General features: G+C 24.2%; 2 protein-coding genes across 2 annotated transcripts; both read left to right on the forward strand.

The window, feature by feature from the left end:
- Window positions 1-7,149: 7,149 nt before the first annotated feature.
- On the forward strand, window positions 7,150-22,141 carry Bma-rhgf-1 (RhoGEF domain containing protein; the record flags this gene model as incomplete). The annotated part of the gene is made up of 27 exons (XM_043073314.1): window positions 7,150-7,171; window positions 7,478-7,702; window positions 9,678-9,805; window positions 10,145-10,225; window positions 10,942-11,046; window positions 12,595-12,699; window positions 13,738-13,845; window positions 13,984-14,139; window positions 14,241-14,373; window positions 15,264-15,454; window positions 16,067-16,292; window positions 16,469-16,659; window positions 16,775-16,876; window positions 16,960-17,140; window positions 17,276-17,379; window positions 17,574-17,670; window positions 17,855-18,014; window positions 18,270-18,446; window positions 18,528-18,751; window positions 18,915-19,041; window positions 19,144-19,285; window positions 19,954-20,114; window positions 20,451-20,522; window positions 20,689-20,941; window positions 21,214-21,355; window positions 21,613-21,824; window positions 21,956-22,141. 27 exons carry the CDS (start codon window positions 7,150-7,152, stop codon window positions 22,139-22,141), a joined length of 4,011 nt encoding a protein of 1,336 aa, XP_042929248.1.
- A 12,277-nt stretch (window positions 22,142-34,418) lies between these two features.
- Bm5075 (Uncharacterized protein) lies at window positions 34,419-39,303 on the forward strand (the record flags this gene model as incomplete). Its single annotated transcript, XM_043073315.1, has 9 exons — window positions 34,419-34,472; window positions 35,557-35,725; window positions 36,438-36,550; window positions 36,874-36,955; window positions 37,093-37,243; window positions 37,789-37,983; window positions 38,239-38,421; window positions 38,664-38,805; window positions 38,995-39,303. 9 exons carry the CDS (start codon window positions 34,419-34,421, stop codon window positions 39,301-39,303), a joined length of 1,398 nt encoding a protein of 465 aa, XP_042929249.1.
- Between the last annotated feature and the right edge of the window lie 17,870 nt (window positions 39,304-57,173).

Here is a 57,173-nt window from a genome sequence, read left to right on the forward strand (position 1 = left end):
ATTAATTATTATTTTTTATCATACAAAAATGGTTAAATTTTTTTTATAGCAATTATAAATTCATTTTTTCTATTTTTTTTTTTTTTTTTTTTAAAGAAAACGTATTACTTTTAGAAACATCTTTGTCGATGCTTCATTTTATTTTTTTTTCTTTTTTATGGGAGAAAAAGAAACGCGCAGATGTTTTCTCCTAGTTTTTCTTAAATTTCTATCCTATCAGCAGTTCAAATTTCAAAATTGATTTAAAATCACACTGATAAATTGATGATATTCATTTATATTCTTGTTTTTCCTCTTTTTCATAAAGTCTATTCATTTTTTTTTTTAATTCCTAAACTGGCACATTAAGATGATGTATCATTTTGTAGATCACCCACTCCTCCTCCGCTTCGTTTCGTCTCGTCCGCTTCTTCTAATTAAACATAAATAACATTTGCAGAAAAAGTATGACTAAAATAATTCAGACAACAATATAAACTAATTCATTATTAAATTAATATAAACTTCTTTATTCATAATAATTATTATAATACACTACAAATTCTTTTTCTCTTTTCAATGAAATCATTCATAAGGCTATATTTAATTCGTGAAATTTTTCTAACAATTAGTTTTAGTAACGAAATTGTAAATTATTCAATTGAATAAATTTATAATATCAAACAAAATTTGAGCTGAATTAAAAAAATCAAATAATTTCATGTTTGATTATAACATTGGAAAAAAAATGCTATTCAATATATTTATTAATTATAATGTATTACTGAGCGATATTAATAAAATTTCGAGAATTTAGTATTGTATAAAATATATTATCGTCTTTTTTTTGAATGCTTGGACTGATGAAACTGATAATGTTATCACAATTTATTCTCAATTTGAATAGCTCTATATGCTCTTAACAGAAAAAAAATGCTGAGTTAATGAAAGATGAACAAAATTTATTGGTAATAAGTTTTATTCAAATGACAGGAAATGCAGGCAATATATTAAATCACTATTATCAGTTATCAATGATTGATTCCGGTTTTTGATTCCGTTATTCAGCTGCTTCACTTCCATATGAACACATTAAATATTATGTTTACTAAACTGAACGATTCAATTTGTTATTTTTTTTTTTTTTTTTAAAAAAAAAAAAAAAAAAATTTTTTTTTTTTTTTTTTTTTTTTTTTTTTTTTTGACAAACAAATGTTTCATTAATTAACGAATAAATAAATCGAAGGATTAATTAATTATTTAATTATTTTTCTTGAACCGCTTCTTTTTTTCAAAAAAAAAAAATTATTATTTCATCAAATATTAAAATGTTGACATTACCTTTATATTGTATAGGATTTTAAAATAAAATAAAAGCCAACTAACTTTCAATAATGATATATCTTTTTACGATTTAATGTTGAAGTTGAGTGAATGATGAATTAAATAAAATGAATTCATGAAGTCTTTGTTATTGCCGTCCGATTTTTTTTTTGTTCATCCGGAAATCGGTACACAAGTTGTGTTCAACATATCATTTACACTAACATATCTGCAATCAGCATAAACACGCTATATTTCATGACTAAATAGATTTATTGCTAATTTATATTGTCGAAGATCTTTTTTTTTTTTCTTTTAGTTTTTTTTTTAAAGAGGAATTTATTGATAGATTTGAAATTCCTTTCAAATTGATTGTTTGACAAACATATATCTAAATTATTTCATTTTCATATTTATTAATGTTTTTATTGTCAAATTAAAGTTTAACGAATTTATTTCAGTTAAATTATTTATAATGATTAGTTAATCTTTGATTTTTTTACAAATTTATTATTAATAATATAGTAGTATTATTTATTCTTTTTTTTATGGTTTCTCTTTTTTTTTTGTATATCTCTTTTGTCAAAATTTTTTCTACATTAAATTTTTATGACGTAAATTAGTAGAATAATTTGAAATATGTTCATATTGAAAAAAGACTTATGCAGTGACTAAGCAAAAATACAAATAAAAAAATTGATGATAAATTGAAGATTATTAAAAAGCTAAAATTGTTAGCCACTTTCTAATTTAATTCATGGAAGAAAAGAAGAAAAGGTGTAAAAGGGATTATATATTTTATTTTAGCTTATAAAGGCAGAAAAAAGAAGGTATTATAAGTTAGAAAAGGACAACAAGAAAAATAATAATTAATCTGTTTAATTTCAATAACTCTTATAAAGTAACAAATTAAAGTATTTCGTTTTTTTTTTTTTCTTGATTATTTGTTTACTTTGTTAGATTTCATCCCTGCATTTTTTTAAAGACAATATACTTTTATTTTAGTTTTTTGTTTGTTTCTCAATTTATTATTGTAAGTTGTAGTGTCAGAATTAAGATGTCAATTTAATTGTTAACAAATTTTGACAATCAAATCAATATATAAATCACATTTTCTTTAATTTTATGTAATCTTTTTTTTCGTTTAATTTGACAGAAAACTTTTTCACAAGTTTTGAATAATAATTTCCAACAAACCAATAGTTTTTAGCAGAAACATGAAATAAACTTATGATTATTAGGTGAAATGATAACATCAGCCGATATTTTTTGCTTATCATTTGATAAGTTATGCATTTTTAAATAATTAATTTTGAACAATACTGCATAACTTTTTATTTGTCTTTATTAAAATTTCATTATAACAAGTAATACTTGACTTTTTTTTTCAAAAAAAAAAAAAAATCTGTGGTTGAAATTTTAAGAAACAGTAAATTCATTTCATTAATAAAACAAAATCTTTGAGGCAAATCAGAAAAAATAATAATAATGCATTCACAGGTGGCTAACTTCACTCTTTTTTTTTCATTTTTTTTAAAATCATTTCCGCTTTAATCGGGTGGCATTGATAATTTGATCGTTTCACTTTGAAATCTTTGGCATAATTTATTACTGTTAATCTTTGCTCAATGTCGATTTAAGAATTATTATTATTATTTTTTAAATTATCCAGATTAACATTTGACTCATGGATAGATGCATCATTTAAAAAGACGAAAAAGAAAATTTTTAGTAAATTGAACAATTGCTTAATGTTATTAATATTTTTCAAACGATTTTGACCTAAAAAAGAAAGTTTTATAATAATTCTATGATAAATATTGTTATGAAGAAATTTTTGCTGCAAAATTTAATTCTTGAATTTTTTTCAAATTTTCTCTTCTAATCAAATATATTAAAAAGTGAAGCACAATTATTATTTATATTATTAATGAACCATTAGTTTAATATAAATCGCATATTATTGCTTTAAAAAAAATTCCTTTCTTTTTCCTACTTTTACATTTCTTTGATCGCCCATTTCTTTCCTTTTCTCTCTCCCCTCCCTCTGTCTTTGTATCTCTTTGCCTTTTCATTTGTATGTCACCTATCTTTTATGTCACATTTAAATTAAAATGTTATTTGTTTTTTTTTTTTTTTTTTGTTAAATTACAGAATTCAGTGTTTTTCACATCAAATCCTAATAGACATTGTTTACTTTCTTTTTTCCTCGTTCCATCATATTTTTACATCGTTTTTAATTTTGCATTTCAATTAATCATCTAATATTACTTTCCCATTTTCTGGAACTCTAAAAAGAAATTTATCAGTGCTTTTTTTTTTTTCTTGTTTTCTAACTTTTCCATGTTTAGTAATTATGTTTAATTAATATTGAATTAAAAATTGAATTTATATGCATGGAATGATCGTATCATTCAGTTATTTATCAATTTTTTCATATGTAATGCTAATAATAAGGGATTATTTCAATTTTCATTGCTATTGTTAATTAAACATTTGTCAAAGAGGCGAATTCTAATAGTTATATTTCAATTTCTTTTTCTTTTTTTTTCCTCTTTGTTTTCCAAAAAAAAAAAAAAAAAAAAAGATCAAAGTAAAAGAGTTTTGAAAAATGAAATTAAAAAGTTTTTATCAAATTTCATTGATAGATTAATGCAACAGCATATGTACTATCTTATGATTTTAGAAATGTTAATTTATTCATCAAATTCATTACTCTTAAGTATATAATTTATTTCTGATTGCATTGTCATCAAATGATTTAATGAAGTTTAGCTTAACTTCCAGGGTAATTCTTTTTATTTTTTCGTTTTAGTTTTTTTATAAAATTAAAGAAAATTAACGAGTAAACAAGTAAATCTGTGATACGAATAGTGAACCAAACAATGCGATAATATGTTTAACAAATAAATGCAATTAATATGTTTATTATTATACAATTATCAAGTGTGTTTGAATTTTTTTTCTTTTTCATAAAATAAAGCAAAGGAAACAAAAGAAGAGGGAAAAAGATTACTATTTAGACAATAAATAAACAAACAAATATATGATCAACAAATTAATAAATGAATGAACAAACTAAATCATTGAGTAATTGTTTAAAATTCAAATGATTAGTACACACTTATGATCATTGAATATTATTTATCATTTAAATTTTTTACATAAAATGTATTTGATTTTGTGTAAACTTTTTGTCAAACGAATAAAACATTAAAAAATGATGAGAAGATAATATAGCTAGTGATATACAAATGATACGAATTATTCACTCTCGAGTCTGATAATTTTTCCTCTTTTATTATCACTGATAACATTCTGTGCTGAAGGATTATGAGGAAGACAATAATATTATTATAAAGTTTTGATTTTAAACAAAACTTTTTTCATCTTCATATCGGATCCAAGTCAATGTGATTCTTTTTGCTCTTTCTTTTTTTCTTAGGGAAAAAAAGATTTGTAAAAGTATTGTAGCAATTTTATTTAAATCCATTTAAACAACAACAACGAAGTATCAGACTTATGGTTGTATAATTTATTTTACACTAATGCTTCACAAGATAGAAATCTTTAACAAAAGCAGTTGTAATTTAAGTGATTAATTAATTAATTACTATTATCACCAGACGATTACATATGATAGTTTGAATAAATTAGAATATAATCATTTAATTATGATACTTTTTGATGATATATTGTAATTTGTTATCATCAATAAATGTCAAATTAGTGCTTTGATTTAGAAAACAGAAACAAAAAAAACTTTATTTCTGAAAAAATTGTTTCAAATTCAACCTCATATCAATATTAGTGTCGACCTAATAAAAAATAAAAAGTAAAAAAAAGAAGGAAAACAAAAAAAAAAAAAAAAAAACAGAGACTATACAACTTTAGATATGTACCAATATTACGGAATTTATTACATGGTTTAATTAATTTTTTCCCTTCCTTTCACTCCCCTTTTCTCTCTCTCTTTCTATCTTCAATTTAATTTTAATTCATTTTGATGATTGATATGGTATAAGTGTAATTTTGGATATAGTTTATCAGTTAGTGAAACACTTTTCTTTGTTGAAAATTTCATTATCACTTTTTTTTCTCTCAATTATCAGAAATTATTAGGACAAACATTTTTGTTTTTCAATTGAATTTATAGAAATTGCATTGAAATCAGAAATACTAAAAAAAAAAGAAAAAAATGAGAAGCACTTGTCAAGCTAATTGTCATACCATTTTTTTTTTAATTTTACTCTTTTAGATTACAATTAGCATACATATAAGTGAAATGTAAAAAACAAAGCGAAAAAATTTTGTCACTTGGGATTTGTTAGAATGAACATTTTGCAATGACATAACCCTTACATTCGTTTCAATTTGATCCTTCCAAATTCATTCATTTTATTTTTAAAATTTCCTTTCTTCTCCTTTTTTTTTTCTTCTTTTTGATATATTTCAAATAAAATGAAAAAGTGAGAGAACAAAAAAAAAAAAAAACATAAAATATACCTCTCATATAACATATTTCATTTCATTTTCATTCCTCATTTTGTTTTGTTTTGTTTTGTTTTTTTTTTTTTTTTAAAAAAAAAAAACATTTGTTTAGTGATGATGCTGATTGTGTAGAAATTGATTAATTTTGTTAAATAATTTTTAAAATGCCATATGAAATTTCATATTTAAATAATTCTTATTTCTGGTATGAATTTGGATAAATGTTAAAAATTTTCTTTCTTTTAAAATCGACTTTCTACTATTTTATTTTCAATTTCAATTTGAATATATATTATGTTGTAAATGAAACGAATTGATAGTGCGGATGGAAAAATTTTCAGAGTGAGAAAGTAAATTACTAAGAGAATTGTACTATTGAAAAAAAAAAAAAAGTTTTTTTTCCTTTTGTGATTATTTTTTTTTTTCTATTCAACTAATATTCTAAGCTAATTTCATTGGTTTGGAAGAATTTAAATTAAAATTCAAGCTTATTTACGTTTAAAAATGACATTAGTTAGTATAATAAATTTTTCCTTTCCTTTTTTTTTTTTTTCATATCTTAAATGATTATTTACGACAAAAATTTTTGAGCAGAAATTGACACATACTTGTTATACGTTTATTATAAATTTATTATGCATTTAATTAAATTTATTTATTTTGTGATTTTTTTATATGTTTTGTCATACTTTTATAATCAGTATTGCACATAGAATAATGATGTAGTTTTTTGAAACTTTTTGCAATTTGTGGAATGTAATATAAGTAAATAAAATATATTAAGATGTAATGTTGAAGTAAATTTAGTGGAAAAAAGCAAAAAAAAAAAAAAAAAAAAAAAAACGAAAAAAATGTCAGATGAAAAAATTTGAAATTATATGCTTTAACCGAAAAATATCAATCATTTTCCTGAAAATTTTATCTTTATTCTTTTGATAGTAGTATAAAAGTAATATAAATGCTTTACACATTCATATTCAGTTAAGAACACTTTTTCAAATTTTTATCATTCTTATGAATTTATAAATTTTAAAAATTTCCTAAAAACTTTCAAATCTCATCTAAATGCTTTATAATATATGCATGCATTTTAGTTTAACATTTTAAATTAAACATTAGCGGACTAATCTGAGCTATTAGCTTCCGGACAATAGTTTCCTATCATTTAAATCTATTTATTTCAAACTATTGTTTTCCCTCTCTTTTTCTCCCTTACTAACTTCACATTTGCTTTTTCTACACTTTGTAAATTTACTATATTTGTAATGATAATTGTTTTATTTCTTTGTGTTTAAAAATTTATTTAGCATAAAATATATATATTAATTTTATGTGACTGAATTATTTCATTCAGATATGTTAGTAAAATGCTATTACAGTTATTAGGAAAATTATTGGAAAAAAAATTCAATTCACAAATTGAATTATATTGTTATGTAAAAAAGGAAAAAAAAATTCTGTATTTATTGTTAGAAAATCTTCAAATAAAATTGAAAAAGAATAATGAAAAACAATAAATCCAATTAAAATTATTTCATTAATTGAAGACATAACCGTATATAAACATTAATAATTGTTGCAATTTATTATTATTACTATTATTACTGCTATTGTTATATGTGCTATTTATAATACATCGTTTAAACTGAAATTTAAACATTATAAAAAAAAAATTAATTTTTAGCCCTGCAGTCGACAGTTCCATTAGTACAACGCTGTGTGGTGGTCACCCGTCAGGTGGATGGCTATGGCCTCACTGTAACAGGTGATCACCCGGTATTTGTTCATACTGTTAAACCTGATGGTGCTGCATTTCATGCCGGTGTTAGACAAGGTGACAAAATTTTAAAAGTAAATGGAATGCCCGTTACTGCATCCAATCATCTCGAAGTGGTTCGAATGATTTCCGGTAAATTTTATGCTTCTTTTTCAAAAATTTCCGTTAACATACATTTTATTTTTTGATTTGTAAAATAAGTATAAAATATTTAAAAATTTAATATTACTGACTGCTTAGTTTTAAATAAACATGTAACAATATATAATTATAGCGCTAAACTTAGTAGGGTTGTATTCTTGTGTAAATTGAACTGAAATTCGCTAGGGACTAATTTTTATGGTAAAAGTAATTCTTTTGATTCCCACAGATCTCGTAAATGTCATTATCATATTGTTGCAATATATTTAAGGCTGGAATTCATTGATTTTTTAATTATTTATTTATTTATTTATTATTATTGTTGTTATTGTTATTGTCATTATTATTTTTTTTATGATTATTGTTACTATTACTTTACTTATTTTTTAATTCATTTCCGCTTTTTAATTGCATAGGTTACTTTTAACTTAAACGACAGAAAGAACTTTATTTCCTATTCAAATTTCAATACATTTAAATCTGTTTGTTTTTAAACATGAAAAATGTTGACAAATTGAAAATGATACATTTATTACTATCATCATTATCGTCACCATTATCATTATCATCAAAAATTGACATAAGTTAATCAGTAACATAAAACATTTTAACATCCAAATTAAAAACAATTGAACGAATATTTTCATTTCATTTTACATTTCACTAAATGTTTGCCATGATTAATTTTCATAACGAATGTGATGATTGCGCTTCCTTCGAGTTCAAATTTCTTTTCCTTTATCTTTTTCATATCATTTTATCTTTTTCTTTGAATGTTTCCAGATGATTAGCTGAAATAATTACAGACAAATTATTCTTCACTCTTAAGTTTGTTCACAAGAATTCCCCTTATTGATGTTTTGTAATCAAAACATTTTCATTATAAATAGCTCTTGAAAACATCTGTTTGTTCTTAAAATCTAATTCATTTTCTTTTTCTTCCTTTTCTTTTTCTTCTTTCATGAATTTAAATATTTCGAAAGATAATAATTCTTTCATAAAGAATACAATTTATGGATTTTCCCTTTTTTTTTTCCTTTTGTAACTTTTTTATATTAATAAATTCTGAACTATTTAAGAAAAAAGTAATTAATATTAAATTTGAAAAGTTCATCTATTTTATTTTCATTTGATCAATTTTCCTATTTCTTTATTCGTTTTCTTTTTTTGACCTTACAACATTTCGTATAACAAAATTTTACATTTCTATAGTGATCTCCTGCCAGAATTTAAGTGTTTATTGCAAATATCATTTTATTTATTTTTCTTAAAATCCATTCAACTTTTGAAGGCCAAAAATTTTTTGTGTCAAACATATGTTAGCTAGATTCTTCGATTACAGCTTACAGCCAGATGGCAAAAGCACCATTTCGTCTTTCCTTTAAATTTACTAGAATTTTTAAATTTAATAAAAGTTGAACATTCCAAAACTTTCATCTGGAAAATTTTTAATCACTTCAGTTTTTTCATTTCTTTCTCTCAATTAATTGTTGTTATTATTAATCATTATTATTTATTACCATTAATATTATTATTACTGTTATTATTACTACTATTATTGTTACTGTTATTATTACTAATAATAAAAATAAAAATATTTGTTAATATTATTATTACCATTAATATTATTATTGTTATTATTATTAATTGTTATCAATTTTTGTTTGTTATTATTATTGCTATTGTTATCTTAATTATTGTTATTGCTAACGTTATTATTAATATTTTTATTATTGTTGCTATGATTATTAAATACAAATAATATCCTATACATTGACTTAACTTTTTAACCGCAAGTTTTAATTGGAAAATATTTTCAAATCTTTGTTAAAAATGATAAAGTCTACATTAATTTCAAAATGAATTTTGTACAGATACTTTTTGAGTAAGATATTTCCAAAATTGCTACTTATTTATTTGTTAGTCTAACTTTCGTTTTTACCTTCTTTTTTTTTTTTTACAATAGGAGGTCAAACAGTGGCATTAACATTACTTGGACCACCACCGGAACCTCTTACGTTAGATGTCCGAGAAGTTTTACAAATGCGAGCTCATGAAAGCAGAGCAGTTATCACTGAACCTATACTCATTGAGGTATGTTTTTTCTTTTTTTTTTAAAAAAAAAAAAATTAAAGTTGGTTTGTTTCAAAATGAAGAAAAAGAAGGCAAAAAGATGAAAATGAAAAAAAAAATCTAAGTGATATTTTTATATCTAAGAAGTACAAAAACTTTAAAAATGATTTGTTGATAAAAATTTTGTAATTTTGTGTTTGTTATGAACATTTCTTTCCAAAACACAAATTGCCATATTTTCTATGTTAATAAAAATTTGAACAAATATATATATATATAACATTTATACTATGCAAGCATATAATGTTTATGAAAATTAAGTTATTGTACTTTATTTTTTACTTGTTTTATTTTTTATAGAACGAACGAAAAGAAGAGTGGAAACGAAAACGCGTGAAAATTATTAGGCAAATGTTGGATGAGGAACGTCGACATGTTGAAGTAAAAATTAAAAACAAAAAAAAAAAAAATAAAAAATAATAATAGTAATATTAGTAAACAAATTATTATCATTTATGAAAAATAAAATTAGTTGCATAAAATCGCAAAAAATGCAAAAAAAAAAGAACTCCAATTTTGTTCTTTTCAATAAATGTTTAATTAGTTGAGTTGTTTAAATAATTCTTAAAATTTCTTGTTAAAATTTCATTGTATAATTATTATGATTTATAAAAATTGAAGCAGTAAATTGTTTTAGTAATTTCACAAACAAATATTATGTGAAAAAAAAAAAAAAAAAAAAAAGGAAAACTTAGTTCTTTATTGAATTTGTGATACTGACTTTGATCAAATAGACATATTGACCTGTCCGATATAGTGATCGAAGTGTAGTCAAAACTTTGGATGAAATTAAATATTTATTAAGATTTCTATTTCTCATGATGATTAAGGTCACGTATATAATGTTTATCATTTCTTTATTTTTTTTTCTGCCAATTCCTGATAAAATTTAAAATTTTATCATAATCCTTTAAATATCATTAAAATTTCTAGAAATTTCTCTATCTCTTCTTTTGTTTTTAAATTATGCAGAAACAAAAATTGAAAAGAGAAATTAGAATTAAAGTTTAAAAGTTTTAGAAAAAAAAAAGAAAAGAAAATGTAAATAAATTTTTCGTTTTTCTTTTCATAGTATTTACATGTTAATTTATTTGAAGAGTTTACGAGAAACTTCGGTAGAGGGAATACAGTTGGAACGCGCTTTACAACGTATTGAAAGTTTGCAAAATCAACTCCGAAATATAGAACCCGTTGTAACTCAGGTATTTTCCGGAATTTACTGGAACGTTTACTGATTCTAGAATATTAGTTCAGCATAAATTATTGTGTAACAGCAAGGTAAAGTGTAGTGGCATATTTTGTTTTTCTTTTTTGAAGTGATTTTAAATCAATCATTTAAAGGAATTTCATTGTTTCAATCTAGATTAGCTTAGATTGAACATATCAGCTGAAAATTTGAACTGATATATGTGTGATAATAATATGAGACATGCGATATCTATGACAGAAAATGAATTGAAGAAAAATGACTAATTTATGTAAAATATATTACAATAAGAGAAAAGAGAGAAAAATGAGAGTTTTAGAAGCAAAAAAGAAGAAAGAAAAAAAAAAAATCTCTAGGCTCGAAAGAAAATTAGCCTAGCTAACATTTCTTTTTTTCCAAATCATTTGATTTGAGATGCGAAATTGCTGCATGAATCTTAATTTGTGACGCTTTAATTTAAAACTTTTTAAATTTTAATACTATTTTGTTGTAAAGAATGAAAAACATCTATTTTGTTCAAATATCACAAGACTCTAAAAGTCTAATTTTCTTAGGATTTCGGGAAATTGTAATCCTGTAACTTCCGGAAATTTTATTATAAATTTTTTTTTTTCCTTTTTTTGAAAAAAAGAAGTGTTAAAATGTATCTGTTACTTAGTATATTTTATTGCATCTAGTCTATCAACTATGTAGTCACTTCTTATATCTTCTCATTTATGAAATTTCCGGATATTTTGAAAGAATGAAACAAAAAAGAAAAAAAAAAAGAGAGGGTGAGAGAAAAAAATGAAAAGAAAGGAAAGGAGTGAGATGAAAGGAAAGAATTGATATGAAGAAATATTTGGAAAATTGAAAAGAAAGGAGGAAGAGGAAGAAAAAGAATGTGATCGAGGGAATGGGAAAAGGATTAGGAAGGAGATTTCTGGACATTTATCGATAACATTTGTTGAAAATATTTGGGAAAAGGAAAAAAAAAAGATACCCAAAGGAATTTTCATGGAATTACAAGCGTATTTGTTGTGGAAATGCGTAGTTTGTAAGAGAAAACAGGGAAATTTTTAGTTTTATTCTATTGATTAACATTGTTGCTTTTGAAAACAAAATTTGACGAAGTATAAAGTCCAATTTTTGTCACTCTTTCCACCTTATTTTAAACAATAAACTTCAATCGTCAACTTCCTTCTCACTTTTTTTTTCCATTTACTTTTTGGAATTTATTCATTCGTTTCTTTTTCTTTTCTTTTTTTTTTCACTTATTACAATTGGTTTTTTTTTTCTTTTTTTTAAAAAAAAATATTTTCTTACAAATTATATTTTTCAAACTTTATCGTGTTAAAAAAAAAAAAGAAAACCTTCATCCTACACTTTTTAAAATTTCTTTTTGTCTCTCTCTTTGTTTCATTTTTTTCTGTTATGAATTAACAACATTAAGCTTAGAGCATATATATTTCTTATCACTATCACTTTTATCATATCACTTCTTATCATTTTTTCCTTATTTGTTGCATCTCTATCCTTTCTAGGAATTTTATATACCATTTAGGAAAAATGGATGGTGAATAGTGGTATGCATTTTGTTCATCCGGTGGAAATTATCACAATGGAAGAAGAAACCGATGATAATGATGGATCGGAAATTCCATTTAATGTTAGCTCTATTGCTATTTATAATTCATTTATTTTTATTCATTGCTAAATATTTTAAATTATATTTAAATTATTTAATTAAATTACCATCCGTTACTTTCCTAATTCATATCAAATAACAATGATTTCAAATTTTCCATAAAATTATTTAAAAAAAAAAAAAATCTTTCATCTTCCTACTTTTTTATTTTTATTTTTTATTATCCTTTTTTTTTTCTGTTTTTACTTTCTTTGAACACTTGACAATCTTTGCTACAAAAGTAACATTCGCTTGCATTTATATATAAATTAAGCTTTCTAGTTAAATTTTAGACTTTCTTTTTTTTTGATAATTTAATTGTTTTAATAGCATTTAATCAATTTTATTACTATTTTGCAGTAAATGATAAATTATAGCTTCGGTACGCGTATCAATATTTGCATTATAAGCCGTACGAATTAATAATGATTAATAAAGATTAATTGATAAGGCTTAAATATCGAACTATTTAATCTGAAAGCAATTTTCAATATCAGTGCATCCTACTTAAACACACAATTCATCTTTGATTTAAAAAAAAAGAAAAAAAAAAAAAAATGATGAAATTTTTAAGCTGTTGGAGAGAAGTGCATGTTTAAAAATTTGGAAAATTAATTTTTCAAAAAATAAAAACAAACACTTTTAAAATAAATTTCAAAATTCCTCGAAACTTAAAAAAAAAAAAAAAAAATTATATGTAAAACGATGATATACTATTGAAATAATTTATTGCAATAAGGTGATTCATCTGAATTATCAATTTGTCAAAAATTTTTGTCGTTCAAATTTAATTTTAGAAATTTTTTGCATAAATAGATGCTAAATTTTTTCTTATTCCATTTTTCTTTTTCTTTCTTTCTTTCTTTTTTTTTTTTTTTTTTTTGAATTTTCTTATATTGTTGTTTTATTTTGATTTTCTTTCATATGTGTATGTCTACTTTTGCAAATTTTCTTCTTTCCGAAATTTTCACCAATTTACCAACGAATTATTTATTCATTCAATAAAATTTTCATTTTTAGATTGAAACTCAGGGACCCTTCTTGAATTTTGCTGACCTCAAAATGCGCCCGGCTCATCTGGCCGCTTTTATCAACTATCTCTTAGCAAATGCTAATCCAAGCAGTGTAGTACGATTTTTAATCATTTTGTTTGATTACATTCTAGATACAATCAAAATCATTAAAAATTTCAGCTTTATTTTTAATTCACACGAATTCATGTTGATCATTCATTTGTAAAAAGATTTAATGTGCATTAAGTTTCAGTTTTTCTATCTGATTACGGATGCTTATCAAAATTCAAATGCTGTTCCAAAGGATTTACGAAAATGGGCTTATGAAATCTTTTCAACTTTCTTAATACCAAACTCACCGCTCTCATGGGATAGCATTGATCAGTCGTTAATTCAAAGCATTGATAAAGTTTATTTCTTTTTCTTTTTTTTTTTAAATCAGATAATTTTGATCTTTTTTTTTTTTGATTTAACTTCATTGTTTGGAAAAATTGATATCATACTATTTAGATATTAGCAGCAACGGTACAAGCAACAGATGATGATATGGATCAATTGATAAAGATATTTGGTTTTGCAAGAAAGAAATCACTCGATGATATTAACGAACATTTGGCTAATTTTCGGCAAAAACGACTCATAGGTTATCTTATTTGATATCATATAATTTTACATTCAATGGATGCAAAAAAAAAACAAAAAAATTTTTATAAATTAAGTTTTTTTCTTTTCATTTTTTTCGTTTTTTCATGGAGTACCATATATTCAAAGAAGATATTACGATCACTTTTAACTTTTAATCTTCAAAATTTGCACTGAACAACAGAAAATTGCAATTGGTGACGTTTAACATGTGGACGAATTTTAAAATTTATTAATCCATTGAGATTATTCCGGCCATTATTATCATTCCCATATCTATGTACTATCTTAACACTCTTCTTTCTTTCTTTCCTTTTTTTTTTTTTTTGCTAATCACTAATTCTGGGAAAAATTTTTTTTTCCTTTTGGAAATCATTTATTACAATAATCTAATATATGCATTTATATATATTGATATTCTATTTTAAAAGTTTAGAATTCATGAAGCTATCTGTAAATATAATGGTAGATAAAAATCATTTTCAATATTGGAATTGTTGGTGCAATTGAATCAAATGACAAATTTTAAATGATAAAATGAATTAGATGGATTTCTCAAAAAAACAAAAAAAGAGATAGAAAACAAAAAAAAAAAATTTGATTATGTTGCATTTTGTTAAATTTGTTTTCATTTTAACACATACATTTTCCTTCTTTCATTTCGATCTCTTTCATTTTTTCTTTTCTTTTTTTTTTTTTTTTGCAACTTTTTAAAAAATAGAAAAAAAAGTGGAAAAGATAGATTCGTTTGTTTGTTTGTTTTCAACTGAGATAGAATAAGTGTGATATTTTGCTGCTATAATTTTTTTTCCATATTTTTTATATTACTTGATGAAAATAAAGAAAATGTAAAATAATATTTACTTTTTTTTTTTTTTTTTTTAAATACAGGATTGGGAAGTTTATTTGATGCAAATCAATTGGCATATATAAGTAAGGGTGATACAGCTATGGAAACGCGGGTAGGCGAAGCTATTCTGATTCGTTCACTGGAAAATTTGTTAAATTCAGTTAATCAGGATTTGGAAAATTGTGAATCACGATCATTAGCTATTATTTCTGCTCTAGCAACAATTATAAAGGTAAATTTGCAAATCTTTTTTTTTCCCAAAAAGCTAAATTTGTTTAAACAATTTATTTCCTGCTAGTTTGATGTATGATGCCGGATGGATATATACTTCCGTTTTGTTGCACTTTTCAGAATTTTCCGTGAAAAAGATAGGAAAATTTTTGAAAATATTTAAGCTTATATCAGTCAAAAACATATTTTAAAACAAATTTATGCATAATTTTATCTTCTATTCCTAAAAATTTGATCAATTTTGAATAAAATTGAGTGTTACAATATTTGGATCTTTTAGCCTAAATATAGCAAAAATTAGTGTTATAATCTTTATTCCGCGCTTATGCTAATGTTTCTTATTTTTTTTTATTCCTTTTTTATTGTTTAGAAACAGTTTACTCTGTTATTCATTCATGGGATTCTAACTTCTTCAATTAACATCAAAAAATTTAATTTATTCCTTTAATTTTATAATCAAAAATTTTGTTTAGTTTTTTTTTTTTCTTTTTTTCTGTTTGATATTTTATCATAACAAGTTGATACCTTTTAAATATTATAAAGAAATGAAAATTTTCTAAAAAAAAAGGAAAAAAAAAGTTTATCTAATAATTAGATGACGAAGTAATTTCAGGTTGTTTTAAATATGCGATCTAATACGAACGAAAAAATTTTGGATCGATGTCCAACATTTGTTACAAAAGATAAGATTGGTATGTTCAGGATGAAAATGGCATCCAAACGATCAATTCAGGTTAAGGGTCATCAGTTTATGTTAACTTCTGTTAACTTGACCGTTTATTGCTACCAATGTCGTGATGCTATTTGGGGAGTTAATGCTCAAGCGTATTTTTGCCAAAGTAATCTTTAAATATTAAATTATAACAAATTAATAAATTATACGATTTAAATTAAATCTGTTTATTGTACTGTTTATATTATAGTTATGATGAATTTTTAGTGAAATTTTTTCATTTTTCATTTTCAACATTTACAATAGCTTATTATAAGCAAATTTTAATAAAAACTATTTTAGATTGTGATGTTGTTGTGCATAAACAATGTACATTATCACTTCCTGATCACTGTTATCCGGCAATTCAAAAGAAAACCGGAGCGAATAAAACAAAACGCACTGGTTCAGGTGGTAAATGTGAGACTGAATCATTCGAAGGTAGTAGCTCTTTAGCAGAACAAACGCATTCAACATCAATTATTTCTGATAAGGTTTGAAATTAAGAAAGTTTAGATTGATTATTACTATTATCTTTTATTTGTTGTTACTTTTTTTTTTCTAACCTCTTTGATCAATTTCTATTCCATTTAGTAGTAATAGTTTTAGGAATTACATAGAGTTGATAATATTAAATCTGCTTCTTCGGATTCTGGAATTGGTACAGATATGGAAAAACCAGTATCCCGATCACAAAGTATGCGTTCTCGGGTTAGTTGATATTCTTAGGTTAAGATTAAAATAAATTCTTGACAATCATTGATATATATGTATACATATATCCCGTAATGCAGGCTGATGAAATGCAAGATGGACGACCTGGTCGATCAGCATTTTCATGGGGAGGCGCATTAGCGCCACCGGAGGAAGGTGAAGAACGTCCACCACGACGTGCACGAAGCGATTTGGATAGCGAAGATAAAGCTTCACCGATTACCTTAACTAGATGTCCACTGGATACTGTTTCCCTGTCAGGTAAGCAAGCTATCAGTGAGTTTTACGATATGTGAATTTCGGTGTAAACTGAAAGTTTTATCATCGTTGCTTGATTCTTCCAATATAAACATGGGGTAATTTTTTGAAAAGCCTGTAGAGAGCTAATGATTTTAGGAAGTTCATCGGTATCGCATGCTTCCGGAGCTGATGAAGAAGTTCGCCGACTAATGGATAAAATTGAGAAAAATTCGTTGATTGATGGAGATAGTGATCTAGAGGCTAGCGGTTTATCTTATTATTATTATTAATATTCTATTATTATCATTATTATTTATTATTATTACTATGTCATCATCATTATCATCGATAAAGTTTTGGTCTTAAATTCAAATTTTTTAGGATGTTATTAGGTAATTACTTCGAACACACTAACATCCTTGAAATTTAGTTATACCTTTCAATTTTGTTATAGGTTGAGACTGAAGTGCCCTCGCTCGAAAGTTTTGTTGGCTGGGAAATTGTACGACGATTGAAACCGAAAGAAAAGAAACGGCAGGAAGTTATTAATGGTTTGTATTCTTAATCAATAGTTAAGTAGTAGAATCAGGAACAAATGATTTCAATCATTAATTCATTTAAAATTATATTATTACATGTGATATTCTTGATATCTATAACAAATTTACTTATCACAAACAAATTTCTTCAAGTATTATCATCAAATGTTTCATTTTAGTTGAATGTCATGTTTAGAACTTTTTCATACGGAAAGAACACATGTGAGAAATTTGAAGATACTTTATAAAGTATTTTACAAACCAATGGTTTTGCAAAATATTGTGCCTCCAGAAGTTATCAAATTATTCTTCCCCAATCTTGAAGAATTGCTGGAAGTGCATGGCAATATGTCTAGGTAATGCGCTTTTTAACAGCTAAAATAATACTCAAATGCTTAATGCTAATGATTTGTCTGCTATGTAAGCAGTGGAAGTTTGAGTAAAAGGAATGATAGCTTTTTTGCTGCGTATAAAAAAACAAAAAAAAAAGTTTCTAATGTTATTTGAAATATGCTGCCTAGTGTTTTAATAAAATCTTATTCCATACAAATTAGCATTAATTATAAATTTATCTTAAATAAAATAACCATAATTGTATTTTTATATCTCAGAATGATGAGAAATATGGTCGAGGAATGGAAACGTGATTGCGATTTAAATGGTTTATTAGGTGATGTCGGCTTACTGATGGAAGATTTGTTTGATGGTGAAAATGGTGTAAAACTTATGGAAGCAACTGCAACATTTTGTCAACATCAGCAACATGCATTAGACATCTTACGACAACGGTAAATGAAGGAATTGAGTTTTTGACTGATAAATGATACTAAGTTATTGCATACATCAATGAGATGAATTTTAATTAATAGATGTAAAAAAGAGAAGGACGATCAGTTGAGCAGATTTTTGATCGAAGCTGAAAGCAGTCCATTGTGTCGTAAACTACAACTGAAAGATATGCTACCTGTTGAAATGCAAAGACTTGTTAAATATCCTTTATTGCTGGAAACAATTGCCAAATATACGCAGGAACCATCTGAGGAGCAAACAAAAATTTTGAATAGTGTCAATTCAGCTAAGAGGATACTTTCAGGTTTACTTTATGCATCATATTTTTGATCATTTTATTCGATTTTAAGAATAATTTTTGGATTTTTTTTTTTGCAAAAAGAATCTTTATTTTTGCGAGCATAACAAAAATTGACTTCTGCTTTATTCACTTTTTACGTATCATTTTTATGCAAATTTCATTTAAGCGGTGAATACGGCAAAACGAAATGCCGAAAATTTGAGAAGATTGGAAGAGTTGCAGAAGCGTTTAGTTACAACATCTTATGATCGTGAAAATTTCAGCAACGATTTTCATTCGTTTAACCTAATGCAGTATGTTCTTTCATTGAATGAATGAGTTGTTTAAAATTTATTCTATTTGTATTGAAATCTTTATTAATTGATATAAATAGATAAAGTAAATTTTGCTTCCAGTTACAAGTTGGTCCATGATGGACCACTCACTTGGCGTTGTAGTCGGAATAAAATGGTTGAATTGCATGTTGTACTTCTCGAAAATGTACTGATATTGCTCACAAAAACGGGTGATGGGAGCAAATTGCTCCTGAAAGTTCAGGTACCAATTTTTTGGTCGAAATTCTGAAATGCTAACTTTAGTCATATACTTTAAGTATATTCTGCACTACTAATATTATGTTCATAATATTCCAAATTATAATAATTTTTAGTATAACAACAATTTAAAATAAATCAAAGCTTTTCGGAATATATATGCTGCAGTAATACTTAGCGCTATCATCATGAAATCATGTAATCACTAAGTGATATAACGTCAAATAACTTAAAGTGCCATTTTTTTAACACGCTACGAATTGATAAACAAGAATGATTATTATGTTCAATAATGTTGATCAATTGTCTTGCTAGCTCTCATTTACCGCAATGAATTTTGAACTGTCATAAAAAGAAAAAACAAAAAACAAAAAACAAACTCAAACATATGATTCAAACAAAATATGTGAGATTTATATTCATAAGTAAAATTAAGAATGAAATGATTAATTGAATAAAATGATATGATGTCAGTTCATAAACACAATAATTTGTGCACCATCTGGAAAATCATATTATCTATTTTGAAAAGCTTTTAAAGTTTTTCTAATTCGAAATTTTTCTTTGTTTTTTATTTAAAATAAATATATTAGTTAACATTTAAGATATTAATTATTGATATATTTTTCATTTTATTTAACTTCTCAGTAAATCATTTTAGTAAAGCTTTAGGAGCCATCAAAAGATACACGATGGTCTCCCATATTACCGTTGACAACGTTGATTGCTAAAGAAAAAGCAAATGATAAGAGAGCTTTATTTATTGTAAATACAATGGAACGCGGTGCACAAATCTATGAATTAGTCACTACTACTGCTACTGAACGGAAAACGTATTTCTTTTTTTTTTTTTATTTTTGATTTCAGAATTAAAAAAAAATTGATTGAAATGTGAAGTGACTTTAATTATATGAAGATCACTTTTCGCAAATCTTGTGTGAAATTATTTTAAGTAATATTAAGTTAAATCTAAGTATATATAAATCTATCGATTTCATGCAATATTAATTTCAATTTTCTGTTATCTATCTTATATAATAACTTATAGTCATTTCTCTTGAGTTGTAAGAGATATTGTCAAATGTTTAAATTTCATTTAATGATCGATCAGATATATTATTGTAATTTGTAGACACACAAAAAAAAAAAAATAGCTTAAAAATTTTTAGGTGGTTCAAACTGATCTCCGATCAAATTGATCTCGTCAAATGTGAAAATGTCAATGCACAACCCAATATTGGGTATTTATCACTAAAATGATTTTTCTTTTCTTGATTTTTTTATTACTGATTTCATCATGTTCAAGAAATTCCAAAAAAAAAAAAAAAAAAGTGCAAAAAATTCAAATAACATTTCCAAAGTGCTGTACTCATTCAGTTTATAAGTAATAATTTCTAATATTACTAGTCCATTCGGTATGGATGCGACAGGTGACGGACAATATCATACAGATGATATGGATTTCTGTGAACGAGTACAAATTTCAACTCATCCACGACTTGTTAGTGCTAATGAAATAACAATACAGCAGCCAACGATCTTTGAACATGCTCAACCGATTTTAACTCCCACAGAACGATTACGACGTAATGATGAATTAATTATGAAAGCTTTGCTTGATAAGCAAGCAATTTTGGCTGAATTTCTTCCTGGATCAAATGTTTGTCTTTTTATTTATTTACTTATTTACTTTTAAATAAACATTCAATTAATTGATTGCGTTTTTTTTTTTTTTTTTTTCTTATTACAAAATGAAAATTGTTAAATTTTGTAAAACTTCATTTATGTTACTTGTTTTTTTTTTTTTTTTTTTTTTTAGCTTTTTGTTTTTAATCGATAACCATAAATTAATATATTTATGGTAAATATATGAAATGTAATATTTTTTCTTTTATCATTTCATTTTGTTTTCTGTTTCTTTTTTTTTGTTAGAAGAATAATCTTGATGAATTGGAAAAGTTAACGGAACAACTAACCGGTATGGCTGTTGCGGAATTAAAACAACGAGATGGTCAAGAGTTAGCAATGAGTGCAATTGTACATGGGAATCGTTTACTTGATGCAATCAATCAAGGTTAATTTGGTCTATCTTCTTTGCTTTTTTTTTTTTCTTATTTTTCTTTGATAAAAATTGATTTTTTTTTTTTACATTTTTGATTTAAAGTTAACAGTTTATTTTATGAATGGTTTTTTTTTTTTTTTTTTTTTAAACTCATTATTTATGGGTTTATTTCATGTCCTTCATCTAACATTAGAAAATTTCACTTTGCAGTTCAACGAATTGAACTGATTTATTTATCTGTTCATCACAAAAAAAAAAAGAGATTGAAGGTCTAAGTGCACGCAAAGATGCGGATGATTCGAATAGTGGTGCTTTGGTACTTAAATTAGACAATATTGAAAATGATGTGCCAACAGTTGCGTGTTATAAATTAACTGCTATCGCAGCACCTTTAATGAATCATCTGAAAGCAATGATGCAAATTATTCAAGATCAACAAAATGAAATTAAAACAACCAAACAACAACTTCATCAATATAAAGTAATTATTTCACTATTATAATTACAGTTTAAATTAATTTCATCCTAATTATAACTATTTTATTTTATTAAATGAAGTTTATGATTTAATGAGAAAAAAAGAAAAACAAAGAATTAAGATAATTTGTTTAGGAACTTGCAAATGGTATAAATCAAACCAGTGATAAGGAAACAATAACAGAAAATATTGACTGTAAACCGGTATTATCTGATGCAGAAACGGAAAGGCGTAAACGATTACAGACTAAGCGACAACGTAATACAGCAGTAACCCTTTCAGCAGCATCGATATATCCTCATTCTCCGACAAATAGTTGATTTATGCTTTTTAAGCACAATTATATTTCTTTGCTTATCATATTTCTGATGAATTAATTTATCTTTCTTTCTATTTCATTTTTTTTTTTTTTTGAATTTTGTAGAAAAAATTTAATTTCGAATTAGTAATGGTTTTTGGTTATTTTCTTGGGAATGAATATATACTGAAATTTGTATGTAGCAAAAAAATTGGAGGAGAAAAAAATTTCAAATTCTTGCATTCCTGTGAAATGAATCACTACATTGAAGGCTTTGAATGAGATTGTGTACAAATTTTTTTTCTTCTTTTCTTTTTCTTAATGTTTTTTTTTTTTTTTTTTTTTTTTTTAGTATATTCATTTTTCGTACGGAATTTCTGGGATATTATTTTTGTGAATATTTTCTGCTTCATTCAATTCAATATTTTACTTTTCTCATTTGCAAATATACCATGCAAAAAATGATTTCTTTATTTACTTTTATTAATTTTATTGATTACTGATATATTCTCCAATTTTTTTTTTCTGATTGATCAATGAGGAAATTAAATACATCGATTAGAAATGGTATTTTCATTTTTTTTGAAAATTATTTTAAATATTTTCTTTATCTTATCAATGTATATGCAGTAACTTGAAAAAATATTTTCCTAAATTTTAATTCATTTAATTTGAAAATTAATGTTTTTGATCTGTAAATAAAAAAAGAGATTTGTCAAGCATTTAATGCCTTTTTTTTGCTTCAATTAACTGTTATCGAATAGAATTTTATAGTAGCAGGCAAATTTGGGCTCTTTACTGTGCATAATTCTCATTTTGTGTTTCGGTGCATTATTATCAATTTTATATTTTGATTCATTATCATACCAATTATCATATGTGAACTGCAAACAACTTTATATAATAAATTTCCTAAATGAAAAATTGCATAAAACAATGCTTTCTTCCTTTCTCAAATTTCATTTTTTCAAAAGTGGCCAAAAAAGAAAAAAAGAGGGCAAAGTTATAGTTAATTGAAAGTTTCAATCCAATATTTAACAATTTTAAATTTCTAGAATTGAAAATTTTTAAAATGAATAATAAGCTTTGTAAATGGTCAACTTTTTCTTCTTTTTAAAAAAAAAAAGAAAAAAATGAAGCATAAAAGTGAATTGTAAAATGTTGTTTGATGTATTTTGTTTGTTAACGAATGAATATTATAATAAAATAAAAGTTTTTTTTTACCACTTTTTTCTTTCTCTTTTTTTTCTTTCCAAATAAATAGCTTCATATTATTATTGACAGATTCATGAATAACTTAATTTTTCCACTAATTATTTGTTTAAATTAGTAACTATTGTCTTTTTTTTTGAAGCAAGCAAAAGACTGAAGTTTTAAAATAAAAAATAAATTCATCATCTTATTAAATTTTGTTAGCTTCTCATAATTTCAGTGTGAATGTTGCTTTATTTACCTTAATAAAATTTTATTTAATAAAAAAAAAAATTGAAAATAAAACTAAAATGTTTCTTACTAAATATTTCCAATAATAGTTATTATCACACCAAAAATTGGCATCGAACAATTTTTATCGAGTTTTTATCATTTCAATTAAAAAAGTTTTACAAATTTCTTCTTTTCTTTCTTTCTCTAAAAAAAATAATAATAATAATGATGATGATGATGCTTTACTTTGTTTGCAATTTCAGCAACATCGTATGTTTCATTTTTTATTATTTACTTTTTACACACCCTCTCTCTCTCTCCCACCGTACTTTTCAACATTTTTATTTTTTATGAAAGATATAAAAAGTATAAAAACTAAAAGAAATTCTTTTATTAATTATGAAAGTTTATTAGAGTTTTAAATCAAGAAAAAAGATTACGAAAATAAATAGTTAAATGGAAAAATTAAATTGTTAAATTTAAAATTACTACAATCATGCTATAAAAGATTATATAATTGTGCTATTAAGCAAATATTATTATCAAATAAATCAATTTTAAGAAGATGATTGGTAACTGGAAAAATACGATGGAATAATATTTAAATGATATAAATTTATATTTTTATTGATACTAATATTCTTTATTTAAGAAAATTTTATTAAAAGAAAAACACTTTTTCTCATTTATTATTTTAATTTTATTACAATTTCCCTTAATAATTAATTTATAAATTATAATATTTGTACAAAATTTTTCTTTTCCTTTTTTTCTTTGAATTTTTGCACTTTCTGAAAGATTTATGGAGAAAGGAAAAAAAAATGAAATTATCTGGTTTAAGTGATAAAAAAAAAAAAGAATGGTAGTTGATAGTTTTCTTCCCTAAACGAAGCTTTCATTGTCAATTTTTCACTTTCAAATTTTATGTTTGAATTATGCGAACTTTTGGATTTTAACCATTCACACAATTAATTGATTTAATTTCATTCGTTTATCATTTCAATATGTACTAATTTTCTTTGTTGGCTTTTTGTTTTTTACTTTCAATATTGTTTCTCTCTGTTTTTTTTTTTTTTTTTTTTTTTTAATTTTTCCTTTACCTGAATCTTTTTTATTTTTTCACTGTTATATTGACCTGATTTTTAAAAATTCATATGTCTAATTAATGTAATTTACCCATTCGTTTTGTTGATTAAGAAAAAAAAAATGAATTAAAGTTCTTTTGCAAAAACTTTTTGCTAATTTCATAAAATTCCTTCTTTAAATGACAATTTTTCTCTTTCCTTTTAAAAAAGATATTAATATTAGAAATTGTAAAGAAAAAAATAACAAGCTTTTCAAATTTATTTTATTTTTGTTTTTGTTTTTTTTTTGTCTTTTTTCTTCAGTAGATGTTGCCAAAATTACTTTTTTTTTTCTTTTTTTTTTAAGATGTAGTAACAAATATTGCACGAAAAAGATCCGTTAAGATGATAATTAATTGAAAGTTTAAAATTTGGTACAAATTAAAAAATGTAATTTGATATTTCATGCCAAATAAATGCATAAAAATTAAATGATTTAATTAGGATTAAAATTTGATCAATTAAAGTTTTACATATCATTCATTCATCCTTTTATATCTAAAATTTAATCATTCCATTCATAATTATTCATTTGTTCTTACTGATGTTATCATAAACATTATTATACGTTAAAAATTTTCAAGAAAGCATTGCATTTTAACATATCATTATCAATAGTTTAATAATTATGTAAATTTTAACTGATAATTTGACTATGCAATGTTTTTCGTTATAAACATGAAAATGAAAAAAAAAAATTAAAATTCAAAAAAAAAAAAAAGAAATTAAAATTCATATATTAAAATATATGCGTTCATTTTCTACATTTCGATAAAAATTTAGGCAAAAATTAAAGAAAGAAAAAGTGCATTTAATTAAATTTTCACATAGTAACCAATAATGATAAAGTGAAGATAATAAATGAAAAAGTTTTTGTTTGAACAGTATGTGAAAATTTTTTGTACAAATTATCATCAAATTTCTTCTTATTGTCATTAGTCAGTTGGTGAATTAATTAATTTTTTTCTTGCATTCCGATTTAATTTTAACACTTAAATTAAAATTAAAATTTGCTGTTCTATCAAGTGTAAATAAAATCTAGGGATGAGATGAGAAAATAAACGAATATTGAATAGGTATTTTGTAAAAATCTCATACTTCGAATTATAATTATCGCAATCTTTATCTCATAATCAGTATTTTATCAATATTCCTTTTTTTTTCCCCTTCGAAACTGTCGTCATAATTTTCATTTCATTCTTTTTATATTAAACTATGTTATCATTTTCATCTCATGAATATTTTCCATTCTTTTTTTTCAAATTATCATGATTATTTTTTTTATCGTGATAACATTACATATTCTTTTAAAAGAACATTCAAACTGTTTTTTTCTCCGAGAAAAAAAGAAGGTAAAAGTAAACATTCTATGAATAGAAAGCTTTTAGTTTTGAGAGGAAGAATTTGTACAATAATATTATGGTTTCGGTGATTATGTATTTAAATTAATTTTTTTTTTTTTTTTTCTGAATAGAATTTTTGCAATATTTGTAGAATTTGATTATCATTCCATATCACAGATACGATTATACTACTGTAAATTGTATCATTTTCACATTAAGATTATTTCATTCCTGTGTTATTTAAAAGTTAAAAAAAAAAAAAAAAAAAGAGGAAAAAATGAACCAAAATTTAAACATATTTATTGTCCGATTTCTTTCTTTCTTTCGCTTTTTTTTTCATTAACAAAAAAAATTTTTAATTTTAATTTTAAAATTGGCAGCTCTCAGCTATTTTGAATTTTTTCCTCTTTCTGTTTTTCTTGCTAAGTCAAACCTCTTCAATAGCAATAAGAAAACAAGAAATGACAGAAAGGAAAAAAAAACAGCAACAAAAAAAAAAAAAAAAAAAAAAAAAACAGTAAATATCATTGCTTTAATTTTTTCATTGAAAAAAAAGAAACTTTTACAAAATTTTTGATTTTTCTTTTTTAAGTGAAAGCAAAAAAAAAAATTTCGAAATTTGTAACAACAGATTTCAAAAAAAAAAATTTTAATTATATTACTTCCTGCATCACTTCAAATTCAAAACATAAAGATAGAATTATCTTAGAAATTATAGTAATTTATGAAAAAAAAAAAAAAAAATAAATAAAATATGATTGAGAATATTTAGTATAACATCGCAGAAAAGTATGCTAATTAATTTTGAAAGTTTTCAAATTCAAAAATTTCCTTTAATGCTATCCGAAAGTACATATGAACGTATAATATAACTGTCAAAGACAAATCTTCGTATATGTCACACACATAATGTCATTCTGAATTCGTTTTAAACTTATTCATCCCTCATTTCCTCCTCCTTTCTCCTCTTTCTCCTCCTCTCTTTCCTCCTTCCTCTCCAGTGTACCTCTTTCACGCTTCACAAATAACTTGTTGTTTCCCTTTCTCTCTCCCTCTCTCTTTCCTCTTTTCATTGTTTCCATAGACAATTTATATGGTGAAAAATTCGTTATTGACTTTTATTTTAATTGCTGAATTAGTTAATATTTGTTGATTCCCCTTTTTATAATTGTTAAATATTAGTTACCATTTATTTCTTGTTCTATGCTATAAAATTTCAATTTCATTTGATAAACATTTTTATAATACTAAAATATCAAATTCAAAAATATTTTCTTCCTTATCGCAATGTATAATACATTTTTTGCAGCGATGGAATCATCAATCATCATATTGATAATCATCCATTATGGTTTTCTTTCTTTTTCTTCATCATGAAATTTGATTAAATTTTGAATTAAATTTTGGAACATTTTATAGTTTATATATTTAATGAAACTAGAAAGGTCGCTGCTACTGCTACTGCTACTGCTACTGCTGCTGCTGTTACGTAATGAATGGCAAAGATGCTAAAATTTGATAGTTGTAAAATGTAAATTGATAATGAAATTTTCAGCTCAAAAATTTAATTTACATCAATTTATAGCATTTTTCGATAAGAAAATCTAACTTTTTCGTATATGATAATTTAAGAGTGAAATTTTAAATCAATTTGAAATTAAATTTACCTTTATTTTTAAAATTTTTTGATGGATCATATTATCACAGTGATTTTCCTCACATTGTTACTTATTACTTTTCATTCGTCTCTTCTCTCAATTTATCTCTACCGAAATAGAATGAAATTAATGTATGAAGACCATAATTTATTTAAGAAAAAAGAAAAAAAAAAAAAAAAAAACCTTAAAAAGACTATCGTATGAATGATTTAGACGATGACTCATTCGCAGAGCAATGGAGACAGACAAGGTGACAGCTTGATGACAATGTATTATGATGCCAGTACGGAATTTCGTAACTGATTAATCAATGAAACGGCCTGCTTATTTATTGTTCAGCAAATAGTTACACAAAAATTTCTTATCACATCTTGTTTTTTTTCAATACATTTTCCTCGTTTCTTCCTTTCTTTTTTTTTTAATTGATTTATTGTGGTTCGAAGTTTGGTTTAAAGTAATTTCAATTATAATTTCATTAGGTTAAATATAAATCAAAATTTTAGCTTAAAATTGTTGTTACTGACAATTCGAACCAATCATTTCCTATAACATACAAAGTTTGTAATGATTAAATGAACTTTTCAAATTTGAATTCATTAATCATTGAGTTAATTGCACTGTCTTACATTCGAATGAATAAATAATTTGATGATCAGTTTGACCTTTAATTACATTTGTAGCTAATCTATTCGAAATACGCAAACAATTCTTTATAAATGTTAATTTTATATTTTATCACTGAATTATTCCATATATCCATTCACTATAATACAATTGTTTGTTAGCTTTAAGAAGCCTATATATAATTTATTATAAATAAAAATTTATTTTAAAATAATTCTTTTTTTTTTTGAGAAATTAATGCTTGATCTTTTTTCTTACTCATTTCTCATTCAATTTGTAAATTTAACCATACAACATCATTTTAGAGAATTAAATTAGCATAGAAATGAGTTTATCCATTTTTATTTTCTCGTCTTGATTGAAAAAAAAAAGAAAAAAAAAAGGAAAAGGAATTCATGCGAAATCCATAGTTAGGAAAGAAGTGAAATAAAAGGGAAATAAGCTAATTTAGTTTGCTAGGAATGACAGGATGAAAGGAAAATCAGTGAAGTATACTTTATTCCTTCTGTTACTTCCCCATAATTTCTGAGTGTAGATATTTGTGTATCAATTTTTCAATGTAGTCAATCATTTTTAAATGTTTTTGTTCTTTTGTTTTTTTTGTTTTTTTTTTTAAGTATCTAGTTAATATAATTTTCAATAGGAAATTCTAAGCTAGAAATTTGTTTGAAATTATGTTCGATAAACTTTTCAGAACTATTTCAAATTTAATTAATCATTAAAAAATTTTTAAAAATTATTGTTGTTATTATTATTGCTATTCAAAGTATAATTATTATACTTAATAATTATTATTTTTATAATCCTTTCAATAATTGCAAATGCATGAGATTCATTGAAATGAACCAGTTTTATTATTATTATATGTTAATTTCTAATCACTTGTTCAATGCAATGTTATTTTAATGGATGAATGTACATCAATGTAGAATATTTTAGTCTAATCTATCCAACATTTCTATGATTTCAGTTTATTTTCATTTTATCATTTCAATAACTTTAGTTTATTATTATTTTGTCATTTTTATAATTGTAGTTTGCTATCATTTTATCATTTCAGTAATTCTAATTTACTATCATTTTATACTAAAGAATATAGTTAGAGTTTTTTTTTATTATTTTTTTTTTTTTTTTTTTTTTTTTTGTGTAATCTTTTCAGCTTCCGATAATTTTTGCTGACCGTAATGGCGCCAAAGGAATTATAGCGCAACTTAGACTTACTTCCGACATAATGATATGTAGCATCATACGTCAAATAAACTAATTTAATTAATTAAAGAAGTAAAAGAACAAAAAAAAAAAAAAAAAAAAGCTGTGATTAATGATGAAAGATATTTTTAGAAGGACGAAGGCTATAGCTAGAATAGGTGGGATGAAAATGTGATAGAAAGGGAAATATTACGATGGAACTTTTAGAACAAACGTCAGTAGCAATTGCTTCCTTTTATAAAAATTAGCTTTCATTTTCTTTTTCTTTTTTTTTTTCTGTTACTCTTTTCTTTTATGCCTTTTCATTTTAAAGGTAATAAATTAATTAAAAGGTAGTAATAAAGCATTTAAAATGAACTGTAGATTGTTTGTTTGTTTGTTTTTATACAAATATTTAATACAAACTTATATATATATGTGAGACTAATTTTATGGATAAGTAACTTCATAATTACTTTTCATTTTATAAAATGATTTTATTCTATTCTATATATATATATATATATATATATATATAGATAGATAGATAGATAGATAGATAGATAGATAGAATAAAGATCAATTGTTAAGCAGTTTACATTAATTGAATTAATTTTCAATAGCCTTGAAGACGACGAACAACAGATGAGAGTTGAAAAATGAAAAAAGTACTTAACATAATCGAGACATCATGATTTTGAAAAGTGTATGCCGGGAAAAAAACGTGGCAAGAAGATGACATACTCTCAAACTTCATTTATACTGTCCCCCATATTTGCCTTTTACCTGTTCCACCAATTATCAAGATGTGTCACACTTCGCAACTCTACTTTTTTCGCTACCACTTTATCAAAAAATAAAAGAAAAAAGAAAATTTACATTTTTATCTTTCTTGTTTTTTATTTTTAATATATGAACATACATTTTTCAAATCCAACCAACAGTTTATAATGTAAAAATCAGGAAAAAAAAAAATAAAAGAATAATAGCGCGCAATAAATTTCAGAAATTATTTGCGCTTTTTTTTTTAACTTTCTTTCTTTTCTTCTCTTCTTCCTTTTTTTCTAAAAAAAAGATCATTTGACAAACTATTTGCGCACTTTCATCAATCAAATTCATTTATTTATAATAGGAGGATGTATTTTTCGTTTTTTTTTTGTTGTTTAAAGTTATCAAATTGTTTCACTGATGATTTTATTGTTGAGGTTCAATCATTCGTATCATCTAAACATTTGAAATTTTGTTACATGTTTTATTGCTTTTTATGCAATTTATACGCAAAATTTTGAAATTTTCTAACTTACTAGATTAAGATTCGGATGATTAGAAGTAAATAACCTAGTAAAATATGGTAAATTTTATTAGGTAAAGATAACGATAATTAGTTATATGGATTAGATTAGGTAAGTCTCGTAATGATAAGTTAAGGCACAAATACAATTATTTGTTTGTTTGTTTGTTTGTTTTTCTTTCATGGATGAATTATTTTCCTTAGTGAAATTGGTCATATTAAATGAACCGCAACATTCATTCATAGTTGTTAAGTGAGAAGAAAATGATTTCGTTTTGTTGAACATAACAATTAAATGTCTACAAAATTAACTATGAAGGAATCATAGAATGAATTAATTTGTTGAATTAATTTTTTTTTTTTTTCTCTCGTTGACATAGTTACCAATTTTTTTAATTAGAACAAAATTTCAAACATTTTTTTTTAACTTTATTGAAAAATATTTTTTCTAGTGATCACTTATTTAACTAAAATACACGATGAAATGGATGATAATTAGTTTCAAAATAATTTATTTTCTTCTTTTTTTCTCAAGAAATTCATCGCATACATCTATCTTACTGTGATTACGTTGATAACAATAATATTGATAGTAATAATGATAATGAGATATCGTATTTTGCTTATTTTGATTGATTTCTCTCGAAAGCACAGTTCTTTTCGTTTTTATTCCGTAAGTTGCACACCTTTGTCGGTTTTCAAATCTATTCTTTCCGGTATGCTCACCTGCTGAAAGAAACGTTTTCGTTTCAATCCCATCCAAAAATGTTACTTATCCTCCTCCTCCTTCCCACTATCCCATTCCGAATAATGATTTTATTTTATTTTATTTTTTTCTGTGAGAAATGGGCGGTTTATTATATTATTTGTGGTACAGGTGGTTTTAATATAAATTCACATTTTCATGAAATTTCAAATTGTAGATGTTTAACAATTTTTATCATTTTTTTTCTTTCTTTCTCGTTTTTTTTTTTTTTTTTTTTTCTCTGGATGAATTTTCGACAAGAATTGCTTGCTGTAATTCATTTTTATTGTCTACCTATCACCTTGATGGTCCCATTCAATTATTTCATCGTAAAGAGTCATTTTTCATTCAATTTTAAAATCTTCTTCCTTCTTTTTTTTTCCTTTCCTTCTTAACTTCTGTCAAAACTTTTATGCAATTTTTATCACAAGTTTGCACGATTCTTTAAAAACAAAAAAAAAAGTGGAAAAATGGAATTTATTAAAAGTATGTTTATGCGAAAATTAAATTTTGTAAAGATAAATATATTGAAGCTTTTTTCTTCAGTTGAAGCAAACGGAAATTGAAAAATGATGAGTGAAATTGCAAAGTATGTAGTATGCCGTTTCGTTGTGACAAATGTCTTTTTGCTTCCGATAAAGCTGAGAAATTTTAGAAGATTTAAATTAAAACTGCTACAGCGTCAATTCTAATTACAATTCAATGAAGCTATGAAAAAAATTAAATTTTAGAATTTATTTTAAGAAATTTTTTTTTTCCGACTTCATAAGGATAGTAATAGTTGGATAGGACGGAAATCCCATTTTTTTGTTTTATCTAAATATTAATTAGTCAAAGCATTCCATATATCAAAATGATTACTAGAAATGATAATCGATAGTCGTGATTAATAATAAAAAAATAATAATAGTGAGTGACAAATAATAATATTAATAATAATAATAATAGTGGCAATATTAACGATTGGATACTTGAAGCAAAGACGAAATGAAATTTGCAATTGTGTAAGATGAAAAGCTGTACAAATCATATCATTTGCGCCTTCGTAATGTATATTTATTTAGCGAAATTGTTGGCACAAAGGAAGAGTAGACGAAATCAAATAACTATAATAATGATTGGTACAGAATGAATGAATAATATCTGCTTGAATATTTACTTATTTCTAGCTTTATATAGCTGCCTATCAGTGCTACTTTTTCAATCTTTCAATCATTTGCATTTATTTATGTTAATAATAATTATTGAATGATATCGTACATTTGTACATTATTTATTTGATCTGTTCAAATTATATTAAATCAAATCACTAATTCTGATCAAATTTATCTTTCTCATTTCCATTTAAATTTTATCATTGCTTAATTTCTTTTTATTCCTCATATTATTTATTTGTTCTTTTTATTCAAATCATATTTTTCTCATTGTATAACTTCAAAAAATGTATCCTTAAAATAATTATTCCATCATAAATGCTTATTACATCCCATAATTTTCTAAAATCACTTTCTTTTCACAGTAGTTTTTATTTAATTTTAATGTTTTAAACATATAAGCATACATACGCTTAAAAATGACTTCATCTTTGCTTATTTTAAAAATTGAGAAAGTTTAAATCGTGCAAAATGTTAAATACATATTTATTTAGCTTTTGTGGTTTCCATTATTTTATAGTAAAAAACGGGTGGTTTTTTTTTTTTTTTTTCATTAATTCCGAAATTTTTTGAATATCAACCTGAATTAATTAGATGTACACATATTTATTTATATTTCCTAATTCCTCTGGCAAATATGCATCATCAGTTTTTCATTGCTTTGAATTTCTCATTTTCAGTTATTTTTAACAATAATAATTATGATAATAAAAAATATAAATATCCATTGCTAAACAAATTTTTTTTTTTTTAATTGGACAAATTTAAAAGAATTAAAATTTGTTTTACACTATGATAAATTATCATAAATTATTTTCAAAAAAAAAAAAAACATTACTGAAACTTAATGAAAATAATATATCTAAAATAAAAAAAAAAAAAAAAAGAAGAAGAAGGAAAAAAAGAGAGAAAAAGAGAGAAAATGAAAGAAAAAAAATTGGATAAATTGAAAAATTGGGAAAGCTTTCGGAAAATTGCTAAATTTCATTTTTTTTTTTTTTTTGCATTTATGATTCATCAGCTAACATCTTCTAAGCATCATCAAAATTGCTTAGCAGTCAGTCAGTTAGTTAGTTCATTAGTCAATTCATATCCAAATCATTTTATCTATTAGTTATTATTGTTGACAGTTTTAGCTGTTCCAACATTTTCCATTCATTCTGTTTACGACAATAATTTTTACTGCGAAAATTTTACCATATGGTTATATGAGATAAACGATTATTATATCTTTTGATAAATACATTTTTTTGCACTTCTACCATTTTTTTCTCATTTTATCCTAAAATATTTCAAATATTTTTCTCTCTCTTTTTTTTTTTTTTTTCGTAAACAAAATATTTTAAAAAAAGATTGTTTGATTATTTGAAATCATACGATAAAAATAATTATGTTATTGCTTTTATTTATAATATGTAATATGATGAGGATAAGGTCAGTTCGGGGAAAAAAAAGTGTATTTGAAAAATTTATTATAAATTGTCAAAATTTTTCAAATTTTTTTTTTTTCGTTTTTTTTGGACAAATACTGGACTATATTTGAATTGTTTCAGTTTCTTCATCATCATTAAGCATCAAAAATATTTAACCATTTTGAATTTTTAGCTATGATGGATATTTGATTTAGATATATTGAAGTAATTTTTAAAATGCTTGTATTTGACTTTAATTAAATAAAAATAAGACTCGTTTTGTGTATGTGTGTCTGTTTTTAAATGTTATATTCATTTATGAAATTTTAGGAACAATGGAACCGGTGTATGATGGCACAGTACATGTTTTTCAAGGTCGATTTTTTTCAGTAAGTTGAAAAATTTTTGAAATTTGCATATTTCTACATTTGATAAAATCCAACACTATCATATCTTAAGATAGGCTAATATTATTAATAGGAAAGAATGAAAATTAATATTAATTGCAATCAAAGAAATAATTATTTGTTAATACAGTTCATTCATTTCATAACTAATCGCATTTTTTCACTGTAAACAATCCTTTCGCTCTTTTTTTTAATCAGTTTATATCATATCAAGATATTCATATCAAAAGATTTATCATGCCGTAAAATCAGTTCATTTGTATGAATTTTATGATTGTTTGCCACTATAACTATTCCTTTTTTCTTTCTTTTTTTTTATCATCTTGATAGCTTTATCATTGCAATGGATTGGAATTTATCTTCAGCAAAAAAAAAAAAAAAAAAAAGGAAAAAATAGAAAGAATTTCTCTCTTTTTTCTTTCTCTTCAACTTGCTTTTTTTCGTTTTTTTTTTTTTTTTTTTTTTTTTTTTTTAACAACGAACTAAAATACTAACATAAATCTTAAAATACTAACACAAAGCTATGATTTTATTTTATTTTGTGTTAAAATTTACTTTTTTCTTTATTAGTTAAATATAGAAAAGGCAACATGCAAAAATTGGTGATGGAATGATAAAACGAAAGGAATGGAATTTGAATTTAATCAAATTCATTCAAATGAAGCAAACTTATCATATATTACAAAAAAAAAAAAAATGTAAGAATTCATCTAGGCATATGGAAAAATGACAAAGAAAAAAATTTTTTCATTTTGAAACTTATTTATATAACTCAATGATATTATTATTCATTCATTCCATCTCATACCTTTTTTTTTTTTTATCTTTCATTTTTTTTTGAATAATTTCTGCTTTGATTATTTATTCAGCACTTCATATGCATGTTAATGATTTTACATGCAACTGGTATGCAAACTATGCTATCGTATAATTGTAATAAAAATTAATTTTCAAAATAATTTCAAAAATTTTTTTCTTTATTTTTGTATAATTGTATTATTTTATTTACAACTAAATTAAATTCTTTTTGCAGTTTTTTTCTAACATTTTATTGGAAGTTTTATAGAAATGGAAACGATTCAAAGGTGCTATATTTGAAGAAAATGTGACAGGTCGAGCACGTCTTGAGATTTACACTTCAGGGTCACAACTTGCCGCTCTAACACCTTCAAAAAGTATTCTTCTAGGCGAATGCGTTGCAATTCGAATTGTTCATTTTCGGAATACTGTTAGTAGTATGTTTTTGTTTTGTTTTATTTCTCCTTTAATTTTGCATATTTTAATATTTATAAAGATTTTGGTATTTCTAATTTTAATTTTATTATTAGTTGAATGAATTTATTAATTGAGTGATTACACATATTTCTATCCAGCAATTATATTTTCAATAGCAATGATATCAATTATCAAAAGATTACTTTTCATCTGAAATTTTTAGATATATTTGTTATACTTGGTAATAGAGTAGTGTTTTACAGAGCGTTTATAAATCATAAACATTTAGTCATTTGGAAATTTCCATTTTTTTTTTTTTTTTTGAATTGAATTGAAGTATAAGTTAATACGCCCATTTTTTTAAAATTATTGTTCATAAATAAATTTAAGTTCGAAAAATAAATTTGAAAAAAATTGGAAAATTACTACTTTTTTTTTTTAATTTTATTTATTAGATGAGAAATTGTTTAGCGTTATTTTGGAACAGCAATAAATAGCCATATTATTATAATTGAAATTTATAATTTTAATTATAGTCCTAATAATGATAATAATTTTGATTACTATTATAAACTTAATTACAGCTATTATCAATAAGTATTATTAGTGCAATTTTGTGACTTCTATCTTTTTTATTTTTTGAAATTTTCTGTATTAATTATTTCGATTTGATTTCGAGATATATTTTTATTTGTTGTTATATATATATATATATTTATTTTCGTTCTCTAGATGATAATCGAATCATTCAAATTCAACCAAGGAATGCTCCGGTACTGTTAATTGCTGTGGAGAATGTAGATGAATGGCATTATGTTTTATGCAAAGTTGCATTTCCGGATCAGGTTTTTTTTTCCGTAACTTCGTTTTAAAAAAATTTTAAAAATTCGTCTAAAAAAAAAAAAAAAAAAAAAAGAAAAAAGACATAACAGTAGTTTTTTGTAATTTAAAAAAGAAAATATAATATCTGGAAAATTATCCTTCAACTATTATAATATTAAATCTTGGTATATTGCTATCATAAAATGTTTTGTGATATTTTTGTAATATATAAGTGAAACTGTGTTATGATAATTAATTGTGATAAGATAAGCGAAAAATAATAACTGATTAAATATTGTGATGGAAAAATTTTCCATTATTTGTGATAAATAGAAATAAATTTTAGTTTGCTTCAATTGGTACACATCCTTCCTCTTCACTATCTACAAATTCCAATGATAATGACGAATATGATGTTCCATGGGATTGTATGTTTTCTTTTATTTTTTTTGCCTTTTTATTTTATAATTTTTCATAATTCTTTTTTTCTTTTTGAAAATTATTTTCTTTTTTTTCGCGATAATTATTTTATTTTTAATATGAATGGTACAAATTTTGTTTACAGTAAGTCGTATTCCGGTACTATTGGAAAGTAATAAAAATATACATCGTATGAAAATTCCGGAAGGAAATTATGAGATTAGTTTTGGTGATTCTGTTTTTCTAAAAAATGGATTTAGTTGCATTGAAGCTTGGTCTTATCCACAAATTACTTGGTTAGTTTATTGTAATACATTTTGCAAAAATATTTTCTTTTTTTTTTTTTAGCATATTATTATTATTATTATTTGTTACAATCGAAAAATTGCGCAATGACATTTTTTTTTTTTTCATTCTATAAAATTTGATCATAATATATATTTTTTTAAAGGATGAATAATGTTAATGAATTATATGCATTAAAAAGTGTACATATTTTAGATTTCGTAACATGCTATTGCATTTTTAAAATTTTGGTCATAATATCTAAAACATCTTGAGCTTCAACCATGCTAAATATATTTGATAATACTTTACACTGCATAAATTAACATCACTCAAATTAAAAAAAAAAATATTCATCTGTTTATATTTCAATTCTAAAATTAATATTGATTAAATAGCAGAAATTATGCGAAAACAATAAGAGCAATAACAACTGTAAATTATTTAATCTGTTATATTTCAATTCTAAAATTAATATTGATTAAATAGCAAAAAATAATAATATTAATCGGATTGAAAATTTAATCGGTAACTTGGGATAAAAAAATAAATTTAGGTTTGGTACCGGTGAAAATTGCTTTGCATTTGAAGTTGATTACGATCAACCATACGAATTCAAATGTGGACGACCGGAAAGTGTTTTGGAAGCGTTGCAACAGCATATAAAACTAAAACCTGATACAGCACTTCCTACAAATACTTGCAATGTGTATACGAAACAATATGTTCCGGCTGAGCAGAAACTTGATCGGTTCACTTTTATCATTTGTTTGTTTATCGTACATGAAATAGTGAAATGGAAATTATTGACAAAATTAATTTGACAAGAGCAAATTTTAATGAAATTAAAAACTTAATTTAAATGAATTAGATTTGTGAAAAAATGAACAAATGGCAATCAATTAATGAGTAAGGTTACTGCTATTGTGTTCATCAAAAATGCATAAAATTCTTTGAAAATTGATAAATTTTATGATTGATATATTAATTTGACGGAGATGTTTAGAAGTTCATCAGAGCGTCAGATGCAAAAACCACCATTGCGCTCGACGTTATCATTTCGAAATGAACGTGGCACATTAAATTTAGCTTCAAGTGATTCACGTTCACGTTTTCCATTTTTCCGTCTAAAGAAAGAATGGAAAGAAAGGGAAAAATTTGAACTGGATGCAAAAGATGAATGGATCAGGTATTGTCTTCTTTTCATACTTTATATAAGTACAATTTAAAAATTTAGTTGAAAAATTTTTTTAAGTAAATCAATTGATAAGAAATAAATTGAAGTAAATCTGTTTGATTGTTTTTTTACACATTTTAAAGAAACATTTATTTATTTTAACTAAATTAACAAGAATAGTTAGTCAAATTAAAAAAAAAAAAATATTGAATTTAGAAAAATTCAGATTAAAACAAAATCTTTTATAATTACAGATACAGCAAGGAAAATCTATCTGATATGTACAACAATGATTTCTATCAGACAAAACTACCAGAAAGAAGTTATATGAGGATTCCAAATGTGCCTAATGCGCATGCATTTCAGCGTGATCTCGAGCGAACCATTGCTAAGCGTGTAGGATATTTTCTGTTTTGTTTTGTTTTGTTGTTGTTTTTTTAAATATATGTATTGAAAAAAAAGGTTTTGAAAAGAAATTATTAGTATAAAATACTTTTTACCTATTTTTTATTTATAAATATATTATTTATAATGATATATGTATATGCTGATTCATATATATTAAATAAAATACAAATATTTCAGGCGTTATGCTTATCATTATCAAGTGAAGCGTTATCAGGAATGGATAACAATTCCAACAAGAACAATAATGATAGCAACAGTAACAGTCAAAATCGGAAGGTTATCTTACGCCCACGGATTATACTAGATGGTGATTTATTGGATCCGACAATATTCACACCATCCACTGATAACCTGGAAAATGATAGTGGAGTGGGAAGCCTTCAGGCTCGCATTCGTGATTCAGTAGTTTCTGCTCCTAGTCCTAGTCCAGTAAATTGCAATCCTAACTCTATGCATAGTTATTTTAGGCAATCTTTGATCAACTAATTATCGCTTATCTCTTGAATTTCGGAAAAAAAAATGAAATAAAAAAATTTAATTCAAAAATCATATGGGTAAAATTACTAGACACTATTTAAAGTAATTTGATTTTCATTTATATCTTTGTCATTAATAGCTCTTTTAATTAAACGATTTATTTTTGTAATTGAAATTTTTTCCATATAACGAACAGTAGATTGCAGCAGTTATTACATTGCAATGCTATTATTTGTCATCATTGAATACTTTATTTTTTAATCTTTGACAAATTAAATGAATCAACGAATGTCACTTTTCTCATCTAATAGCCATTTTTTTTTTTTATTGATCATTTCAATTCTGAAAAAAATCATATTTTCATTAATAACTTTTTAAAATTTATCATATTTATTCACAATATGAATGCATTTATCGTCTGTGCCACATGAATAGGTTCCATATTCTTCAATTGTATTTTCCCGTTTCATTCACATTCTTCATGTTATTTTGATAAACTCGAATTATCACAGATGTTGAATTTCGATTTGCTACAAATTTAACAAAGAATTTCGCGAAATAGAAAAAAAAAAACAAAGAAAAATATGTTTTTCAAGCAAGTATGAAGCTCTATGAAAATTTGAGTTTAAATTTGGTAGGGAAAAAAATCTCTTTTTTTTTTTAAAAAAAAAAAAAAAAAAACCTTTTAATATTTTAGAGATTTTCAAGGTCATAATTTGCTTCGGATACGAGAAAAATATTAACGATGATGGCATAAATAGATGGGTTCAAATCTTTCTAAATTTAAGTTCTAAATTAAACTACGATAATTTTCAAGGCAATCCGTTTTATCGTTTTTTTCCATAATGAATAATAATACATAAAATTTGGGATTTAAAAATACAAACGAGCATATATTATAAAAACAATAAAAAGTAGTCCAAATATGAAATAATATTTGAATTCCATAACTTATGCAGATTTCCTCACAGATTGGATTCAATAATATTAGCTGAAATTATAAAACTAGCATAAGCTATAAATAACTTATATACCCTTCAACAAATGTTGAGGCCTATAAAAATAAGTACCTATCCTATCCTGTTTGAGTAACGTTCATGAATTGTTTCCTATTGATTTTATTTTTAAATTAAAAAACCATCCAAACTTCCAGATGTTATTTAGATGCAGCCAAAAAAAAAAACGTCAACTGCATCGATGCAGATACTATCTACCTACTTTCAATATTATTTCCCTATCCAATTGTCACCCTGCTATCATCCATCAATCCAAACAACCACCAACAGTCTTAGCTGAAAGAATTTCAGATAGTCGTCCTTGTCCATCTCTTCCTCATGAAATACCATTTGCGCCCATATTTTTTTTTTTGAATACTAATTTTGTGTCATCATTTTATAAACTCGTTTTCTAGCTTTTTTTTTCTTTCACAAGGTTCAAAAATTGATAAATTCTTGAGTTTTTGATTACTAATTCTTAATTCTTTTTGATTTTACAATGCAATTTCACTTTTGCTTCATACTAAAAATTTGTTAAAGATAATAAAAGTTTTATTTCCTAAACATTTCTTTCTCTCATTTTCTTTATATTTTTTAAATTTGATAAATACAGTAATTCATCTAAATTTTCTTCATATATTTTATCTCTATTACAATGCTCATTACCAGTTAGAACAATATTTTACATTCACATCTTCGTACATTAATAACAACGAAAATTTTTTAGAAATCTGTTATCATTGCTATTATTGTTATTTATCACTATAATACGACCATATTATGATTTAAAATTTTTCAAATAATTTTAAAATTAAATTTTGAAATTTTATTTTTATTACAAATTAAATTATTTTGGGCATTAAATGAAATCACATGTGATATCATATTTAAATAGAAAATTATCCGTCTTGTAATTTGTTTCTTCTTTTTTTTCATTTTTAATGAAAAAAAAAAAAAAAAAGAAAAAGAAAAAGAAAGGGAGAGAAGAAAAATGAGGAAGAATGATTTTTTAATGGGAAAATGTAATAGTAATGATAGTAGTAGCACCACAGGGATTCTAAGTCATTTAGTCGATTAGCTAGCACTAAACATCTGTCCTTTCCCCCTAGCTATTATCACACTTTAGCGCCCTTATTAGTTAGCCTTTCATGTCTTTGCCTTTTTACAACTTTCATTTCAATTCTCCTCCATTAACTCTCTTTTTTAATTAATCTAAATGCCACTAATATAGTTTATTGAAATTTTCGGTGAGATTATTACAATTGTTATCTTCAATCGATTTGCAACAATTTGCTATTCATTTAACTTAAATGTATATTATGATTGATATTCCAATAATTAAGTTGCATTTTAACCTTACGAAAATCTCTATCATCACATTATCAGTCATTGTCACCTTTATCACGATCAGATGTCTCATAAAAATAGCGATCATTAACATCACTGTGAATAATCATTATCGAATCATTATCATTATTGTTAACAGATTGAACATTAACATCTAGTATTATTAATCTTGCTAAATTTTTATTTTGGTTGCAATTAAAATTGTTATTATTATCAATTACACTTATATTAGTATAAAATCATTATCCAAATCATATGATCTTGTATAATAAATATTCTTAATTTATTTCTAATTTTATTATTTTCCCAATTAATTTAATGGAATTTTAAGTTGAAAGTAAGGAAAAGCAAGCAGAAGAAGAAATAAAATTTCCTTTTCAATTTACGTGAATGATGTAATAAACTCGCATTGATTTTTAGCAGCGCTCAAATTTACGGATGTTGTGTGTATCAAAATTTTGCGTAGAAAAAGCATAAATTCTTGAAGAGCTAAAAAGGAGACAATGATTGTTTGGGACAGAGAAGTGATTTTAGCCTTATATGTATATTTATTTACTTTTAATTTTATTTTATAATTAACTTAATCAATTTTTTTATTAATTAATTAATCATTTATTATTTATTTAATTTATTTATTCACTAATAATTTTTTTTATTCAGTTCATTTAATCATTAATATTTATCAGCTTTCCTATTTTTATAATTTATTGATTTTCATCAAATGTAAAAAATATACTTGCGTTTTTTTTCTTTTTTTTTACTTATTCATATTTGCTCACTTCTGCAGATGCTATACTGTACCAAAAATGACTTATTTTTGATTGAATTGGGAAAAGCTTATTAATTTATTGCCGAGACCGAAAGAGAGAAAGAGAGAGAGAGAAAGGGAAGGAGAGTTTCAAGAACTAGTTTTGCAAATTTTGATAGTCCTTGGTGCAAAAGTGCGGTTGTCATCTTAATTTAAAAAAAATTTCAATCTAATATTACACATTCTGGTTGCAACACTAAATATACTAAATACTAGGGCATTGAAAATTTTATCCTTTTCCATTTATTCAGTCATTAATTAAATAACAGTGATTATCATTATTTGTCTATTTATTTTATTTTATTTATTTGTTTAATTTGGTTAATTAATTTGTTTATTTATATATCTATTATTATTATTATTATTTTAATCTTTAGTAATTGCCAAATCTTCATCCGAATCTTTTCATGCATCATTTTCCTAATCATTTTTACATGGGTTTCATATAATTAACTTAAATTTTTTTCTTATCATTTTATTTTTGATTGAAACAATCCAATCCTTCATTTGATATGTATTTCATACATCGACGATTGTTGGTGGAAGAAAGAAATATTTGGAAATTGATGTGGTTATTTTTGTCTGTTGGAGTGAAATGCAGCCCCACATTCGGATACATAGAAAGCACCGAGAAATTTTATATTTTGCTATCCATTTTAATACACTGATTTTTTGGTTTTTTTTTTCCATATCGAAAAATTAGAAAATAAGTCTGAAATTTCAGTGGACATAACATTTCACTAATATTCAAATGGATAAAACATCACTAAAAATTGATTGATCATAATGATAGCCTTATCGATATGATACATTTAATCTTGCTCATAGTCTTATATAGTATATTAAACATACTGATAGCTTTATTGATATGACATATTGAACTTACTGAAAGCTAATTGCTAATCTCACTGATAGCCTTACTGATATGATCTATTAATCTTTTGCTTCAGTTAGCTTTATATAATTGATAGCATAAAGCTTGATTTGGCTAAGATTTAAATCATAATCAGTTCAAATCATTTGTCCTTTTTCTCCTCAATCGTTTCTTTTTTCCCTGATCGTTTTGTTTGTGTGCGTCTATCTATGCATATATGTATATGTTTGTGTATGTGTATGTGTATGTGTGTGTGTTTTTTTGCTTGTTTGTTTACTTATTCGTTTGTTTATTTGTTCATTTTTTGCTTATTTGTTTGTTTCTATTCAGCTTATCGACATATGACCATTTCTATTAGTACATCAATCATTATTGAATTCGTTGGATTTCAAGCATAATGTCCTCATTTTGAAATTAATTCGTCTAAATTTAATTTTCTTTTCTTTTATGTTAATAAAATGGTTTGTTACGAATGTTTTCTCTCTCTTTTTTTTTTTTTTTTTTTTTGAACTAAAATTCAATTTAGCAGCTGTGATAATGAGAAATTTGCACATCATGGAAGTATGTTTTTCCATGGAAAACGTAAAATTCGATAGATATGGAAATACTTTAAATAATCAATAACCATCTTATTGCTAAATTATTGTTGTAATTAATAACAAAAACAAAAAAAGAAAAAAAAAAAAACTATAAATGAAATCAATGAAATATCATATATAAGCACAAACGGTCATTCTTGGCTTCTGTTGCTGTCAACTTTTCAATATTACAAACTGTTAGTTAATTTTTTTTTTTTCGATCAAAATCTCTTTTCATCAGCCATGCATTTTTTTTTTTGCGCCTTTTCTTCTTCTTTCTATTATTGGTTCTGGCCAAAAAAAAAAGTCCTTTTTTTATTCTTCTTATCTTCTTCCTTTTATTGGTTCTGGCCAAACCAAATTTTTTGCGCTCCTTGTCTTTCTATTATTGGTTTTGGCCAAAAAAAAAAAAATTTCTTTGTACCTCTTTATCCTATCATTGGCTTTCGTCGGATTTTTTTTTCTGCACCTCTTGTCTTTATTCTATCATTTTAATTGCAATTCATTCATTCCCTCTTTTAGCTTTCAAATAATATTAAATTTCTATTTGGTGACAAATTTGCACACACAAAAAAAAGATAAAAGAAAAAGTTGTATGAATTATCCGAAAAATTTCCTTCATTTTGTTTTAAATGTTCTGATTTTTTTTTTTTTTTTTTTAAAAAAAAGTAAACTAAAATTCAAGTAAATAAGTGTTACTTTTTTTTTTTAAAAAAAAAAAGAAACATGTTATTGCCAATTATAGATGTTCAATATAATATGATAGTTCCAAGACATATCACTAAGCAAGAAATATATTTGCATAAATAAATTTGTTATAACATAATAAATTAATTATATAGTCCCTTTGCCATTAAAATTCAAACATTACGTTGAAAAGATGCTTATTATCTATTTACGTCATTTATCGTTTTATTTTCCTTTTCCAAAATTTTCTATTTCAAATACTTCTTCTTGTATTTCTAAACATTTGTATATATATATATATATATATATATATCTAAACATTTGTATATATATATATTCTTTTTGTTATTCAAATTTCAATTAGAAACAGTTTAGTTTTAAATTACATCACAGGAATATAAAACCAACTTTATTCATAATTTTAACATTAACCATCATTTTCTAACAATACGAGATAATCGATAGGATAAAAATGCATAAAAAGAAAAAAGTGAAAGTTCTTTTTCTTTTTTCTAATAAAATTTTCAAAACATATGTTTGTTTCAACAAAGCAATATGTTTATTTTTGTATATTATTCATTGCTTTTGCTTCTTTTTTTTTCTTCCCTCTCTCTCTCCCTTTATTTACTTATCTAAAAATCTTTGCGAAATAATTTAAATATATTATACATGTATATGTAATAATTATAAAAGCAATCGTGTTCATTCCATTCTAAATTAAGTTAGAAATGATATCTTTCTATATTGTTTTGTATTATTCGATCTAATTAATTAGTAAAGAAAAAATTTTTCTAGTTATTTTCATTACCAATAAAAATTTGCCAAATGTATTGCATTAAGAATTTGAGCCAAATTTTGAAAAAAAAAGAGTTTTCATATAATATACATGATGGAATAACTGTAGTTGAAAGATCCTTTAACTGATCATTGTGCTATTTGACTGATTCTTACTCTTTCTCTTTCATGTCTCTTTTTTTTTTTCTTTTTGAAAAGATGAAAAATGATAAGAGTGATAGAGTTAACAGTGGCGATAACAACAACACCACTGATATAAGAACTAAAATGTGCGCAATTGTTTTATTCGTAGATTTTTACTACTGTGCCTCTTTGTACCGCCCATAAATGATTGAGTATTTTCTTGATGAATGAAGTAATTGTCAAAGTGCAAAAAAAAAAAAAAAAAGAAAAGAAAATTTCGAGTGGTGGAGAAAGAAAATAAAATAGTGAGGAATAAAATTTTAAACGGAGTGAAATCAGCGGGACGGCTGGAAGACAAAACTGGGAGAAAAGGTTTTGGTGCATCACAGAAAATAAAAAACTATCAACATTTTTCTCAATTAATTACGAATGCTTTGCAATCATTAATAGCACAACAAAAGTATCATCAAATATATTTTATCAAAAATATTTAAATAATTGTCATCTCTCTCTTTCCTTTATTTGTTAATCTTCCTAATTATTGCTTAAATAAACAAAAAAAAAAAAAGTATTATTTCAACAATGTAGCTAACTTTCTTCTCTCTCTCTCTCTCTCGCTCTCTATTTCCCTCTCTCCCTTTCTCTCTGTACAAACAAAAATATATTTTGCTCGGTAGATGTCAAAGAATTTTGGCATAACCTCAGTGCTGTACATTATCTGATCTATGATGATATATTGAACATTAAAAGTATTATTAGCCATTCCCAAATCTCAATTATTATTATTTTTTTTTTTAAGGTTATTATGGAGCTATCATTATTTCATCAGTATTATGTGTTTGAATTAATGATAGAAATGAATAATTTTTTCATAATTAATCAGATAAGAAGGATCATATTTTCTCATTCATTAATTACCATTCGGAAATTATTTTTACTCTTCCGGTTACAATATATTCCGGTTATGTCAAAAAGTAATATTATTAACATTTTTCAAAGCATCATCATTTGTTACAATCATTGATTTCTTTCTTCTCTTTCTCCTCCTCCTCCTTCTCCTCTTCTTCCTCTTCTTCCTCCTCTTCCTCCTCCTCATTTCAACTATTGCATTGCATTTTTGTGTTATTGCTCTTTTTGACATGTATGGTGGTAGTAGTTTCGCCCTCAAATTTTGAGGACATCAATGATGTTTATAAAATTTTATGTTAATCGATAGTCTTTCTTTATGGAATTACTAGGAAAGACTGATGGATTTTCTGCAGCACAAATTTGATAATACTACTTTAAATTTAAACAATGATTAATATTACTACTAATATATTTAATTGTTGTAATAATATCTTCTGTCAAATATGTTTATTTTTGTCGTTTGTACTGTTTTACTTCAAATATTCTATTGTACATTTTTTCTTCCAATTCTTTTTTCTTTTTTTTTAAAAAAAATATAAGTCAAAATAGATGAAATTTTACGATATTGAAAATTGTATGGTGAAATAACTAACAAAGTTTGTCAGTTGAATCTTTTTTTTGCTTCAATTAAATAATCAGTGCTTAAAGATTTATGCCAAATGAACAAGAATGTTTCGTTAATTTCTTTAGGATATAATTTGAATAATAAGGCAGAAATCATTAGATTTTATTTATATTGAAATTGAATAACATGCATATTTAACGATGCAAAATCATTAAAAAAGAAATGAAGGATATTTTTTTTAAAAAAGTAAAATTTATCTCAATCCATGCTATCATCATTAATAATGTCTTTAACAACCATTCACATTCCAGTAATTAATGATTATTTAGGAATATCACCACCACCCTCCTTTTTTTTTTTTTTTGCGAAACTAAGAATATCATATGATCTTTCAATTATTTTGTACATTTTATGGATAATTTGTTACCAATTCTATCATTTATTTATCAAAATATTCATTACATATTATTTAAAATATTTACTATTAATTTTACCTTATGTTATTAATTAAAGAGGTTACTTTATATGAAACAAAACAAAAAAAAAAACTTCAAAGCATTAAATCCATAAAAAATAAGATGAGCTAACATTTGGGTGAAAAAAAAAAAGAAATGAAAAGATGAGAAGATTCAATTAATTACTAAAAGATAGTAAAGAAGACAAAGGGGAATGATTGTGCAAATGGACAAGAAAAGCCAGTTGTAACAAGCTCACTAACAATAATCAAATAATTAATTTAAAAAAAAAAGCCAACAATAGGAGGAAATAGAAGCTATGAAAACAATTTGTTAACATTTCAATTATATCTCATTCTTCATTAATTTCCTTTTTTTTTTTTTTTTTTTTTTTTTTATTTTTGATACACCTGACATATCTGACAAATCATTTTCTAAGCTTAAAATTACTATATTTTAAATATAAATATTTGCAATGCAATGCAAAAAAAGTCTAACCTACTTTTTGTTCTGATGAAAAAAAAAAAAAACTATCATCAGAATACAACAAGCTTGCTAGGAATAATCAATTAATTAATTTTAATTAATAGTAGCTTGCATGGGTCTAATTTATGTATGTCAGTGTGTGTGTGTGTGTGCATGTATGCATGTATGTGATGTACCATCGGCATTTAAGAGGATCACATTGACCTAATTGTTATATAATAAATCAGTTCATCGTTTGTCGCTAGCTCTTCTACTTTACTTTATTGGTAAAGCTCTTTTCAACATACACACATACACATACACACACACACATATACACACATACACATCTATTCTCAATTTGTGTTGTTTAGTATCCATCGTTTATTGCCAAAAATAAGGCATGTTAGCTGGTTCTGCAAAACATGTCCAGTTATCGGAATACAATTAATTTCATGTTAGAATATATTCGATGAGAAAGAAGAGAGTCTATTTCGATTCTTTGATGAGATATTTTGAAATGCTTAAGCAGTAATATATAAGGTTGATAAATTGTAAAAGTTATTAATAAATATGCTAGAAATGTTGGCCGTTATTATTATTCTTTTTTCTTTAGAAATTTAAAAATGAGATTTGTTGGATAACGGAAAAACGACTGATGGATGAGGAAGACTTTTCATCACTTCACTTTTTCTTTTATATATATATATATATACTTCATCTCGGTCTTTCTTTTTTCTTTTTGCCGTAGTTAATAGGTAGCAGCATTTTATAGGGAGCAATTAACAAATTAAATTTGATGGGAATGGAGTTGAAAATGTGATTTTGGAAGCTCGGAAAGCAATACATCGTGAAATTGTTAAACGACAATCATTTGAAATTTTTTTTTTTTTTTTTCAATTAAGAACAGTTTGTCTACATTATTTGTGCTTATGTATGAGTGTGTGTATGTGTATGTATGTATATTCGCCGAATGTATGTAGCTTTATATATCACATGTATGTGGCATACATTTGTTTGTTTACGTATAAATATATTTATACACTTATATGTTTGTGTATGTGTATGTGTACTTGTCATCCGATGATCATCGGTTTGTCGTAATGATAGTTGTTGCTTGATGAGTGTATTAAATGTTAGTATGATAGTAGTATAAGTTAATTTTCATTTTCAACTATAAATAAAACAATTTATTCGAATTCCTATATTGAAATTCAATATATTACATTTTGTTAAGCAGTTAATAAATATAATGAAAAAGTAGGGGTTATTTCATTAAAAATAATTTTTTTTTTTAATTTCATTAAATATAAAAGCAAATTAAATGAAGTTAGCAGGAAAAAAAAAAGAAAAAACACCGAAATAGTAATTTATTTTTTAAAACCCTGTTGTGTTTCCAAAAAAAAAAAAAAAAAAAGACGAAAAAAAAAAAAAAACAAACTTCAAAAATTGGATAGTAATTAATTAAGTAATTTTCTTATAGAAGTTTGAAATAACATTTCAAAACTATCGCAATGAAATGACAATAATTAATTGAGCTTTTTTCGTATTTTTTATTTTTATTTTTTGTTTCAAATGTTCAAATCAATTTAATCATTACTGAAACCTGACAAATCATCATCATTTTTGGAATTTTTTTCATCATTTATACAGCGAAATATTTTCTTTTTCTTTCATTTTTTTCCTTTTTTTCTTTTTTTTTTTTTTTTTTTTTTTTTTTGTTTTAGCCAACTAAATGAAATTTTATGAAAAACTTTGCATGCATTATTCGTCGCTGATTGATTTTTTTGAAAGTTTCTTCTTTTCTTTCTTTCTTGCTTCTCTTTTTTCTCTTTTTTTTTTCAGTCATTTAAAAATTGTTAAACGGAAAAAGAAAAGTAGGAAAAAATAAAGTAAAATGTTTTTTTGAAAAAAAAAAATTTCTTTTCGGTTTTTTTTTTTTCGTCATGAGCATATTAATGCTTAAATAATAAGAGTGCATGCCGAAAATGCTAAAACCGGATGGAAATGAAATTTTGGTTTTGCTTCCGTTTTGTTGACACATTTTATAATGCAGCATGTACATGTACCAACTTCGATAATGATGCGACAAAACAAAAAAAAAAACAAATCAAAAAGAAGCGAATTTCTGAAGTTCATCATTTCTTCCTGTCAACCTAATTTTTAATTTTTTAAAATTCTTCCAGTAATATCATCTAGGCCCATTAACTATCAATATTTCTTTTCTTTTTTTTTATCTTGGTACCTTTAAGATATTTTCCCAATTTTAAGTTTTTTTAAATTTAAAAGTTTAAACAGTTTTCGTCTATTATTATACCACATATTAATGTTTGTCATTTTGTTTTTCTCAATATTTTTTATTTATTTAAGAAAAAAAAAAGATTTGAAATTAAATATATACTTTAAGCTATATGCATGAAACCATGTTTTTAATGGTTCTTCTAATCGAGTCTTTTTCAGCAATGCTTTTTCTCTTTTTTTTTCTCTCTAAATATAACTTTTTTTTTCTTTCTTCCAAATAAAATAAGTAGTATATAATAAATATTGTAACTTAAAATCAGAATTGAAAAAAAAAACTGCTTAAAACTTTCAGAGAAATTGATAATTTCATAAAATTTATATATGCATCAATTATTAGTTTCAATCATTTTTTTTCCCAAATAAATATTAGATTCTTACATAAAAATACTTCGTCAATGAACCAATCGTCTAGTTGAAAAAAAATATTTCAAGAATTAATTTAACTCCATTTTATTTATTGATAATTACAAGATGATTTTTTTTTTTTTTTAATTTTTAAAAAAGAAATATTTTTTTTATATAGAATTTATTTCATAAAATTTAAATAGTCCATTAAAATACGCGTAAAATTCAATAATTTAAATATTTTTTCATATAGTAATTAAAAATTATTTTTTATACTAATATATCCTAAAAATTATTGTTATATATTACAATTATATATATATTAATAAATAATAATGCAATCATTTATGAAGCAATTTGTAGTAAACTTTGAAATGAAATAATAGCGGCAAAGGATATGATGACAATTCATGAAATTATTGGGCTATGAAATGATGTAAATGTGAGTGTATGAAATTTATAAATCATTGGAAAATTATTGCAACGAAATAAGAGGATGAAAATTTTGATGTCTTTTTCTTTTTTTTTTTTAAAACAGCAAAAAAATTTTTTTTTTAGTAAATCCTAATTTAATCTTATAAATCATATTGATCCATTTCATCATTAAAACTTAACCAACGATAGCGTTTCAAACAAAAAAAAACAGCAATATTCTTTTCTTCATTTTTTTTTCGCTTTATACTTCTTGAAATTATTATTTCCACTCCCTATATTATGATTATTTTAAAATTATTTGTTACTTTAACATAAATGTAACATATATATATATATATATATATATGTTCATTCTAATTATAGGATGTTAATTAATTGATATAATTAATTAGCTAATTATATCAATTAATTTATATATTATTTATTGTTAACATTAGAGACATTGAAAACTTTTTAATGATATCATTTCAATTTATTGTATATAATTTTTCACATATTCTACATTTTATTTATAACTAATTTATATTTTTTCCAATAAGTTTCTTTTTTTATTTTCTATTTTTTTCTTTTCCCACTCAATGTATTATTGATTGCATTGAGTGCTTTAAACGATAGCTAAAAGCACAATTCAAATAAGCGGTCTTTTCGAAAGCTAATCATTATGCTTTTTCATCCCTTTCGTCTGATCGAGAACGAACACACATATACACACACACACGCACACACACACACACACATACATACATACACGGACACAAACATACATATATACTTTTACCAACCAATAACGGGAAAAGTTTAAAATATAGTTTTGGTGTTATTTCTATTTGAACTGTAAATGAAGTGAAGAAAAAAAAAGCGAGAGAGAGAGAATGAGAGGAGAGAGGGAGAGAGAGAGAGAGGGAGAAATGAGGTTGACCACAATATATAAATATGAATTATTGATGATGACCAGACATGAGAGTGATTGAAATTCAATTCTAATTCTTTCACTTTTTGGGTGTAATTATAAGAGAAACGATATGGATAATAAAATTGTTGGTTGATCAGATGAGAATCATTGAATGACAATCATAAATTCTGTCATTTCTCAGCATAATGATACATACGAATTATTTGAACTGAATTGATTAAACTTTAGCATTAGCTTCTTCTTCATTTCAATTTTTCCAAGCATTAATTTCGTAGCGTTTCGTGTTTCTTCTAATTTTAATCAATTCTTTAAAATAATTATTGAATTTAAAGTTATAAAAAATTTTAAATTAATGGTATAAAATAATTATTAAATGTAAGTTACAAAATAAAATGTAAATAGAAATTAAAGGATTGATAAATTTTAGCTTATCATAAAATTTTCAGTTATTTTTTTCATTTATTTTTTTAATACTTTCTTCTTTTTCATTTTACCAGAATTCGAATGCTCATTGTTGATTTGAATGATAGAAAATGTAATTAGGGATTTAATATTTCCTTTTTTAAAATTCACCGCACAACAGATATACTTTGAAGAGTCAAGAAAACAGTGGGAAAACAGAAAAAAAAAAGAAATATTTCGTATTGAATAAGTAGTTTTTATATAGATTTACTTGTATTTTTAGTTTGTTTACTTATATTTAAGCAAGTTCAAATTTCCAAGGTATAAATATAAAGTTGATACGAAAGATGATTGGGATCATAAAAATGATAGCTTTTAAATGCGAATTTCAGCGTCATATGTTGTTAGCTATTAACAAATGCTTCATTCCATATTATCTGTACAACTTATCAGTTACTTTTATCATTTAAATTACACATTTGATTTCTTTTTAAGTTCAGTATTTGTTTGCTAATAATTATTTTTATAAATATTTTGCAAACAATGTATGTTTCTTATCTTCAACTGCATTTTTTTTTTGTTTGTTATTATTTCATTGTCATAATAATATTGGACATTGATTGAAATTCAAATGTCAGCTTCCTCACTGATAAACATTTGTGATGTTAGATTATTTCATTTCGTATTCATTTCATTCCAATTTCACTGACAACTTTTCATTTTCTATTTGAAATTATTTTGTCTTATGAAATTAGAATGTTTAAATCTATTTGAAAAAGAAATAAGTTAAGAAATTAGTGAGTGAGAAAAATACAAAATGTATGATAACTGATCAAATGTATACACATTCATTTATTGGTTTTAATAAATGAATGAATAAACATGAAATGTGATAAAGTGATCAAATTAAAAAAACATTTAACCTGATTAGTTTCTGTCTTTTTACTTCCAATTTTTTTTTTCCTGCTATTATCAATTTAATCATAATTGTAGATGTGTATGCGTAATATTTGTAATGAATATCTTATAATCCTTTTTTTTTTTTTCCAAATTTTAAAAAATCTTATGAAAATTCATTTATACTATTTACTGTATAAACTATAACAATATCAAATATGTTTAATTTTGTTGGAAAAATTTCAGTTTACATTTGTAAATTACTATATTCTAATTTGAATATTCAATGTTAAAAGCACAGAGATGATGAAAATCGTCATTTGTTGTGTACACTTTTGAACTTGTTTATCACCTGAACTAAGTCATTCATTTTTGCAGCAACTGCCCAAAACTACGTAATATTGTTGTGTCCAAAATTTCAATCCATTATTTACGAGCAATAGAACTGGAAGAGGAAAGGATTAAGAAATTAGGAATTGGCGAAGAGAGGGAGAGAAAGAGAGAGAGAGAGAGAGAGAGATGATTATAGTGGTTTAGCTAAGTACTTCTCTACTACTACTTTTTTTTTTTTTCCATTTTTCATCTTCATTTTAAATTTCTATCATTTTTTTTTTTTTCTTTTCGTTTTGTATATATGTTCATGAAGTGTTGTGGTAGACAAATCTGATAACAATGTTTCTCAAATTACATTAATATCCTTTATATAATATAATTAATTGACTTAAAAAAAAAATGATTTCAAACTTGATTTCAAGCAAAAATTATGTTTTTTTGAATTAGTTATTTTGATAAAATTTCGTTTTTTTCTGTGTAATTATTCTAAAATTTGGTAAAAATGAGGAATGAAAGAAATAATTACATATATTTGTTATTTTTTGGTAATTGAAATTTTTTCTTTTTTTTGTTTTGCAAAAGAAAATTTTATTTTCCATATTTTTTTCTTTCAACTTTAGTATTATTATATATTTTTAGGACTGATTCACTCTTGAAAATTTAAATTTGCAACAAAAATCGTAAGTGAGGTTGAAAATTTGAGTGATATGCTTAGATAATGTTTATGCTTTCAAGAATGACAACGGAACATTTCAATTTAACATTGATTACTGTCAGAGAGCGGAAGCTAGTTTTATCTTTCTTATCATTAGATGATGTTGATTAAGTGATAAAATGAAACCTGATAAATTTAATAAAATATTTCGCCCTTTCTTTCTTTTTTTTTTCACCTGTATGTATTTTTTCCTTAAATAGTTTACAATAAAAAAAATTTTTTGTTATGATATTTAAACTGATGGGGTCACACGATCGACGACCTTTAGCATTCCTCATCTGCTTATAATTGACTTTTCACATGATAAATATAAAATTTCAGTGAGAAGTTAGGAGAAATTTTGTCGATGTTATTTGTAATTTTTTCTGGCAAAGTACAAAGATTAAAAGTCGTTCTATACTTTGAAATATTTATTAATTTTTCAGTTCATCATTAAATCATATTTAAGTTTTAATCGTGAACAGTTTTTACTGGGATGATTATTGAAGGATAATTTCGAGAATTGATCATTTTATGAACAGTGTATTAAAAAATTATTAAATTGTTCCAATAAAATACCTCTCATGTCTCTTTTTTTTTAATTTTATGTCTGCTTAATGGTCAAATTCGCAGTATCATGATATTTGCTTAGATTACATGCATGCTGTGCAAGCTATGCGCCATTTTGTCGTGCCCTGCCATACTTGCTTTTCCTTTCCTTTTTTTTCCTGTTTTCTAAAATTTATAATTTCAAATAAATCATTTCGATAATGATTTTTGTTTACGCGCAATTTGTTCCACTGCATTTTTTTTGTCAATCTTTCTTTCTAGAAATTGGTATTGAAATAACTTTTTTATTTTATATCCATTACTTTACTTATATTTATTTTACTGTATGATCAAATAAGTAATATAACACTGTCATACTTCAATTTATTTGAATATTGCATGCGGAAGTTAGAATGCAGTTTTCTCTCATATCGTTAATATATTCACAGTCACTAAAATGCTATTAGTCATAAGCTGTAAATGTTGGAAATAAAATATGATCAATATGTGATAACTAATGACAAAATTTGAAGCTGGAATGATAAATGTTCTAATATTATCACTGTAATATTTCTTTGTGTGTAAATGTTTGTTTTCTTTTTCGGTTTAGTTTTCCTAATCATTTGAAGTTAGAAAAAAGCGATCAAAAAAGATACCTTATAAGCGCATATTTTATAAATGAATTAAAAGTATTCATAAAATAAAAGGTAATACCTAATCGTAGTTTAAAAAAAAAAACCTTTATAAAAATTATTTCAGGATACAAGAGTTGCAACGAATTAAATTCTGGCAAATTTTGAGTTAAAGAAATAATCTTAGTAAATTCAAACAAATTGCACAAATTTTACATTTAACTAATAGTTAAATGTAAAATTTGTTTAATCGATGTTCTTTCCAGTTATTTATATCTATATGATCAATATGATGCCACTGATAACATTTATGAAGTGGAATTTATCAACTATTTGTCAACTATTGAAGTGACCAACAACTGACTTATTGATTGATTATTGATATTACTGAATGAAGTGTTTTTTTTTTTTTTTTTTTTTTTTTTTTTTAAAGATAACTTGAATATTTATTAAAGTATTACCATACATTTGAAAAATAGTTGCAGTTCGATTATAGCCAAGTCTGGCTTGTACATCCTGATTAATTGCTGTTTAGTTCAAATCTGTTATCTTAATTCTGAAATTATCTTAATCTCAACACATTTTGCATGGACTGAACAGTCATTCGTTTGCTTCCTGTTGAATATCATTTCATAAGATTATTAAATTGTGATTTGTCGAGAAAATTGAATTTTAGTTTTCTTTCTTTTTCTTTTTAATTACATCTCGTTACAGTAAATAGATATGTTTTTAAGTATAAGATGTTACTTAACGATATATTTTTTTACTGAATGTAAATAATGTTATCTACAGGTAGTTCATCCTATTTGCAAAACCATTGTCACCACAGTTTGATTTATTCTGTGAATTCCAAACAACTTGACATTCTAATCCATCACTTTCATTTTTTCTTATTTTTCAATATCCTGTTTTACAAACACCATTCGTTATTTTCTGATTCAGTTTGACATTTCTTATCTTTTTACTTTGTAGATATGACTCAAAATTAGAGATATCTCGACAAGATTTAAGTTTATCCAGATATCAGCTATATGAAATAACATAAAATTATAGGGATAGCAAGAATCTGTCAATGACCAACTTATAGTATTAGTAATTTGAAATATTCGATAATGTATCTCGAAACGATGCAACAATCAAAAATTGTTATTCGAGATAGAATAGAATGATTTATACGATAAAGATGAACCAAATAGTAAGGCCATTTTGAGCATATTATGACGAATTCCCTTGAGTGCCCTTCTCAATTTGTAAAATATTAGTGTCAAACTACGATAGGATACACTCATCTACTACTACATATTTAGTAGTGTTAGGAATAGGGAGAGGGGGGGGGGGGTTGATGTTAATCAATATTTTAATTATCAATAAATAATTTCTCATATCTTTACGAAACATATCTAAAATGTAAGAAATATTTTATCATCTAATTCCTATACTTAAAGCTGTAAACAGAATATCACCAATCAAGTAAACATCACAGAAAGAATCTTATAATAATATAATGGTACTCAGTCATAGATTTTCGCTATTATATAAGGAATTTTATTACAGATTCTGAAAAATTCCCAAATTTTTCTAGTGTTAATTCATTTACAATTAGTATTTTCAATGCATCGAAACGTGTAACTATTTCATACTGATAGTATGATTATCTGTTAATGAATCAATGAATGTAGTTGCTCCTCTGTGATAAATTTATCACAGTCATAATCGAAAACTAAATATCCGGACAAGCAAATGAAATCCGGAATAGTTCTTTGGCTGCAAATAAATT

The sequence above is a fragment of the Brugia malayi genome (genome assembly GCF_000002995.4).
Source record: "Brugia malayi strain FR3 genome assembly, contig: Bm_v4_ChrX_scaffold_001, whole genome shotgun sequence".
Taxonomy (NCBI): domain Eukaryota; kingdom Metazoa; phylum Nematoda; class Chromadorea; order Rhabditida; family Onchocercidae; genus Brugia; species Brugia malayi.